This window comes from Choristoneura fumiferana, chromosome 8 (genome assembly GCF_025370935.1).
Source record: "Choristoneura fumiferana chromosome 8, NRCan_CFum_1, whole genome shotgun sequence".
Taxonomy (NCBI): domain Eukaryota; kingdom Metazoa; phylum Arthropoda; class Insecta; order Lepidoptera; family Tortricidae; genus Choristoneura; species Choristoneura fumiferana.
Window position 1 is genome coordinate 13,571,730 of NC_133479.1, and position 72,089 is coordinate 13,643,818.

The 72,089-nt window shown below is 36.1% G+C and overlaps 1 protein-coding gene across 1 annotated transcript; it reads right to left on the minus strand.

The window, feature by feature from the left end:
• Positions 1–1,717: 1,717 nt before the first annotated feature.
• On the minus strand, positions 1,718–19,436 carry LOC141430524 (protein CEPU-1-like). The gene is made up of 7 exons (XM_074091260.1): positions 19,286–19,436; positions 19,137–19,187; positions 17,359–17,465; positions 12,937–13,122; positions 12,659–12,851; positions 1,914–2,042; positions 1,718–1,824 (listed from the first exon to the last, which is right to left on the minus strand). The coding sequence occupies exons 1-7, from the start codon at positions 19,434–19,436 to the stop codon at positions 1,718–1,720; spliced, it is 924 nt and encodes a 307-aa protein (XP_073947361.1).
• Positions 19,437–72,089: the final 52,653 nt, after the last annotated feature.

A 72,089-nucleotide genomic window follows, 5' to 3' on the forward strand; every position in this document is an offset into this window, starting at 1 on the left:
CAAAAATCACGTCGATCCGTCGCTCCGTTACGGCGTGAAAGACGGACAAACTAACACACTTTCGCATTTATAATATTAGTATGGATTATCATATTAACGCAGTGTAGAACGTCCACCAACGAGATGGACAGAGACCTCGTTAAAGCCGTGGGTTCACGGTGGATGCAGGCAGCTTCTAACCGGAGCAACTGGAGATCTATGGGGGAGGCCGATGTCCAACAGTGGACGTCCTACGGCTGATATGATGATGATCATAATTATTTACTATTCTGTTACAACTACACAGTGTATTGGTAGTGCCACCAGAGTTGAGGTCACACACATAAGAACATGTCATGTAATGATTGCGGAATTTTTACATTCACTATCATACACTTCATTCATTCTCCTTTTAGGCAATCAGTTCTTCATATAGCTGTGTGAATCATTCACGTCAACTCTCGTGGAACTACCTATACCTACAATGTGTAATATAAAATTATACATAGCTTTGCTTTAAGCATCTTACAGTTCCACTTCACCTCAAGTAATAAATGCTAATAAATACATGGCGCAGTCTAGGGATGGGTTATACTTGCTAAATCGCGTAAAAGTATTTTCTGTCCAACGCAACGAGTCGAATACTTGCTTCCTTGCAACTTTAAATTAAACCTTGTTGTTATACAGATAAGATTCAAAATATTCCAATCAAGACGTAAAATACTTTGAAAGTATTTTATTTCACGTATAAGCACAATCTGAACCTTATGTGTATGAACATAAGATATAATTTTGCATTTTGGAATTTCGACGTAGTAGTACTTACTTTGAAGGGACAGCACCTATACTTTAATGGAAAAATACTTTCAAGTCTTGCAAGTATATCGGGTCGGTATCTGGTTGGTATATACTTGCAAGGAAATACCTGGTATCAATACTGGTATAAATACGCACCATCTCTAGCGCAGTCGATTCGCTTTAAATTCTACACGCATGTAAACGGGGGCCTACTAATTGATCCCCACTGAAGATAGGGAGCCTAATTTGCGTGAGTGCCCATCGCGAAATATCTGCGTTAGGATCGTCGGTATCACGGTGGAACCCATCCATCATGGGTGACTGTTAGTACGTGTGAGTTGGAATCATTCGATATGTATCAGTGACGGTTACCATGGAAATCTGCTCACTTTTTTTATGGATATCAAATAGGAGTTTTGCGCAAAAGTTTTAAGCTTAAAGTTAAATAAAATTAATTGAGTACCTAATCACACTTGACAGTAATTTACTGTCATTATTCGTTGGTAACTCTATTATTTACATTTATTTCCAGTTTTAATTCAGTTAATATATATTTTTTATTTTTCAAATAATTTCATTTGTAAAATAGTAAAAGATATTATTTATTGTTGTCACAGCTCATCAATATTTTTAAAACCGTGGTTTTTATGTTTGAAATCAATCCAAGACAAAATTCGGATAAAAAAGGACATAGTTTAAAAACTGTCATCATCTATTTAATAATCAAAAACTTTACATCTATTTAAACTAGTCAACGCTAAATTACTCTCTAAGCTCAGCATTAACTCGGAGCTAGCGGAATTACGAGCTTCCAAGCAACCCGAACAAATTCAGATGCAAGACACGCTCCGAAGATGATACGTGATAACACGAAAATCTCCCAATTGCTTACGTGTCCGGGCCAACGTTCAAGACTAACTGAGCATTGAATAACTCCCGGTTATAAATTAGTCTCTATGATCGTCTGATAAGTGTCAGTACGCAGTTTGTGCTCATATTTCACACCGTACTTATCTGCTGAATTAATTTCGCTGATAAAACCACAACCTCAAATATGAAAAGCATATTTAATTAGGATTACTTGATAAGGCTATAAGAACGCTGTTTAAAAGTTGTTATAGCATAGTGGTACTTACAATGTACATGCAGCATTATTCTTTTGCTCACTGAAGGTGGAACTCCGTTTGCTGCTATGCACAGGTATGCGCCCATCTCTGATCGAGTCACCTTTGTCAAGTTGACGATGTCTCCTTCTAATGACGTCACTGGTGGAAAAAAAAGTTGCAATTGTAATTAAATTCATGTACCTCTATGTGCTTACATTTTTTTATACAATATAGGCTTGCGTTTGGCCACAATCACGCCTGATGGAAAGCGAGGATGAGGCCTACGATGGAGCACGCTTGCCTAGTAAATGCTCATTCACCCTAGACTTGAAAGCGGACAAACTGTAGTGTTCAGGAAACACAGTCGCAGGCAGGGAATTCCACTCCTTTGCTGTGCGGTTGATGAAGGAAGGGCGAAAACGCTTTGTGCGGATTTTTGGGATACTGATAACGTAAGGGTGGAGACCCCGCCCACTTAAAAACACACATACATATTTTTATCTTAGCCTATCTTACTAAATAAATAGTAATAATACCTACAGAGATAAAGTGTGTGTATTTGATTGTACCTAGGTAATAATAAACTCTCGTTTTACTAAACTGATTTAAAACAATCTTTCACTAATGGAATGCTCACAATAGGGCTGGGCTAATGTCGCAGCAAATCGCTAGTAATACTAGTAGTAATAGGAGTACTAGTTTATGTACATACCGCCTTTTGAAATAATTTGACTCCAGTTTCTTGAAGATATAAAATAGATAAAAAACGATCTAATATTTAAAGTCACTTGCCAAGATGATTAACACTGCGACAGACAAGGGATATTAATGAAGAATTACTTTCCTTGAGTATCAAGATTAAAGTCTTCCCCAAAGTGAGTTTTATTTATGGAGCTTCCTAAAGTAACACCTAGTTGGTCAGATAGTAAACAAAATGTAGCCAAATGAATTAGTACGAGTTTTAATTATAAAACACTAGCTTTTACCCACGGCTTCGCCCGCGTGGAATTCGGTTATCGCGCGCTGTTCCCTCAGGAACTGTGCATTTTCCGGGATAAAACGTAGCCTATGTCACTCTCGGGCCCATAAAATATCTCTGTGCCAAAAATCACGTCGATCCGTCGCTCTGTTTCCACGTGAAAGACGGAAAAACATACAAAGATACAAATACACAAACACACACTTTCGCATTTATAATATTAGTAAGTATGGATTAATATGTTCACGGACACAGACACATTTTCGACATTTCTTGATATGGCACCAGATAATCGCATACAAAAATAAAGTCCTTGGACGGACTGCCATAATGTGCTTTGCGAGCCACTATGCCGCCGTGGAATCGCATGCAGATATAATAATATGTACAGTCGAACAAGTTGAATCATGACACAGGATTTCTTTGACAAAAGTATGAGATGCCAACATGACATTAGTAGCACAAAAGCTCCAACCTGGGTCATGATTCAATTTGTTCGACTGTACACAAATCCTCCTACTATGGCAGCCGACTACAGCCGTAACATCTATCTATAGATGTGCTGTGTCCTGTGTCACAACAGGCGTCATTCCCTAATGTGTGTAGTGCAATAGGGTACGAGTTACCTTGTAGCTTTTGCTGTGGCATTACGGCCCTTTGCGATTTCCCTAAAGCGGCACAAGATACCTGCTTCCATAGGTATAAACTCTATGAAAAGTTCACGGCTGTGGACGGAACAGCACTTATGCCACAGTAAAAATGGCCAGCCACAGACATAGTGCCGAATCACGACGGTTTTTATTTACGTCTCAGGAAAATGCTTTCAAATACGATTACATACAGTAGCGTCTAAAACGTCAACGAAACCGATGTAGAGGACTATATACTCGTATATATATAAATGTAACCTAAAAAATAGTAGGTAATTTGTATAAGTAGGTAGAGCACTATTTATATATTATATACGTCAGTATACTCGTTTGCCTATAGTTTCTTCAAGGTACGATTCGGTACGATTAACTGAAGCAAAAATATTTTTTCTGTGCTAGGTAATCTTTCCTAGCTGTACCTTCATACCTTTCAAAGTTCAAGAATCTTCAAGTAACATTCGCACACTATTGGTTATTCGGTAGTGCTTACTTTACATTTTGCGCAAAGTGTCGGAAAACATTTCAGGCAGAAGTTGACGGGTTTTGCAAACAAATGCCGTTAGTGGTTTGAACTCGAGCTGTTTTCCTAATACCTTAGAGAAGTACGCTTACAGTCATTATTCAAACAAGAGGATAAAAAACAGGGGCAATATTTTCCGAAGGAGGTGAAGGGAGCTGATGGTTAAAAGTGTAGAGCTCTAGAACGGTCGCTCGACGGTTCGTTAGCAAACAATGCGAGCACTGCGCAGACCATGGAGCGGTTGTTTGTAAAAAATATTTGTAAGTGCGTGTGATTAATTTAATAAAGGAACAGAAAAAAGTCACACACTTACATGAAATACCTACGAAGTAACTGTTCCTTTTACCAATACACTGAATTTGTGTTATTATAATGCATTATTTAGTTAGTGTAGAAAGCTAGCGATTTTTATTACGAACTTTACACTAGACAGTTAGGTAGGTACCTATATTTGTATGTCAAGTGTAAATAGTAAGCCATGAATAAAACACAGACACAAAGTCTAATTGTTATCTCAATATTAAAAATGACTCGAACGAATTGTATGAAAATTATCGCTAAATTGACTTTACACGATTATACGATACAGCTCTGCGACAGCCGCACAGACAGACAGACAGAGGAGGCTTATTAAAGGGTCCCGTTTGGCACCATTTGGGTACGGAACCCTTAAAAACAAAACACTGAATTGTTGTTTGTAAACAAATAGTTATTATTTTATTTAGTTAAAATCATTAAATTCGCAATGTTAAGTTATTTTACTTTTATTTTCTCAAATCTTTAAATCGGAGAAAAGCAGCTATAAATTTAAGTACAAAACTTTATTGGAAGAATATCGATATGGGTATCGATAAAAAATATTCAAACTCTACTCTCTCTTCTGTAAGTGCTCAAGTTCACGGATACAATATATTTTTATTTAACACATAATTATTAGAAATCAAGCCATATTTATGAAAAAGACTGTTTACCGCTTCATATTAGCATATTAATAAGTAAATTTGAGAATACATTCAATGGAAATAAGAGCTATGAAAATGGTACTTGTAGAATCATATTTACCTGTGAAATGTATGTTTACTTGGGTTATTGCAGTAGGTTGTATCACAACTCAACACTGAACAAGACACCATTCTGGAATCCTACCGTTTTATTCAAAAAATCGAAAGGATTGCAGAAAAAAACACAAAACAATTACGAAGAAAATTTTGACAGGAGGCGAAAGGACGCTCACTGATTCAAAACGGGTCACGCTGTCATTTTGATTTTATCTCTTTCTCAGACATAGCTTATACCGTAAGGATCGGTTTCTTCACTCGCACGCTAGTAATATTAAGTTTATGAAACAACTCTTAGCCTTACAGCTCAAGTAAAGGAAAAAATCGAAAATCATTGAACCAAAAAAAAATCCTCACTTTTCTTAGATTCAATAATTATTAAGTGCAAAAGGTTTCTGCCTACTTATAGATTTAAATGAAACCCTCAGTTCGCGAGTCCAATTCGTTAATTGACTTCACATAAATAAAGAAAATTTGGAACAAAAAAGAAAACCGACACCAAAAAAATAACAAAAATAACAAAAAATGGAACCAACTACAAAAACCTTGAAAATATTTTTCTAGATAGGTACCTACTAGCTCGAAGTCGGTGCCTCAGCACGAGCCAGCAGGAGTGTAACAATAGTCGTCTACCTCATCTACATACTATGGGGTTCAATTACTCCTGCTGGGTCGTCCTGAGTCACCGACTTCGAGCTAGTACTCGTAGGTACCTATCTAGAAAAATATTTTCAAGGGTTTTGTAGTCGGTTCCATTTTTTGTTATTTTTTTTTGGGGTCGATTTTACTTTTTAGTCCAAAATTTTCTTTATTTCTCAGTTTTTAGTGATTTGTAGCCAAAGTACATCTCACAACGATTCCATTAAGCCCAAACACGTCTTAGTTACGTTGTTTTATAACAGAGTTCCGTTGCCTACCTTCCGACTTCAGCATCAGATCAGTTCGAAAGAATCATTAACTAAAAGCTTCTTCTTACTCGCATATCTAGGTTTATTAATCATGATCGTTTATAGAAGCGCGAGCATTACTTAGCTTTGACGAGTTCCATTGGCCATCTACGGTCTTCATCAGGTCCAGTTTACCAAATGATACTTTCTGAATGTAAATGCTTATCTTAATGCTAAAAATTACAAAATCGCCATAGGTGTGCCTATAAATTTTGAGGTTTGCCCTCGATTTCCCTAGGATTCCATCATCAGATCTTGGTGACAATGGGACAACCTCAGAAGAGTTTTTTCGAATAAAAAAAGAATTTTGAAAATCGATCCACAATTGACTGAGTACTCGGTGTACATACATAAAATAAAAATACGAACATTGGAACATAGAACCTCCTCCTTTTTTGAAGACGGTTAAAAATGGCCACATTTTTAAACAGATTTATTATCACGTATACTCTACTCTATGGATTTCTCTAGCCGTCTTGAAGGCGGGCCGTTGAATAAACTTGCCTTGTCGATGTGTCATAAGTCAAGTGACGCTCGAGCCCCACGGGCCGTAGTGGTTACGACATAGACTTTAGAATTTTTTTAAGGACTGAGTGAAAAAGTTTCACTATGCACTTAAAGAAAGTTTCTTGTTATATTTCAAATGTAACAAGAAACTTTGTAAAATGTAATCTCTTGTAGTTCGGCAAGTAATGTTTTAAAATCTCTTTTAGATGGTACAGGAAAGATTGCGTGAGTTGCAATACATTGCTACCCATGATTATTTGCTTATTAATCCATAGCCGCGCCATTCTGAAACAAAAGTCGTACGGTATATTATCATACCGCTTTAATTAAGCTTTGTCTGAAGTTGTCTTAAAACTAATTCGAAATATTTCGCCAAGTGATTGGAATAGTTTCACTGTCAACGCCTGGTACAATAAAAAAATCAAAAAAAAAAATTTAAGGGTACCTTCCATAGACTTAAGGTGGGGGTGTTTTTTTTACTCATCCAACCCTATAGTGTGGGGTACAGTTGGATAGGTCTTTTAAAACCATTAGGGGTTTGCTGAGACGATTTTTCGATTCAGTGATTTGTTTACGAAATATTCAACTTTAAAGTGCAAATTTTCATTAAAATCGAGCGTCCCCCCTCTAAAATCTAAACCCGCGGGTGGAAAAATTTGAAAAAATTCAGGATGGTAGTAAGTATATCAAACTTACAAGGAAAACTATAACAGTTAAGTTTTCTTGAGAGTTATTAGTAGTTTAAGAGTAAATAGCAGCCTAAGGTATAAAAATAACCTAATACGAACAAAACCCCTTAAACAACAAGGCGGTACGACAAAAAAAAATTTCCCACCCACCGGTTTAGATTTAAGGGGTGGGGGGGGATTATTTGATTTTAAGGAAAATTTGCTAAAGTTGAATAATTTGCAAACAAGTCATGAATCGAAATATTGTTTTAGCAACCCCCTAATGGTTTTAAAAGACCTATCCAACGAAACCCCACACAACAAGGTTGGACGAGAAAAAATTTACGTATATGGGAGGTATTCTACAAAAAATGTTATTGAATTATCTTATAACACCATTTTGTCGGCATAGTTTACAAATATATTCGTGCAAAATTACAGCTTTCTAGCATTGATAATCCCTGAGCAAAGCCGCGGACGGACAGACAGACAAACATGGCGAAACTATAAGGGTTCCGTTTTGCCATTTTGGCTACGGAACCTTAAAAAAACACCCAACAACCGGATACAAGTCTTGTATTTAGGCTTACTTAGCTTAGATTCTGGCAAAGAAGGTAAAGGTAAACTATAATATGCATACTTAACTTTTTTCTGTTACCTTTTTATTTTTCCTTTTTGTACAATAAAGAGTACAAACAAACATATATTATGCAGATTAATGGCGTTATTATTGATACACAGAGAAACAGATAAGGATTATAACATTTATGAATTATTTCTATCCCAGGTCTCAGAGTTTCCGAAGTCTATGTTGTGCCAACCAAAGTCCATGGGACGATACTTTCGCCGAGTGTCCTCGAATTAAATGAAAAAGCAATATTTTCCCATGGCTCCTTGTTTTCAAGTTACAATTTTAATTAAAAACTTGAAATGTGTCACCCGTCTTCGTAATCATTATGATGTCGATCCATTCAAGTGAAGTAGGTAACTTGTTAAAATTATTATCTCCTCGGACAATAAATTGAGGCTGGTAAGGTTGATAATTTTGAAGTTGATGCTGTTATGGCATTGACATTAAGAAGCCTGCCTTTGTTAGAATAATCGGTAAATCAATACAGTAACTTCGCTTCAAGATTGTGTTTAGTAGTTGCCCTTTGAATTAATGCTAAATAGATACTAGTGATTGGTTTGACGCACGCAGACCAATGCAATGTGATAACAGCTTGAAATACGATGACACTGTTGATTTCGAAATGTGCACTTGGTGAACGAACGAATCCGATTCGCACTTGGCCGGTATTTTTAAGGACAGCTTTTATAAGAACAGGAAACTTTCATGTGCAGCAGTCCTTAAAGACTTTTTTTATTATCAATTGGCTTGATGCTTTTGCTTTGATTTTATATATGCAAGGTAATAATAAATCTAGAAGATATTGTCAATCCGCTCGGAACTCCGTAGACGAAATTGTCAAATAGAAGGATGCTGGAGTTAATTTGCATCCGTCTCGGAGTAAGTTTCCGCCATTCATTCGCTTATCTGAATAATTTGCCGTACAACATGAAACAAATAGGCACGCGACACGCCGTTCCCACCAGAACATGTTTTATGTGAAACAATAAAGGGCAGATTTTGAATAATACCCCTTTGTTGGTCTACCACTGTTTACTGTCCTCATTATTATTATGCTTTGCTTATTATTCGCTGCTAGAATTCGTTTTGAGGTATCTTTGTATTAATTTTGTAATCTTAGATGAATTTGCAAAAAAAAACACATAAAAATGCATTGTTGTTACTGAGTTTTACTCGTGTTTATGTTTTGTTGCGATAGTTACTATTTTAACATTGTAGGTTATCTATTACATTTATTTGGTCGAAAAAATAACAATAAATGTGCGAGTGTTGTACAACAAGTTTTCATTTTATATTCTTAAATAAAGTATTAATGATCAAAGATAAAAATTTTTACAAGTATAGCTAACGTGATTTATCGGTAGGCAGTTCCTTGTGACGTTTAGTGTAACAAATTTGAAAATGCCCGGCGCCATCATTGAAAAACTATATTTCTCGAGTCCGACGTCCCTCGAACTTTCCTCATTGGAATATTCTCTGAAGAAACATAGCCTACGTAATGGATAGCCTGTATTGTTTCACTCCAGATTTATGGAGGTAACTTGTAACGGCTTCTTTAATTAGACTTCTTCACTCAAATTGATGATTGTTATTGATGCCAGTTAATTTGGAATTGGTTAGGGCGAGGTTTCACCTTAATACCTTTTCAATTATTTAGAAAGTTTTTTGGTTTCTGATGAGGGATTGGTTCGGTAATTTGGTGTTAGAATGAAAAGCAGTAACTCATTCACTAAGTTAGGACCGGTATGGACGCAAAGATGAATTGACGTAGCGCACTTTGTCTTAACAGGTTTGTATGGAGCCGCTCGGCTCGCAGTGAAAGTCGTTATGGGTGGTACTGTGTTAGCTTAATGAATTGACTGATGGCAAGCGGAGGCCTGAACTAGAGGGTTAAGTGGGACCTGCTGATTAATCACCTTGACACTAGTTTACAATTGCTTTTACTGCCTTTTACTGTACTGGTATTTTTTGATATACATTATTAGTGTTTACTTAGGCACGATGTTTGCTTAAATTTAAGTGAAGGAGCCATTTGTTTTAATTAAACATTAACTTTCAATTTTGAACACATAAATGTAAAATAAATATGTAATGAAAACAAACTGTCGAAAATGCACGCAAATATTATTTATGAAAACGAGAGTAATTAAAATTGGAACAGTAGCAACATTGGCGGTCTACAATGTTGAATTTGTCAATTCAACAGCCCTTTTAGGTCTTTTGGCTGAGTATAGAGCGAAGTAAGTAATTATTCCCGGACCGTCTCGAGTTAATCCCGTAGGATTAGAAAGGGCGGTGTGAATGGTAATAGGAGTTCGCCGAGGTGCTGTGGCGCGATTTACTACTAAGATTCAATAGTGAATATTTTAAGCTGTGATTTATTCGCTACCCTTTACATTATTAAAAGTTTGGTACTTTAATACGCTATGAGAAAAGCTTTTTACATTTCAAAGCGTAAAACAAATTGACGAAATGAGAATTTTAGGCTCATAGTATTACGAAATTGATAGAACGCGGGGGTGGAAAACATATTCGCCAATTCTAAGCAAAATTTTTAGTCTCTTACTAACTTGTTGTCAAAAACTTTAGAGTAACTCTCCGGTTGGTGTGTTAGGGTTTATTATTATGAAGTTTTGGAAAGCTAGCATGACAAACTGTTTCTTGAGTGTCACAATTATGCAGCCCTCTTGTATGGTCTTGTTATACTTGGTTTGGATAGGTATTTAACTAAATGTAATCAATTGGTGTCTTAAATATTGAAATTCCACCATTAAACTATCTAAACATTTGCATTTTTGTATTGAATGAAATACACTAGTCTAATTTGTATTATAATGATACATAAGTAAAATGTTTCAAATCCTTGATTGTACCAAATCCAGCAACCGAAGTTAGTTTACATTTAGTTAATTACCTGAACGATTCAAGTTTAGAAGGAGAAGTTTTGTGCTAACAAATAACACAACATGAGTTACGTGATTTGCAATTTTGAAAAAAAAAATACTTAAACACAAAACTCAAACTTAAACTGAATTTTACTAAAATGCATGTTTATTTTAAAATCACCAAAACACGATTCAAAGTCAAAGCATTTGGCACGTTTTAGAGTCATTACACACTTAACTATTTATTTATAATCTTTATTTACATTTTATAGTTGGTTGAACTTGGGTATATTATATTATATGTTTTATCCATATCTATGTGGCGACTTTTTATTTCTACATTCCATTGGGATCAGGATACAACTACCGCTGCTAAATTGTGAAATCTCAATCTAAAGGAGGACATGATCATGATATTTTTATACGGAAAATCGTCGTTACAATGTGTGTAAATGAAATTCACGAAGTAATTTTTGAGAATTTCTGCTATTATTTAGTAAGATGTTTTTTTTTCTTTCACATTACTTTTCATTCCTCTATGACTACATACCATAGAATTGTATTATAGGTAGTTTGTTATTGACAGAAAAAGCTAGTCAATAGCATGCTTAATTGTACTCCATCTTTAATTACATTTAAAATTTTAATCTTGCTCGACTCATTTTGTGCAAATGAACACAAGTTCTGTGAATAAACAAAAAAAATTGAAGTAAGTTAGTATTGCAATTCATAAATTGACAAAGTAGGAGAAATCATATTAAAGTAAAATATTAAATACCTACTCAATATCTTAAATAAGCAATGCAAGTAAATAAAAACGTTTGATTATAGACGTTTCATTAAAGTAAATGAAAATGGTCATGCAAACACTTTCTCAAGTGCTCATGAGACATATCAAAGCAAGTTTTCGATGGGGAGGTAGGTAATAGTATATTACTGCAGAGGGCGGGAAAAGTTATATTTCGTGGATGAGTATGGTTTTGAAGGACGAGGCGTAAGTCCTTCAATAGATACGAATCCACGAAATGACATTCCTGCCGAGGCCTGTATACTGCTTTTCTCCAAATAAAACGAAACCAATATATTTATTCGACACAATATGTTTATAACAATCTACCTACAATCTAAACAAAATTAACACTTTAAGGGGCTGTTTCACCATCCATTGATTAGTGTTAACTGACGTTTAAATATGATGCCGTCGCCACGGCTATTCGAAAAAAAAAACAAATAGAGACGGCATCACATTTAACCGTCAGTTAACACTAATCAATGGAAGGTGGAACAGCCCCTAATTGTAATAAAAATAAACCTTACTGATAAAAGATGCTACGTTACGAGTTAGGAATTTTAATTTAATGTTATAGAAACATTGTTTAATTGCATAATTATTTTATTTACTACGAAAAAGTAGAAAATTATTAATTTACTCGGTCATGAATCTATGGTATTTCTAATCGTAATTATATCGCAGTAACATTCATACGTATCGCTTCCTTTGAGCACTTAATCACGAAGGTACTTTGAAAAATTTTTTTTTTCGTTGTCGTTTGCGGAGTAAAAGTGAAAAAGGGAAACTTTGTTAACAGGTTTTTCAGTACTGCTGAGAAAGCAGCAATTTGTTTGAATTGGTTTGTAAAGAAAAGTATGTGTAAGTAGATCTAGGTAAGATATTCCTTCACCAAACATTGTGCAAACTGAGTATTCAGTGTTTTGTTTAAGAGTCCTTACTTTACGCTTATTGACCTCTCGAACTAAGCAAAATTTATGTCTGGCTATGAGACAGCGGATTGAATTCGTAATAACTTCCACGACTCAGATATCTACAAATATTATACTCGTGATGCTACCTTTTGCTTTGATTGCTCCTCGTGGGAAATTAAATCCAATTATATTGCAATATATAAAAACTAAGTATTTAAAAAAATACCTTTCGTCTTTCCCTGTGGTCCTCCTCTAGAAATTAAATCTCCACCATCCTCCCTGCGCCATAGAATCTTTGGTGGCGGAAATCCTCTGGCCTTGCAGACTAGCTTTGCTGACCCACCCTCGGGAACCATCATATCACCCGACGTCTCTTCATAATTTATATCCGGCGGTATCACTACCTCCAGCCATGCTGTCTAATAAAATTACAATGAATGATAAGTAAATAATTGTATATAGTATGTAAATTTTGACAAACGTAATCAAATTCAAAGAAATTACCTGCATTTTCATTGGATCAGTATTAACTTGGCACATGTATTGTCCTCTATCTTCTCTCTTAACACCTCTAATGTTGAGTGTCCACGTGTTGTAATCATTGTGCGTGACACTTAATCTTGCATTATTCGTAATAACGTGTTCATGGATTGCTAGAATCGCCTTCGTATCCGCCTTAATCCATGCGACCTAATCCACCAAAGCCAGCCAGGAATCCAAACGTTTCCGAGGAGTGCATAAAATGTAAAGAAGATTGTAAGTACCAAGAGTTAAGGGAGCACGAAGTGAATTGAAAGCCACGTTTCCATTCTATTTTATTTCGATTACCCCACGGCTTTAGCCGCAATAAAAATACAAGCAATGAAGACTTTCAGAGGGAGCGACTCTAATTACAAGCGAATAGTTCCCAAGAGGTAGTCACGACAACGATCCTCCGGCACCAACACTATCTTGTTGCGAGCACCGCGCAAAATACTCTCGGAATTTTTAATTACATTTTCGTCTGGTGGCCGCTATGAGGCTGCGAGCTGCGGGCGCGCTGTGAAAACGCCCCTCGTTTCACCCACTTTACCAAAAGCGTCGACATCGCAATAGAAGCTAATTTCCTGCATAGCGCTTGGCAAAAAAACGAACGATTGTCCACAGAAATATGGCATTTAGGGTATTTCGCTAACGTTACGAACTTTAACTATAACACTTTCAAGTGTTATTAAACTGCGACAATACGCTGCTCCCTGAGAATAAAGTGATAATCGCTATTGTCATGGTTTTGATTTTATGCCACATTTGAAATCAGTAAATGCCAAAACTCCATGTACAATTATATTTTTAATTCTTATACTGTTACATACCGAAATCCAAAACTATACAATTAGTCGTACAATAAAATGATAAAATAATCATACTTATACAATACTTGTTCTAAAACATAAACAAAGATGATGAATTAAGTATTTCTACTGAATTCTTGTTGTTCACAAATATATTCAAAAAATAGTTCGAAAAAAAATCACGTTATATAACAGTTATCATTTTGTTCCCCGGGCCAGCGAATATTGCATTAAGGACATAGTTTAGTATTTAAACAACTTTCAAAAACACTTATTATGTTGGATAAACTCAGAATCAAAAATTTGTATATTTGAACCTTAAAACTACTTACTATTAAATTGAAGATACGTGATAGAATGTGCAAGAAGAAAAGGTGCTATTTAACAGACTAATCTTCGTGACCAACTTCATTGAAAGTGCTTGTGCATTAACACTAATTCGTGAAACAATTCTAAAAGGTGCCTACAATTAAAATTAACTCTATTCAACAAAATACGAACAAAGAAAACGGAAGCATTACAACAAACACTGCTGTAATGTTTACATTCAAAACCTAATTACAAAGTCTAACAATCCTTTAATTGTTTTATGAATTTCACTAAGTTTGTTCTTTGTTTGATTTGAATTATCCAGTTAATTAATTAAAAGATTGTTCTGTTGCACTTTGAAATTACGGTTTGAACATCATAATTTGTAAGACTCGATACGAGCCGACTGAATAGCTTTTTAATGAGTTGAAAATTTGCTAGAAAAGCAGTTATTGAATCGTTTCGTATCATTACAGAAAATAATAATTTTACCACTTCCAGACCTTGAAATCCATCCATACCAGCGGTGCATATCTAAATTTAGTGTAAATTTTCTTTTTATTGTGTACTAAAAAAATTAAAAAAATAACTGTGCCATTATTCATTGGTCATGCCCTGAGCTCATGCCAATCGATGAGTTTATGTATGTACCTAAAGGATGTCCAATCGTATGCACAAACGATCTGAATACAAGTAGAAACGTGTGTCTTGTGAGTAGTATTTACGAGTAAGTACTTACAGAGAGGCTTGACGGGTAATTTATTGATAAAGGGTATCGGGAGGATGACGTAAGGAAACTCATGGTTGGTTTATCCGATCCCTGGTAGGTAGTCTATTCTTGACTCAAACGCTCGTGATTATAAAACGTACGACGTATACATTTTTTTTATATATATACATTAAGTTTTGCTCGTTCAATTTCAATATTATAGGCGTAAATAGAAGCCGTGGTGGCCTAGTGGTTTGACCTATCGCCTCTCAAGCAGAGGGTCGTGGGTTCGAACCCCGGCTCGCACCTCTGAGTTTTCGAAATTCATGTGCGGAATTACATTTGAAATTTACCACGAGCTTTGCGGTGAAGGAAAACATCGTGAGGAAACCTGTACAAACCAGCGAAGCGATTCAATGGTGCGTGCGAAGTTCCCAATTCGCACTGGGCCGCGTGGGAACTATGGCCCAAGCCCTCTTGTTCTGAGAGGAGGCCTGTGCCAGCAGTGGGACGTATATAGGCTGGATGATGAGGCGTAAATAGTGAATTTTAGAGTTCTGATTTCAAAATGTCTCCAAATTAAGTCTCCGTTGTCTATTTGTCCGTCTGCCACAGAAATTCGTAACCGTAAAATGAAATGACAAGTGGTATCCATACAAGCAACTTGTTTTTTTTCGATACGTTATTTTTTTAGTAATGCGGAAATAAAGAACCCTCTTTGTACAGATCCGACTTGCTTTTGGCCAGTTTTTGTGAAATATACTAAATGGGCCATTAAGTTTTAACTAAATGAGATTGCGTTAGAATATCTACTGCATCGAGAATAGGTCAGGCACCCGTACAATTTGAGGGAGCTCTCGAAATGATTGAGCTGGGACCTTTGTGGTTGTACTCTTATCAATTTTAATTTCCTAAAGTGACTATTTTAGTAAATCCAATAGATTAATGAATTACGGGAAAATGCAGCGCATTATTTACATTTAGACTAGTCCTTGAATATAAATCCAGAGAGAAGTACTGTGTAGTGTAGGTACGTGAATTTAGTAGTTTTCCAAACGTTAACGAAACCTAATATTTGTGATAAAATAATTAAATGTGCAAAGGAACTCATAGCATGCTCCCATACGTGTTTTGGATAAACATCAGATTGTGCAAGTTCCTAAAAACCCAAGAATACAGTTTCATCAACGATATTTTAATGTTAACATACTCGTCGAACCAGCTTTATTATTTTCTAATCTTTGGCAAAATTAAGTAAAGAGAACTATGAAAACGGTCAATGAGAAGTTACGTTTCAGCTGGACGATAACTTAGTACACCAATAACGGTAAACTGTGATTACAATTTCTTTAGTGTTTCAACTGAAACATACGCTGCGACTTTCCAATCGAATGTTTCTAAATCACAAAAGTTAAAATTCCGAATACAAGTGCAGGAACTGCAATGTTGCTGTCACTCTCGAGTCGAAAGTTTAAAATTTGCTTTTGCCGTATTCTTGGGTTTTAGTTTTACTGCGATTGTTAAGTGTCTAGTGCAAGTGGTGCTTGTTGTGTTCTAACTCTAAGCTATTTCGGACAAACTTACAATTTATTGTGCAATTACAGTCCCAGTGTTACTCTATTCTAAGATAGAGATAGGTTCTATATAGTAGTGCGAGTAGATTGTAAGCTTTGACAGAGGCCGGGCTTGAAAAAACTAAGCTGAAAATATTCATGGTAGATTGTAAATAATATTACTTTCGTTAGATCAATTATACAAAACTTAAGTTAATGTATGTGTAACGAATGCAAAATTTTGTTTTCTGTATTAAATCCGGACTCTATCCAACTTTACTAAGTGCTGGCTGAAGAAGTGCATAGAAGGTAGTGTGCTTTAGAAGTGTGCAAGAAGTGTGGGAGTTGGTGCAAAAGTCTATTTGGTGAGATCCATAATCTAATCGATAAATGTTCTACTAGGTACTTAAAATAATTTATGAATGAGACAATGAATCTGATATAGACTTGTAGTTATTGTTGCTATGATTAAAACGAGGCACACGAAATTTAATCCAACGCTAGCTCTGCTCAGAAAAATCGCTCAACAAATTTTATAAGGCATAGGCCAAAAAGTGCAAATTGAATACAAATATGTAGGTAAACTATTCAAGCGACTAAATATTTTCCCGATTCGTTAAATAAGTAAATAGCTTTACTATCATTTTTGAAAATGTTGTATTTTGTAATCCTATGGTTTTGAAATCAGGTATTTTTGAAGTAAAACATTTTTGGACACTACTTTGGAGCTTGGAACTATCGAAAAAAAAATCACTTATCGTGTTTTTGATTATTATTCATCTAGAACGCGAATATTTGATGAAAAATAACATATTACAATTTGATTTATATACTTTACTTATCTCACTCACAATATTGAAAGAAAATTAGCAAAATCGAATGCCTCGTCTTAATTAGACGACTCGGTACATTATTATAGATCTCAAACCAAAAGGTGCTCAGTGATGGTGCTCCTCTATTCAAGTGGCTAGCTGGAATGAGTCAGTTTGATACACACCCTGGCAGTGGCGGAGTCGCCACTCACCCTATAACCACCGAGGTTATTCACGACGCAGGTGAACATCGCGTCCCGACCCTGGGCGATGGTCACGTTCTCCAGTGGATACAAGAAGTCCGGTTCCAGACCTAAAGCTGAAACAAAATAGCATACTTTAGGTAAGTACACATTCTGTCAATATACAAGGCAGCATTGTTTGCGTTAGCAAAATCTAAACACTACTCTTACTGTAAAAGTTTTGCATCGGAAATTAGATTTGAAATGTAATCACGCCTTTAATGCGGTAGTATTTGAATATCGATCAATGTACGAGTATGGAAACATAAGATTACCACAGTAAAAAATTACAGGGGTGTTCGTAACATCACCTTGTATAATAAAATAATTGAACAGCCCACAGAAACGAATATTTACCTACACAATGTTGCACTTCGAAAATACACTACGTCAAAATGTGGAGATATGTGCGTCGCCTACTCGTTTACTCAGACAAAACCACACTGACGAAGATGCTGAAAATATAAATGTTGATGACATACCTATATTGTCGGGAAAACAAGTTGCAGGAGCTTTTTAATATCATGTCATGCAGCTGTTGGCACAGCTCAATAAAGAAACATCTTTGAGACATCTTGAGAAAATCAAAGTTGATCTAAGCAAACTTAGTGTCAACTTCATTAATTATTATACCTATGTACTGTATAACTTGAATGATAATGAAATAGCGGTGAATAGAGCCTAAAATTGCTAAAATTGATACCGTTAAGCTCAACTGTTATTTCGTGGTATCATTTATGGGAGCACTAATCCTAGTTTAATTAGTCATGCATATTTTAGTAACTAATCTTTTAGTAGGGGACACGTAGAAGATTGACCTTCACCTAGAGCCATGTTAACAAGATTAAAACAAGTCCTATGTCGAAGATAATTCTGCTAACTAAACACAGTTATATTTTGAAATGTACGAAATAATCGTAAATAGAACAATTCAACCAGTCAGCTTGCAAATACATAAATTTATATAGCAAGTCTGTCTATAGTCCATAACTATATTAAATGCTTATGATACATAATGACCCACGTCGTACCGTTTCGTCATAATGGTCATCCATGCGAGTATGTAAGGTTATTTAACCAACAAATTTTGGAATAGGTTTGAACTCCCACGGGCTTATTATCCAAGTTCAATTGCGCAAATCACTTATCAGTATTTGCACCACTGCTCGTTGATTTAATCAATTAGTAAAATATAATCGCTATAGATTGGTTTCTGAAATAGAATCATTGTAGAATCGTTTCGGGTCGTTGATGCGCAACTGATTTAGTCAACGATATCATCATTTGCGTAAATACATAAATTGTATGACTGAACGCCACTTGCCTGTAATGCTGGCGAGGTGTGCCATGAATTATTAATGAGATGGTGAGGCATTCTCTGAAAAGTTTGTAGGCGATAGTAGAAAGATGTAGCCAAAAATCACTATAAGGCTGTAATTTAATAAGATCTTAATAACAAAAATGCATCGGTTCAGTGTTTTAGACGTGATGAAGTAACAAACAAACAAACAAATAAACAAACAGACTTGCAAACTTCCGCATTTATAAAGTGAGATTATACCTAAAATGCTTGCAAGATTTGATGCAAACAGACAAACACAAATGATGTGTGGTAGAGTTAAATATGAGCTGTAAAAATAGAAGAAAAATAATATGTACAATTTTCCCGCATTTCGCATTTTCGAATATAGAAGCCATGACCATGACTGATGATATGAATGATAGTTGAGAAAGATGGCACCACGCACCAGTAAGTATTGGTGTATCAAGATGAAGAAGGTGGTCCAATGGGTAGGACACTTGACGCGTGTAGCCAGATGTGGTTTCGATTTCCGTTCAGCGTTTCTTTAAAAAAAATCTTAGATTTCGTTAGGCTGTAATTAATTGTATCGGTTACATATCGTCGCTTTCGCAAGGTTCCTTGCACTTCTTTCTTCGAGATTCAGTCTATACGTGCGGCATGCGTATCGTGAATGGGCCGAAGACGGTGTCGCCCGGCTTATTGAACCGGTAAGTGATTTTTGCTCCCGACGTCTCCGATATAGCATCCTGCCGTTAGCGATTTGCATAAATGGCGAGAACCAGACCAGCAACTTTGGCGACGAACCGACTATATTTTCCGGTAAGCAGTCGATTTTATTTTGTTTTCACTGCCTCAATAGGTAAATGATATTTTTAGAATATGAGTTTTTAACTACGCTTTTACATTGCCTGATGGTGTTTTTATTAAAATGACAATATCCTACCAAGAAAAATGTTTTGTGTTTCAACTAAAAGCTGCAAAATAAAGTATACTCAAAAGAAAAACAAAGATTAAAAATAGTGCTCAATTCGTGACAGTCGAGTAACAAGACAAAAGTTTGTATTCATTTTTGCTCAATCTTTATTTTAATCTTTTAACCTTCACGAAAACCAAACTTAAAAAATGAGTTATTCACGTAAAAATATCTTGCAAAGTGCCACCTACATAATGTCCTGTAAATTGGGTGAGTGTAGGTTGCCAGCGAATGGATAGCTCGAGGCGTCAATATTCTACGTGACCAGTTCCCTGTGTCGCGTACGGAAACATGTGTCGGAAGTGAGGACTATCTATTTGCCCATAGAATGGCGATCACGCTACTGAATTGTTTGTGTGGAGCTCTACGCGTCAGGCAGGTAACTCGATCGCATCTACATTCATAGCTTGATATATTGGTTTTGGTAATAGCGACGATTGTTCGGAAAAATATAATTAAATAGGTATAAAAAATATAATCCAGCGAAAACAAAAAAAAAGTCTTTTTCGTTTCTCAGTTAAATTATTAGAAAATATTGGACACGTATTCTTTTTTTTGTCAGTGAAACAAAAAATTACAAAAATGAAGCGCTTCAGTTTGAAAGAGGGAGTTCGTGACGTCACGCCTTGCGACATTTTTTGAGCACGGCCGCTCCCAAACGCGGAACTTTACCAGGCTCATTTTTGGTTTGATTGATGAAATAAAAATAAGCTTCCAATATTTTCGGCTAATTTAACTGTCCTGTTTTCCAATGAAAATCGTTCAAAACTTCATTCATCTTCATCATCATCAGCCGGAAGACGTCCACTGCTGAAAAAAGGCCTCCTGCTTAGAAAGCCACAATGAACGACAACTCGCCACTTGCATTCACCGCATGACAAATCAAATCAAATTAAATCATTTATTTTTGCTAAAATATACACAAACCATAATAAGCGATATGTGATGGCTATAACAAACCGTAAAGGAAATTTGCGATGATGAAGTATTTAAAAAAACTTACTTAATTATCATTGCACAAAATACACAATCAAACTCTTTTCGGCTTGAAGACTTAAAACAACAAATAACGTTTCAGGAAACGAACAAAAAGAGAGAATGGAACTTTCGCTCGTCGATTGGCTGCACAAGCATCCACACCGAAATGGTTCGTAGAATAAAAATAAATTGTAAATACAATTCGCTCCAGCTGTAGATGCATCGCTACAGTTGTGTGGCTAGCCGAACCGGTCAATTGAAACAGAAGTGCAAATGTCGCCAGGAACTTAATATACTTAGAAATACAGTAGGCAATTTGAAAAATTGCTGCCACCGCATTGTGCTTACAATTACCTACACACATATATTTTTACAACACATTCATTTTTAATTCATTTACTTATTTATGTGCAGTGAGATTTCCGGAACTCATAAAAGGTTATGAAGGTTATGCTTGTGTGAGGCACGCAGGGTACCTCAAGCAGAAAAAAAAGTCAAGTGCGAGTCACAAGCTTGATAGCAGAAATAAAAAAATGTTTTTAATTTTTTGATGAACTAACTTTTTTTTTTTTTTTTTTTTTACTAACATGTTGTATTGGATCATTATCTGATATAATAAACATTCTATTATATTCAATTTTTTTTTAGATTTTGTCTTTTATTATTGGTTGCTATAAGGGCGTCCGTTGCGTTAGCGGGTGCATGGCGCTAGCGCCCGCGTGGCGTGCTGTGCAAGTTGCGGAAAGTTTTCAGAATGTTGGAAAAGTTCTTAGAAATTTCTGAAAATTTTCACAAGAAATCTGGGAAATTTAAATTTAGGAAACGAACAGTTTCTTAGTATTTTTTATTTCAACTCCAAATTTGTTACTTTTACGGTCATCCCGTGAAATAATAATAAAATCATAATAAATTACACCTTTGGCCTCATCTGCACTTAACATTAGGCGAGATAGAAACGAATTTCTAGGGCAACTGTAAGTACCCTATAGGTTTTTCGGTAATGGCAATTTGTATGAAAACACCTATTTTAATGACTATGTTTATTCATTGCGTTGACTTAGAAGTTTAATGTTTTCTCTGCTAAAATTAAGGATTAACAGACTTGAGTATTTGATATTAACTTCAGCTTGATACCTACCTCAATTTGTTTCTAAGAAAAAAGGTTTGACAGACGGACAAACAGACAGACGGACAAGAAAGAAAAAAAAACTGATCCCAGAAGGGTTTTCCGTTTTGAGGTATGGAACCCTGAAAATATCAAAGCCTAACCCAAATAGACCACAAAAATTTAATCTGGATAAAGTAGGTCCTCGTGTGTATATTATTAATCACTAGCCGTTACCCGCGACTCCATCCGCGTAGTATTCATTATTCACTATTCCGCGGGAACTATGCAATTTTACGGGATAAAAACTATCCCAACTATCTGTATACCGAATTTCATCTAAATCGGTCAGCGGTTTAGACGTGATTGAGTAACAAGCATCCAAACATCTTCACAAACTTTCACATTTATAATATTAGTAAGATAAGATAAGATATATGCTCGATTTCTCAGTGTTCTAGATTTTAATAGTTACATAAATATTCTGATCGGAACTCGAAGTTCTACTGTATGTTATCTCAGTTAAGCATTTTCCGAGCAGCATTGGCAATACACACGTCCTCCAACCTATATTGGGAGGGTTCACAGTGCATATCGAAGCTTGTTTTTGCTGAAGAAAATAGTGCTCCTTTTACCGATTTCTAACTCGACCAGACGGTTCTATTACGAGTATACCTATGTTTTTTTTACTAGATATTTTTGCGCGTAGAATTCAGCTTGGGGTACGAGTAGTTAGGGACTAATAAGTTTTTTCTATGCAATATGATACTATATACTACTATACCTACGTGTAATTATTTATTAGTCCATTTTTAATTTTTTATTAAACGCTTTCGGGCTTAAAGTGGTTCTGAAATGTACATTGCTTTATATTCTAAAATGCTAGCGGCGAATGAGTAACTATATGATATTTATTTCTTGTCGATCAAATCGTCATTACATTAGTGCAGAAAAATGGGATGTTGGTATTGAAATGGCACGAGTATGGTAGTTAATAAACTTGTACTAAACATTCAGTAAGCAAAGCTGTTTCATGGAGTGTGTAAGCAAAGGTTTTGAAAGAATATTTTAACAAAAAAGTAAAACCGACTCTAAAAAAATAACATTAAATGGAACCGACTACAAAACTTTGAAAATATTTTCTAGGCACCTACTAGCTCGAAGTCGGTGTCTCAGCATGAGCCAGCAGGAGTACAATAGTTGTCTACTTCACACATACTATGGGTTCAATCCCTCCTGCTGGGTCGTGCTGAGTCACCGACTTCAAGCCGTACGTACCTAGAAAAAATATTTAAGGGTTTTGTAATCGGCTCCATTTGTAACTAACCCCCCTATATAAAACTTTTTGCCTATTCAATTAATCTAACTCTACTCAGCTCAAAACTAAACCTACCTAAAGTTCAACCTCCTGAATCTAAAGCTAACTGTTAATTAAATCAAAAGCTCCTAAGCTCAAAGCTATGACCTACCTATGTGCAGCCTACCTATATAACTAGAGCTTATGAGTCCTACTGAGATGTCTGAAACCTACTATATGATAGCGTGATGATTTGATTTGGCCATGTGATCGTCTAGTGGTTGTCTAGTGCCTAAATAAAATGATTGACCCTTCGTTGTGTCCGTCCTAGGTAACCCATACGGTACTTTTAGTGAAAAGTGAAGATTGGTGGTTCAGTATTTAATTTAATAACACTACCTATCGCCTTATATGATCACCCTGAGAGAGAGGAGCCTACTGCTCAAGACTTGAGAGTTGATAATTTTGGTAATTGCGTGGTTATGAAGTGGTTAATTAGTTAATAGTATACAACAATTCTCATCCGCCTATCAATTCTAATTTTTAGCTATGTTAGTTCCACAGCGGTGGGATTCTAGACTCAGATGCAAGCTAAAATGTTGTACCTAGGTAAAGTATATAATCACCAGCAATAATGCTTGCCAGTTGTTTGTAGATGAAATATATTTTCCTTTCCTATAATGTATTAATGCACTAGGTGTTAGGTTTACTCTTACTTTAGCTTGTATTTGTATTGATTGAATACTCATGAAGAATTATAGGATTTATTTGGAAATAATCTACATCATCACTTTCAATGATTAATTATAAGCTTGAGGTTAATGTAGAAAGGTTTAATATATGTATATATTATATGTATAAACCCCCCTTACCTCCGACCGTTTATAGACCGGGTTGGTAGATAATAAATCGGGTATTCTTATCTTACCAAGTAAAGGCAGATTGTTAGATTTGCAGGTAAGTAGTATTCATTCACTACCTATAGAATACCAGCCAACTTAATATCTATTGGATGGAGGTAATGGTCTTCCCGTCTGTACAGTTAAACACAATATGAGTTACTCACTTTAAGAATACTGCAATTAATTATATTATTGTTTTGTAAGAATCTGTCGATAGCAGATAGTTTATACATTTACGATTAATTCAGTCTGGCTCTCAGTACATGAATAGCGTTCCCCTGTCAAGAATAGAACTTTGCTACATGCCTAGCTTTGACCAAATATAACACATAAATGTCGAGAATTTTCTTTGAATGGAATTATCAGTAGGTATCCCATAATTGTGTCAACATCAGACATAGAAACTTTAATAGATTATTTTTTCATTAATTTTCTATTTTCGTATTAGATGTCCCTAAGCGCTCCTTAAATCTAGACTTAATTCTAATCTTAAGATTAGGCAATATCGCGCACCGTGCGGTACTCTCCCTAGGAATCACTATCCGACCGAATGGCCAGTTCAGTCAGACAACGATCCCCAAGCGAGTCCCCAGCAGCAGCATCATACATTCACCGGCGAATTTCTAATGATAACCGTTAGTTCCCTACAACGCCCTATAAACCGAACGCGTGTTAACCTAGACGATGTACGATCAAAACCTAACGGACCTTGCCTAGTTCTGGTCTCCTAGTACAATAAAAGTGGTAAAACCTACCAAACTCATGAAGTTTGGTTTTACGCCCTATAAACCTATGAAATACCGCCTAGTAAATACCTTCCCTACCACAAACCTATTCAACGTACCTAGATGCCCTAACAAACCTAACCTTGTATCGATCTACCTAGGCCCTAGGCTAAAATGTAATACTTACGTCCCAAAACTAGAGATGGCGAGCACCTCACATTTATTTTTAATTGCGTGGTGTGTAATGTTCAAAGTTTTCCGGAATGACAGGGAAAACTGCTAGCTAACTAACTAAGGGATCGAGGTGGCATCCTCTAGTGTACCTATTCCTAATCCTACGCCATGTGTAATAACCCCACCCGCGACCGAAGTCAGGGATGCGAGTGGAGTAGGGCGGAGAGATAATTGTGCGAATATATACATATATAAAGGGGGGTCCAGCACCACCGAACTCACGTGCACCGACACTGCGGATACACGGTGCCCGGGTACGCGCCGGGGAGAAGATAGCCTGACCGCCAGAGTTGGCGACTATAGTCAGACGCGGAATCGTTCTCCTCAATTCCGTCCCGTCCCGAAGGACGTTATACCTCTAAACTTTCGTATATCACCGTTAGGTATCAGGTTTAGAGGCCGGGAACCTCGTCCCGTACAGTCCCTACTTTCAAGCGAATATAAAGCGGTCCGATCCCACAGAATAAGGAAAACTGGAGGGCTAATAGCAAAGGAACCGAAACAAAACGCATGGGTACTCCCCTAGCGACATCGGCTCCGCTACCATCCCGCCAGCTATTCACAACACAAAAATGAAGCCTGGAGAACTAACAGCGAAAAGACCGAAACAAAACGCGTGGGTAACCCCAGCGACATCGGCCTAACACTGCCAGCCCGCCAGCTTATATACAAATAAAATCGCGTAGTTACTATGTAGATCAATTACCCAGCAGCGTAACGACCTGCACTTGAAAGAACCCAAAGTTGACTATCCGTTCCTACGAGCCGCAGCCCTTTTTATAGTTTTTTTGTGCGACAGCGTGTATTCCTGCTATAACTACATCTACCCCACCTGCTAATACTGCTAACACTCCTACATTTCCTGCTCTATAAGCACTTCCTGTTTCCCCAGCTACTAAGGCGCCAGCGCCGTTAAGAGGTTTTCTTAATATTGCTGCGCCTCCGGCCGCCTGCGTTCCCTCGTTTCCGTGCATTTCGGGCCCTTCCGCATATCGCTTCAGCTAAGTCTCGCGCATCTCGCGCGCTTTATGCTCCTACGGTTACAACTGCGCTTCCTAACATCCAAGCGTCTACAACTACAGTAGCTATTCAAGGTTTTCCTACAATTCATACGACTGCGCCTACACCTGTGTTTTAGGTTACTAAGGAGACAGAGCCGCTTAAGAGGTTTTATGTAATACCGGTGTTTACGTACACAGCTAAGACTCCTACTATTGCGCGATTCCGTGCGGCAGCGCCTCCCGCGCGTATACCTACACTTCCTGTTACACATACTACTGCAGCGCCAACGGCGTTTCGTGCTATGCGTTTCCGGCGTCCGGAGAGCTTAAGTAAATTCCTTCATTTCCTAGCACTCGTCCTACTGCAGAGACAGCGGCGTTTCGAGTATCGCGTTTCGAGCTACTTAACCAACAGCTACACTTCCTATTCTTTCATAGACAACGGTGTCTCATGCGTTTCGTAAACTTCGAGCTTTTACTGGAACAACTGCATTTCCTATCATACAAGCGTTTACAACTACAGCTGCTGTTCAAGGTTTTCCTACAATCCATACTGCAGCGCCTATACCTGTGTTTTAGACTACTAGGGAGACAGAGCCGCTTAAGAGGTTTTATGTAATACCGGCGTTTACGTACACAGCTAAGACTCCTACTACAGCGCGATTCCGTGTGGCAGCGCCTCCCGCGCGTACACCTACACTTCCTGTTATACATACTACTGCTGCGTCAACGGCGTTTCGTGCTATGCGTTTCCGGCGTCCGGAGAGCTTAAGTAAATTCCTTCATTTCCTAGCGCTCGTCCTACTGCAGAGACAGCGGCGTTTAGAGTATCGCGTTTCGAGCTACTTAACCAATAGCTACACTTCCTATTCTTTCAAAGTCAACGGTGTCTCATGCGTTTCGTAAACTCCGAGCTTTTACTGGAGCAACTGGGTTTCCTATCATACAAGCTATTACTGGGACAGTAGCGACCCGAGAGTTTTCTACACTTCGCGCCCTTGCGCCTACAACCGCGCTTTCAACTACCAGGGAGACAGAAGCGTTTAAGGGGTTACAAGCAACTCCTACACTTTGGCAAACAGCTAGACTTAATACTATTGCGAATTGTTACGAGGCAGCGGTGTCTACGTGCACATATACGTTCCCTACTATATCGACGTCTCATACTATGTGTTCCGAGAGCCAGAAACGCTTAAGCCTCCTCCCCATCTCCTAGCGTACGGACTATTACACAGGCCGTGGCGTTCTAAGCATCGAGTTTCGAGCTACTTGAACTTCAGTTATATTTCCTATTACTCCAGAGACAACGATGCCTCCCGTGTTTCGTAAACCTAAGGATTCTACGGCCGTAATGGCTTTTCCTGTCACACGAGCTATTTACAAGCTAGCTGTGGCCCAAGGGTTTCCTACAATTCAAGCTTCTGTGTCTCTAACTGTGTCTTCGACTACCAGGGAGACAGAACCGCCTAAAGGGTTACAGTTAATTTCTACACTTCTTCATACAGCTAGTCTTTATACTATAGCGTAATACTATGCGACCGCGGCGCCTACATATACATATACGCCTCCTGCCTCAAGTCCAACTACTGTGTCTCCAGTGGCCCACGCGATGCGTTTCCATCTACTAGGCCGCCTAAACATTTACCTCCGTTTCCTATTGTATGTCCCACTACAGCGGTTACGACGTTCAAGGCACTCCATTTCGAGCTGCCCAAGCGTCAACTGCATCTCCTACCCCTACAGAGACAGCGGCGCTTTATATATTAAATGCAACTAACGCCTTTACCACCGCAACTGTATTTCCTACGATATTAACTATTTAATCGTTAGCTGCCGTTCCTGTGCCTCATACAATACGAGCCCTTGCTCATCTAACTGCGCTTTATCCTACTAGGGAGACAGAAACGCCTAAGGAGTCTTATCCGGGAGCGACACCTACACATACACCTCGACTTACTGCTTTATAGGACACTCTAGCTATAACGGTGCCTACGTACACATCCCCATCTCCTACTATACGTATTGCTACAAAGATAGTGACGGCTCGTGAAGCGCGATTCATGAGTCTACGAAGTTTAGTCAGACAGCCCCACTTTTAGCCATAAAGCGCGTTTACAAGACAGCGGTATCAGTACCAACTTCTCTATCTCCCTATGCTCATCCTATTACAGATACTGCGGCGATTCGCGTAATGGGTTACCCGCGGCCTGAGGGTTTCTGGGTTTATCCGCGCCTCCTATCACATGGGCTATTTAAACGGTAACCGCGGTTCATATGTTTCGTACACTACAAACCCTTGCGTATGTAACTATGTCTTGAACTACCAGGGACACAGAACCGTCTAAAGGGTTTCAGTTAATTCCTTCACTTCTACATACAGCTAGTCTTTATACAATAGCGTAATACTATGCGACAGCGACGCCCCCTGCCACAAGAATTATTACAAAGTCAACGGTTTCTCTCGCGATCCCGGCGTTTACATATATTCCTACATTTCACGACGTCACATATATAACTCAATCTCCTTATGCTTAACGCTCTCCTCGAGCTAAGCACCTAGCTGGATTTCCTACCTCACTAACTACCAGGATAACAGGAGTCATAAGGAGTATACAAGTACTTGAACTACAACTTTCCCGGGCCCTATATGCCTCCATGTTCGCGCTTCCAGCCGGATCTTTCACAGTATAAATCACCAGGAACGCATCACCTAACAGGAGTACTATGCGGTTTTACTAAGTCATTCGAGTGTGATAGAAATAGAGTTCGCGAAGGTCAGAACGAGACAGACATATGGCTGTCAGTTCCGAACGATAAAAGAAGAATATTGCAGCTTGAATGGAGTCGCCAGAGTGCGAAAGAAATAGAGTTTGTAAGAGTAAGAGCGAGACAGGTGAACGACTCTGAATAATGAATGAAGAATGAAACGTAAAAGTTGATTCTAAACAATATGTAAAAGAGTTAGACCATGAGACGCACGATACCTTCTTCTCTATCCGCTTTTAAATTGTTTGTGATTATGGCCAAATCCCATGCATTTAAGGTAAATTTTCCAATATGAATCACTAGGGAGGCAGCGCCTAATAGGAGAACTACCGATTTTTATTAATGAAAGTGTTAGAACGCGAAGGGAATAAAGTTCATAAAGGTTGTAATGAGATAGTCATATTAACACCGTAAGATGAATGGAAGCGAAGGTTAGTTCTAAGTTTGAATAATGTATGGGGCTGTGAAAATCGAAGAGCTTTATTGTTTTATCATCAAGTATATTATATTTCATTTTTTTATTATATTTTCATTTGATTAACCGAATAATAGAGACCAGACATGGTAAACAGCAGAGGCTTATTTAATACATTGTGAACTTTGCAGTAGTTATTTAATTTTATGTTTATTTATTTATTTATTCATATATTTGTGAACGAAGCGGTACAAGGTGTCTCTTGTTCCGTTTCAATCACCCCCAAATGTTTTTGTAAGTGGAAACTGTTAAACTGGAAAAAACATTTCAACAACCTTTCACAAATATATGAGTCTTAATTATCACTTTTAATTTATAAGCGCTCTTCCCATGAATGAAAGTTGTGGCGTGGTGAGTATTTATGCCAAAAGGTATTGACCAAAGTAACTAGAGGAATCTTCAGACCTTTCGACAGTTTGATTATGGATCATTCATCACACCACGAGGGAGCGTCGGACAGAGGAACTGGTTGTGAGACAGTCAGCTCTAATAGCACTATATCAGCTCCTCCACCCCAGTCTTGCATCTGCCTGTCGACCGGAAATGGAGCCGCCAATATACCCTCCTCCAAAGCTGGATGGTTGAGCGCGAAGCATCAGTGTACATAAAGTACGGTATCCGTCATCGTGGGTCATAAACATCCGTTAATCAACAGTCTAACCCTAAACATCCCTCCAGCACCATGGACACTAGTCCTTTGGTGAATGTGTAGTGTAGTGACGATTTAGCATTAGCACCTTAGCATCTGCTTGGGTGGAAATCGTATAGTAATGAATTTCTGGCGCCAGCTTCAACGCTGATGTCATTTTTGACTTAACCTATCACCATCTGCACAAGAAATCCATTTGACGAGTGCTGTATCAAAGGTTAAGCGCCGATAAACCATCATTGCCATCCACAGAACTATTGAATTGTTATAACCCCTCAACTTGGTAATGTCAAGTAAAATTTTTTCAGGTTGGTCACGTCATATGATCAGGAAATCAATACACATTCACATTCATGCTCCTCCAATCTCTTTTTCACACGTGTTACAACAATCCACCAATTCCTTTAGGTGGCTCCGATGTAAGCAATAATTTTAAATTCTAAATTAATTATTATCACATTTCCCACTTTTGCAACCCATCTAAGAATTTAGTTACGCATAACTGTCCCCTAGTTAACATTCTACGCGATATCTTGTCACTAAAACCATAACTTATACGATACTTCAGTATATATAATATCGAACGTAGATCCAAACTTTCAATTTACAATTTACATGTTTGATTTAATTAAGAACACGGATTATTTAAAAAAAGTAAATAATAAAGCCGTACCTAATTTTACCTAATGAAGCGTAAATAACCTGGAGAAAGTATCGAAATAATCATTTATAAGTATATTCGAGTATAATTATTACTCGCAATTTATTAGCACTTTTCTCGTGAGTGAAATCTGTGGTGTAATGAGTACATATGCCAAAAGGTAGTGACTAAAATAAATAGAAGAATATTCGAGCCCCTTGACTGATTAATTATGAATAACTATCACACCACGAGGGAGCGTTAGATAGAGGAACTGGTTGTGAGGCAGTCAGCTCTAATAGCATTATATCGGCTCCTCCACCCCAGTCTTGCATCTGCCTGTCGACCGAAAATGGAACCGCCAATATAACCTCTTCCAAGGCCGGATGGTTGAGCGCGAAGCATCAGTGTACATAAAGTACGGTATCCTGTCATCGTGGGTTATAGACATCCGTTAATCAACAGCCCAGCCCAAAATACTCCTCCAATACAATAGACACCAGTCTTTTGGGGAATGTGCAGTGTTGTGGCGATTTAGCATTAGCACCTTAGCATCAGCTTGGGTGGAAATCGTATAGTGATGAATTTTCTGGTGCCAGCGTCAACGCTGATGTCAATTTTGACTTAACCTATCACCTTTTGCACAAGAAAAATCATTGGTTGAGTGCTGTATCAGGAGTCAAGTGCCAATAAACCATCCTTATCATCCACAGAACTGCCGAGTTGTTATAGCCCCTCATACTAGAGTAGAGTCAAGTCGTAAGTTTTTTTTTTTGTCCAGTCAAATTGTCAGTAAACATTCACATCCTTCCTTCCCCAATCTTTTTTTCTCACGTGCCACAACATCTCAACAATCCCTAAGGATAACTCAGATGTAAGTAATAATTTTCATGTAGAAACATTAAAGTTAATTAGACCCTAAAATTAGTAATTTCTTACTTTCTCCAATCACCTAGTGTCTACCTAACATAATTTTGTATTTTTTTTTTATTCCATAATTATATGTAGTTAGCTGAAATTTTTCCAAGCCTTCAACTTATGTTAGAACTAAAAGAACCGTTTTTTTTATATATAGTAATAACCGCAACTTAATAAATAAATTTTAGAGACAAGATTTTAAAATACCGAGGAGTCACTACGTTTACTAACGTTTCCAGTACCTATTTACTCTAAGCATGAAGTAGTACAATAAGAATGGTAGGTATATTAAATGCGTTAAATGTCAACTACCTACGTTTCTTTATTTAAAACGCAGTTAAACATTAAACCTGGTTTCATTACTAATCAAGAATAGAACTGGATTAAAAGTGGAATAGTATTAGATATTTTTAAATGAAACTTATTTTGATCTAAAATTATTATAATTAATAATTGCGAAATGATAAGGCAGTAATTAATAACTATTTACCATACCGTGATCTTTTTACGTATGTCACAAAGACACACTTATGACATAAACCTACCTAAAACTAATCAACTATTTCTACTTGGGTTTTGTGCGGCCTACCCGAACTCTCCTAACATAACCATATCGCGAGACGCACAATCATTAAATACTAGGGTAGAAGAAACGCCTCATCATAGCGAAGCCCTGCCTATTTTCTGAAACAATCGCACTACTTACTACAACAGAAAAACTCCTCACACAAGTCGCGACTTTAAAATAATCAATGATTTAATTAAATACACCTGTAAATGGATAACTCAAATGCCAAACAAACGTAGAGTAGGTAAATAATGGGAAAACCCAGATCTTTAAATATCTACTATATTCATATCCATATCTACATCTGAATATGGGAGCTAACATAAGTTTATCAAAAGCATAAAATCACTATATTTGAAGCAAAATGAATTAATAAATCTACCCACATAGAAACAATTACGTAAGAACCATCGCGAGGAAATCTGCACAACTATGAAATAGTTTAGCTTATTCCGATAGCACACGTGTCGGGAGAACGCTTGTGCCCACAATGAGTTGCACAACCGATTCTCAAATCCTTTTTGATGATGAAATCCTATTTTAGAATAAATAGCAGTTGGGGATAAGGAAAACATACACTGATGTGAAAACAATAATTAACGACAATAAATAATTCTAGTAATAGTAACAGTAATAGTGCATTATTAATTGCAATGGCAGAAATAATAACGTTCAAAACCATATAGGCAGTTGACCCTAATTCTGCGTCGCATTTGAAATCCTTATGGTAAATTTAAGAAAAGCGGAAACATACTTGCACTTGCATTATACAACCAGACTCGACGTCACCTTAACCATTGGTTACTAATGCTTGAAACTCAACTTTCAACTAAGTAATGCAAAGTCGGCGTCCACCTAACTGTCAGTTAAATCCTTTGTCTAAAATGCTGAACAAATTTTGATGAGTTTTGAAGTAAGATAGAGGAAACGGTAGGAAGATATAAATGCACTGAATAGCTTTAGTGATCGATGGCTTAACTTAATACGGACAAAGGCCCCAGCTACAACAATAATTGAATTCCCTCAAAAATAAAATCATGTAGGTACCTCATCTCTGGCCTAAATTATTTATACAACTTGCTTATCACTCCAGTTTCTGCCTATAAATGTACATTAATTGTCCCTAAGTGTATCTACGAAGCTACCAACCTTCGCATATCACTTTTGACTTAACGGATATTTTTTTTCTCTGACTGTACCTTCCGCTTACCGTACTCGCATTGCGCTAAGTACCTACTCGTATTACATTTTTCTATACCAAACTTCAAGTTCATCCGATCACCGAGAGCGGAATAAACTCAACTTAGGAACCCCGAGCCGCACACACATACACACACCCACAGACATACATACATACATGCGTAACCTATTCTAACTACGCTTAACTATTTTCTTTTCGAAACTGCAAGTAGTGGTAATATACTGAAACTTCAATTACACGCCCCACAACTGATTGTCGAGCTATCTACGTAAAATCTTCATTCACATAGTTGCAATAATTAAATTGGTGTTATCAAAAATCTACTTAACCTCTGAAGTTTTGTGAAGCAATTCTGTTGAAGACAACTATACTTTATGCCTCTTATTTGCAGCCTAGCAACCGTACTTATACTATTATCTATTCTGTGGTAGCGGGAGATATCTGTTTTACACGATTTGATCTAAATAGGCATCCTAACAAACATACTTTCTTACTAAATAACCTATTTTCGTAATATTAGTTTGATACTTGATTAGAGTTACCAACTTTAATAATTGAGAACATACATACATATGTACTTATAAATTGTCATAAGATCAATTGGAACAACTAAGCGTAAAATAAAAGTAGCAAGAAGTAAGAAACGCAAGTATTGCTTAACTAATAAATACTAGCTATTGCAATGTCCGCGACTCCGCCCGCGCAGGATCAATTTTCCGCCATCCCGCGGGAACTTTTCGGAATAAAACCCATCCTATGCTATGCCCTTCTCCGAGCGTCAAACCATTCACATACTGAATTTCATCCAAAACAGTTCAGCAGTTCAGATATTAAAAAGGTAACAAACAACGACCCAATAGACACACATACTTTCAGACCTATAATATTAATGGGACGATTGAAATAAATTTAAGTGGTATCTACTTCAGAATCGAGCTATAATAGCAAGTTACCTTTCAACTATAAATTAAGTACAACTAACTTATTACACTGAGGTTTAAACCCAGGATTGAAAGAGCCTAACTATGACCATTGTCCATATCGTCGTCCAGCCATCGCCTAGCAGTTTTTGAAATAAATAAATATGTAATTAAAGTCAATTAATTTAAATAGTTACGCGGTACCTTTAACTTTGCAAAACTTAGTAACACAACAAAATTCGAAGCTTTTTGTACCTACTGGTGGTTTACACATCACCAAATAATGGATGAACTAACCCGGTGTCAACTAAGGTTGACTAACGCCAATCACCCATGAATACATAACCTTATATAACTATGGAATGATGGAAGAAATTATTTAAAAACAAAAGCTACTTATATGCCCTAAGTTCTAAACTAATAGTAGTAACTAAAAAGGTCGCAATTATCACAAACTTCACGCATACATACAACCTTATCGGAACCTCAACGTGATAAAGATGTGGAACCCTATCTCGAGGAACCTTGTCGCGCGGAGCCCTATCTCGAGGCACCCTACTTTGTCGAACGCTATTTGAGAATTCTAAGACGAAGAATCTTATCTCCTCCTAGTAAGTATCATAAGACAAGTAATCCTTATTTCAAGAACCTTACCACTAAGAACCTTATTCTTGGGACCTTAACTCAATGAAATCGGAGAAATCGGAGAATTCGAGGAACATCTGTAACATCGCAGGCATCCAACACATCCAAGACATCAGGACTCGAAAGAACTAAAAGGAACTAAAGGCTCGAAAGAACTAAAATAATCCTATTCACAAAACCCTAATATCATGAAGTGATAAAAACATCAACTCGTCGATAAAATACTTCGGCGATTCGTAATCCGAGAGGCTTGGAACCATAATCTAAAAATGTTCCAAACAAAACCCGCACTCAAATCGGTCCACCCGTTCAAGAGCCACGGCGCCACAGACAGACAAACAGAAAGACACACAGACATACAAACACACAGACACACACACAGCGGTCAAATCCACAACACCCCTCCTTCTGCGTCGGGGCTAAAAGTACAGCTGAAAAATCCCACTCGCGTACTCAGATAGAACCCTTTCGCCCCATACGCCATGGTGATATTTCATAAACCTGCCAAGGAAATCCCTGCGAAACTAATTGAGAAAAGGTTCCTCCTGTGCGCTAATACTATCCTAACAGCGAATTGCCCTGTTAAATTAATACTGAAATAAAATAGGTAAGTCAAGGTTTAGATTTAAAGTATACACCCCCCCGACTATATAACTTTATAATATAATAAACTATTACACCCCCCCTTTTCAACTTTATGAACCTTATAAACTATAATAGAACTGAACTACTAAAACGCACGACTGGGCTTACGTGGAAATCTCGCCAAAGCCCTCCCTGTCCGAGTGGAGGCCTGCGCCTTACACCGGAACGCATATATGGCTAGTATGATGATGATGACTAATTTTACCGTCTTGTCCTAAGTCAGAGTGAATTAACCTCATACATCACCCTCAGAGCCAATAAAACTGAGTAATAACTAATAACACAACAATACAACAACACAACCTAAATTTACCTACTACTGCCTATCAATTCGATTCAATTGTACCTCTAATCATTTAGAACGTAAAATTAACTGTATCTCGAGTACACCTACCTACCACTCGTACTCGACTGTACTTGATTCCCGGCCTACATTATGGAACCCTTTTATTGTAAATAATTATATTTTTCTCAAGCAATGTGTATCGAATGACGCTAAATTTTATTACGACACGGTTCCCACAGAGTACTTTATACATACATACAAACTGAACTGACGGTTTCGTGTCGGTCTATGAACCAAACCGGATGACTGTACCTACCTAACCTATACCTTTTGTTACGATTTTTTATACAGATAAACAGATTAATTTTATTTAGTAAAATAGACATAAACTAAACGTAGCAACCTATGAATAATAATTATTACCTTTTGTACTAAACGCGACACATTCATTATAAAAACTCGGGTTATCCAATATCTCCGAGCAACAAAAAATGTTGTTATCTAAACTAAGTTCGATTTGACTATGATGGACAATAAAAATGTACCTGTATTACATAAATAAAACAGAAATTAAATTTCAACTTTTACGCTAAAACCATACAAAATAATGACAGAAAACTTATCCTTTACTACAACTTGGCTGTATGGCCGTATGCCCTTTACTTTTCTGTTTCCTTTCTAGTCTATGGATTATTAAAAACAAACAACTGTGTCTATACGACGGCGAGCCTACTCCGAATCCGAAACTCGAACATCGAAGCCCGTATAGCACTGTCCTGCTCGCTCCCGCATTAAACACTATAAGCGTCAGAGGAACCGAACGATACGAACCCCGACCCACGAACCTCGCAGTAGCCCTGCAGGTTACCTACCTATATTTTCTTTGACTTGACTGACCTAGATTATTGACCTAATTGTTACTTTTGAAACGATTCCAAAGAAGACAAGCAATGCAATGTGCAATTCAAGTAATCTAAGTAATATTTAGTGCAAAATAACCTAGCGACTGTTATGTTTACGTCTCAGACGATGCCTACCTACTCCAAGTTAAACACATAAGGTGATAAACTATGTGATAAAAGACTGAATAACGGAGTGCGAAAATGTGTAAAATTAGTGTAATAAACTATGAACTATGAGTGACCACCGGACATGCAGTGATTTAAGTGGATAGAATTGGAAAACACAGTGACGGAACTTATTCATTAAGCATATAAAATTGGAAAACACTGTGACGGAACTTAGTTAGTGGACAAAAACCGTAGTGTGTGAAAGGGTTTAGTTCTAAGCAATTATGTAAAATTCAAGTAAAAATCTACTTTACGATTGTGTATTATGTTATTTCCCTTATCAATATTAATATACCTGCCCTATAAATTATAATTTCGAACGATAAAACTACAAATAAAACCAAATCTTTACTCTCACTTCCATTCCACGGCAACACTGTGCCCTAGCTGGGCATTCCCTGCCTGTCTAGAAAACCTGCCTGAATATCTGTCTACCTATAAGAGATTGAATAACTTAATAAATTCTAGAAATAAGTTCTTAAAAGTCAAGATAATGATAACCAGATTTTAACAATACACCTAATAGTAACCTACAATAAAACTAAAAGTAAACCTACTGCTAAGTAATTCAACTGATCATAAATCCTGGAAACGGCAGCTCCACTGTAACGAACCCCCCCCATATAAAAACTTTTTGCCCTCTCTCAAATAATCTAAACTCTCCAACTCAAAGCTAAACCAACTGCCTTAATCTAAAGCTAACTGCTAAAAGCTAAACTCCTAAGCTCAAAGCTATGACCTACCTATATACAGCCTACCTATATAACTAGAGCTTATGAGTCCTACTGAGATGTCTGATACCTACTATATGATAGCGTGATGATGTGAATTGGCCATGTGATCGTCTAGTGGTTGTCTAGTGCCTAAATAAAATGATTGACCCTTCGTTGTGTCCGTCCTAGGTAACCCATACGGTACTTTTAGTGAAGAAGTAAAGATTGGTTGGTCTGAATTTAAGCTACAACTAATTATCTACCTACCTATAACGCAGCTAAGAACACATTACTAGAAAATAACTAATTTGACTAGGAATATAGAATGCTGTAGTATGTTATGGAATGCTGTTAGGGGAACAGGGGCAAGTTGTATCCATGATTACTTGAGAGGAACAAGTATAGCTATAAGGTATGACATTCTGAAATAAAGCGCATTAATAAATGCTTATGGTAGAACATAGTAAAATATCTAAGATTTAAGGAGATTAACCTAGTGATTATATAGGTCTGTGAAGTTTATTAAAATCATGACTTTTAAAACACCTAGCTATAATAACAAACCAAGATTTCTAAAATGCTAAGAAGGGAAGAACACAGGATTAGTAAAAACACAGTGTAAAATAAAAACAGTAAAATAAGCCAAATGAAAACAGTTTAATAAAACACAAACAAAATGAGAATAAGATAATGTTTCCTTTTGCTATAGTATAATGGGGATATACAGAATACTACCCACACTATAAGGATATTGTGTGAGCGATAGGTAGAACAGGAATATGGTATTATAAGTTTTCCATTTTACTTCAGCAATTGGAAATAAGCACACAGAATTAAATGGATTAGTTAAGTAAATAAAGAGCATTCTAGGGCTCAAATGCAGGATAATAAAGTTGTATATAGGTAATATACTTATGTGTCCACCAGGTGATAAAATTCATAAAGTCGGTATATACAAGTCAATTAGAAATAGCATTTGGGTTTCCTTCCTATAATATAATGGTATGGCAAAAGTACTCTTGCTATAAATAGTTTATTTAATTGATAAATTAACCATAAGAATTTATATGATTTCTATTTAATAATAAAAGCTCACAACAACATTCCAGTGATTAGTTAGTCAATAGTATACAGCAAATTCTCATCCGCCTACCAGTTCTAATTTTTAGCTTTGTTAGTTCCACAATGGTGGAATTCTGGACTCAAGTGCAAGCTAAAATATTGTACCTAGGTAAAGTATATAATCACAAGCGATAATGCTTGAGAGTTGTTTGTAGATGAAATATATTTTTCTTTGCTATAATATATTAATGTACTAGGTGTTAGGTTTACTCTTACTATAGCTTGTATTTGTATTGATTGAATACTCATGAAGAATTATAGGATTTATTTGGAAATATTCTACATCACCAATTTCAACGATTAATTATAAGCTTGAGGTTAATGTAGAAAGGGTTAATATATATATTATATGTATAAATTATTGTCCCCCCTTTACCTCCGACCGTTTATAGACCGGGTTATAGATTTCAATTTGGGTATTCTTATCCTATCAAGTAAAGGCAGATTATTTGCTATGCAGGTAAGTAGTATTCATTCACTACCTATGGATTTATCTTAGAGAAATAGAATACCAACCAACTTAATATCTATTGGATGGAGGTAATGGTCTCCCCGTCTGTACAGTCAAACACAATATAAGTTACCCACTTTAAGAATACTGCAATTATTTATATTATTGTTTTGTAAGAATCTGTCGATAGCAGATAGTTTATACATTTACGATTTATTCAGTCTGGCTCTCAGTACATGAATAGCGTTCCCCTGTCAAGAATAGAACTTTGCTACATGCCTAGCTTTGACCAAATATAACACATAAATGTCGAGAATTTTCTGGAATGGAATTATTAGTAGGTATCCCATAATTGTGTCAACCTTAGACATAGAAATTTTAATAGTATTTTTTCTTTTATGTTTTCTATTAAGTCCCTAAGCACACATATATTATATATATAGCACACAACAGTAAATGAGTAAAGTTAACAAGGGCGTACTTACATGACTCGTTGCACAAGATAAAGAAATACATATCTGACCTCACAGTTCCTGGTTCCTGGGTAATGGTGACCGCGGAGATTCTAGCGGGGGTTTTCGTTAGCACCGCAAGGTATCCAACCCCGAGGCTCAAATCAGACCTCACAGAATAAAGAACTAAGCTGGAAGACTAGCAGCGAAAGAACCGAAACAAAAACGCGGGAGCATTGCCCAGCGACATCAGACTCTCCGCCGGCCTGCCAGCCTATTTACGATCAAAGATTAAAGAGACGGGAGGACTAATAGCGAAAGAACAAACAAACGCATGAGTACTCCCCAGCGACATCGGTCTCTTAATACCAATCCGCAAGCTCCATCATAAATTAAATTAAAATTAATAAGAACGCGGCAGCGTAACGACCTTCCCTTCCCAAAATCCCAGAACCGAATGCCCCCAAAACCTCCATTTTTCTTTTTTCCCCGATCGATAATTGAAGAACCTTCCAGTTTGAATCGAGCCGCGAAAGTCCGAAAGCAATAGAGTTTGTAAGAGTAAGAGCGAGACAGGTATACGACTCTGAATAATGAACGACGAACGAAACTGAAGGTTGATTTTAAACAACATGTAAAAGAGATAAACGATGAGATGAGATAGTCATATTAATTTAAAACACCGAACGATGAATGGAAGCGAAGGTTAGTTCTAAGTTTGAATAATGTATAGAGCTGTGAAAAACGAAGAGCTTTATTGTTTTATCATCAAGTATATTATATCTCATTTAAATCTAAATATTTGTTTGTGGTTATATAAAGTCAAATTTTCTGCTTATGTTTAATATGATTATTTATGTAAGTAAATAAGCGATTAACCGAATAATAAGGACCAGACGTGGTAAACAACAGAGGCTTATTTAATACATTGTGAACTTTGCAGTAGTTATTTAACTTTATGTTTATTTATTTATTTATTCATATATTTGTGAACGAAGCGGTACAAGGTGTCTCTTGTTCCGTTTCAAAGCTAAACTGGAATTTCGCAGACCATGTGTATTATAGCATTACACTAAAAAGGATTTTATAAAGCACCAGCCAATTTTTTCATTCGTCCGCAGACAAAAACGTAGACAAAAGCGCTCTTAGTAATACATTTTATAACCTGAAAAAATGGTTTATTTATTTGTCTGTTACGCTTTCCGTTTTAAATGAACCTGACTACGAAGCTTGAGGTCCCGGGGTCGATTCCCGGCCGGGGCAGATATTTGTATGAATAATACGAATGTTTGTTCTCGGGTCTTGGGTGTTTAATATGTATTGAAGTATGTATTTATCTATATAAGTATGTTTATCCGTTGCCTAGTATCCATAGTACAAGCTTTGCTTAGTTTGGGACTAGGTCAATTGGTGTCAAGTGTCCCATGATATTTATTTATTATTTATTTATTTAAATAGCTACTCAAATGATTGTGATGAAATTCCTAATGAATATAATAATAATAATAACTATTATGTATAATTCCTATTTACCAATTACTGGTACAATTAAGAGTTAACATGCATATAAAAACAAAAAGAATTAACCTAAGAAATCTTAACTAACTATTGCAATAAATTAATAAAACTATCTATCCTAAACTTAAAATAGTTATAGTTTGGGAAGGATATAGGATAATTTTTATCCCGGAAACTTATATAGTTTCCGAGGGCGCCCGATAAACGCTTTTACAAACAAGGTCTCCAAATACAGCTTTTTAATATTTTATTTATTTACTTATAGCCTTATATAAGAAATAAAAATTATACATTATATCTATAGTTTACGTAATCTACGGTAACCGATTCTGTGTGCCTTCAGGCAAAGGCCTGCCCCATTTTTCTCCACTCTTCCCTATTGTGTACTAATCTGGTCCAGCATTTAGTATTTTTAATAGCTTTTTAATAGGAATATTATTAATTTCACATCAAATAAATAATTGCCTATCAATTTATTCTCATCGTTTATATACTGTTGTACATCAATTAAATTATTTCAATACAAATAAACTAAAAGTTTAGCAAAACTAGTACTGCAGATAATTCGAAAATATACATCAGCACATTACTTTTTGCCTCTAATGCGAGATAAATAAATTATTTTAGATACAAAAATACTACAATTACATCAAAAATACTGACTGCACAGAAAATTAACTAGAGCGTGCGTAATTGATACTCATTCTCATATCAAAATAACGTTTATTGTCAATTTGGCACCGGAAAATTAGGTACTACGACGAGCGGAGCGAGGAGGAGCATCAGGTACAATTGCGACCACAACGCGCGAGCCGAGCGAGCGACGCGAGCGCGCCGCGGTAGCGGCCGGTGAAGCGCCAGAACCTAATTTATTTAGGAAATAATTTGGCCCCTACTAGTGCTGTTTATGTAATTTACTTGATGTATAAAGTATATAAATGCTGAAAATAAATTGATAGATAATACGTATGTTGTAATTAATAAATAATAAGATGATAAATATGTCAAATAAAATGCTGTTTCATTTATTATATAAAAAATATACTTTATTTTAGACCAAACAAAAGTCCATATTTTTTATTATTTATGTAAACGGCTGTACGTTATATGAAAATAGAAGCTAGATTTAAATAAAAAAGAGTTACAAGGTATGATGTGCGTTAGTCATTATTAACTGTGCAATAATAAAAATGCTTTAATTTTAGATAAATAGCGGTACGCCACGAAATAAGTTGCGGTTTATTACGTAATATTTTGAGTGGAGTATTTTGCTGCGCAATCAGTAATTTTGATGTGAATTCGGTTTTTTTTGGGTATAAGCAGGACTTTTTTTGATGTTCGTTTAAATACAACCGTTTTTAATATAGCTTTCTGTAATTCCCGCGGGCACGCTATAAGCAAATTCTTCGCAGACGAACTGGCACGTAACAACTAGTTGATTATATCGTTGGTAAAGAGCTTGATATTATTGAGGGTTTTATTAAGGTTACTTAATTATTACTAACAAAGAAAAAAATATGATTGACGATTTCCTGCTCTTTCTTAAGCAGTATTATGCCTCAGATGCTTTCGCCATCCATTTTATTAATTAAAAAAATAATGTAAGACTCCGCCACCGAATGCTTCCTTAACGAATTTATTCAATTAATTTGGAGACTTAATTACTTTCTCAACGTTAGATTCCTTAAAGTAATTTCCACTTAAAAATACTACTCGAGAGCGAAACAATTACTTGAACAATTCAGTTAATTAACACAACTGAACTAAATTATGCAAATTCTTGGGTTAAGTAATAATATTACCTCATTCGTGACTAAATGGTTTATTGAACCAAAGCGGAATACAATAGTACAGAGACGTTGAAGTTTAAGTTTAAGGTATTTCAATCATACCATTGACCTATAACTTTCTAACCCTGATTGAAAAAAACAACCAAAATTTATTGCACATATTTCAAATCTTATTTATAGTGAAATAAACCCGGATAACTCATGTCTTAAATCGAGTTTAGCTCGACATATTTTGGGCCAATTTGCAGCCCTTCTCGGAGCACACGCCATAGCGGGTGCTGCAAAACATGCACTGCGTGCCACCGCTTTGCTCGCGCGACTGCTCGACGAAACTAATACCGGCCCAAAACTACCCACGTTTTCATCATTTTTGTTATTATCGTCTCGGAATGGTTAGAAAGAGGAGGACTACGCTCAGCAGAGGCATTTCCTACATACTAACAATAAAACGATGATAATTTTATTACGGGTCACAAACATGAGCGTGCATTGGGTCGATTTCGGCATAGTGAAAGAGGAGAAGTAAGTTCATGACAAACAAAAGTACATTGCGCGGCTTATATGCGGTGGCGCCGGTAATTACCACACTGATAATTTAAGGAGGATTAAGTTTTCTGTAGTCAAGGCTGCGCTGCTGTCACGTTTTGATTTTAGCTCGCTCGTCTTGTGCTCGCTTCGCGAGATGATCACCTTTTACGTTCGCGTGCTCGTCGTACTTACGTATTTTCTTGTATTAGGTATAGTTGGAAATTAGTAGTATGTAAGTGTAGTGTAATAGTTTCGTGCAGGGACACATGAAAAAAGGAATATTATTAATTGCACATCAATACTTTGCCTATCAATTTATTCTTATCATTTATATACCATATTATATATTTTTTTTTAATTAAATTATTTCATTACAAATAAACTAAATGTTTAGCAACACTAGTACTGCAGATAATTCGAAAATATACATTAACACAAACTATACAAAAATACTACAATCACATCAAAAATACTGACTGCACAGCAAAAATACTGACCCCACAGCAAATTAACTAGAGCGTGTGCGTAGATAATACTCATTCTCATAGCAAAATAACTTTTATCGTCAATTTGCCACCGAAAAATTAGGTACGACGACGAGCGGAGCGAGAAGGAGCGTTAGGTACAAAATTGCGACCACAATGCGCGAGCCGAGCGAGCAAAGCGAGCGCGCCGCAGCAGCGGCCGGCGCAGCGCCAGAACCTAATTTAATTAAGAAATAATTTGGCCCCTACTGGCTGGTTATGTAAAAAGTACTATAAATGCTGAAAATAAATTAAAAGGTAATTAATATAATTAAATATTTGATGTGCAAAAATAGAAGCTATATTTAAAAAAAAAGAGTTACAAGGTATGATGTGCGTTAGTCATTATTAGCTGTGCAATAATAAAAATGCTTTACTTTAAGATAAATAGCGGTATGCCACGAATACAAGTTGCAGTTTACTACGTAATATTTTGAGTGGAGTATTTTGATGTGCAATCAGTAATTTTGATGTGAATTCGGATTTTTTTTTTAATAAAAAAATAACTTTTTTTGATGTGCGTTCTAAATACTACCCATGAAAAAATAATAGCGCACCACCAGTACTACTGCTGCCTTATACCCTCATGCCTACTCAATGCGCGCCGTAGATCACAATTAAAATGGTTTGATAGCGTAAATACGAGTACAAGCCATTTTTTGTTACGAATGCTACTTTAAAGGTAATTATTATTTTGTAAAATTTAATTTCGATTTCATAGTCCAAACTACAGTGTCCGCTAAGCAGGTAGTAGTAATCCTGTCGTGACTGGATAGGATCATCCTATGGTTAACATTCAGGTACTTATTTTAAAAGTCGCCTGTGTGTAGAGATGTTTAACTTTCTTGAACTTGGTATCACAATCAATTTGATCTCCAGAGGTGGGTAATATTTGATTTGCATAACTCGTTAACTGATACAACCAAGGTTGCAACTTAAATTGCAGGCAACACAGCTTGTAGCAATATTCATCGTCCAAAAATCATTCCCATCGCGACATGCGGCGTAGGTTCTGTCAATTCGCAAACGGTACGGAAAATGAAATCTCACGCGTCACTTTAACAAATTCCCATGTCAGATTGTATCTGGCTGCGCCGCTAAGACGCAAAAGCGAATTCTTGGAATATATTCCAGACTTGTGGTATGCGGAGAATCTTTAAGTTGCGGATCACACGACTTACAGCTTAGGAATTCAAGCTGTAAATCTAGCAAGGCTGAAGTAATGGATGATGTGAGCGCTTAGTGATAAGTTTGAAAAGTCCTTTTGCGTGCTAAATATTTCGAGAACAAGAAAAATTCGTTTTAATTTAGGCAAGTGTTTAGAGAAAAACAATGGATACGTGTATCTCCTTTTTCCTTAGTTCTAGTTTTGATTCTATTTTATTTTAATCGCAATGCTTTTGCTCAACGAAACGTAAGATTTTTGTTTCTCTTTCACTAATGATTTTACCAACAAAACAGCATTAGTTTTTACCCATTCAATATCATTTATTAGATACATGATAACCTTTTGTTGATTATTGTTTTTATAGTATTTTCTTGCTAGTATCTACCATGAAATTAATAAGGTTTTTAATTGAATGAAGAAATTTCGCTATAGCATAAAAAGAGGTAGGTACTTATTCGCAGTTTTCTGCTGTATAATAAACCATTTTCAACTGCCAAAAAAGGTATTAAAGTTGACGCGAAATTATGCCAATTTCTGAGTGGCTATCGGCTCAGGTCAAAACAAAAACCTACATGTTTATCTTTCTACGAACATTTTTATTTATTTATTTATTGTACACACACTTAAATCTATCATTACAGGCTTGACCTAATGCGACAGAGAAGTTTCAACAATATTTATTATATTATCTGAAATAATTCAAAAAACTTATTCGAATTATTTCAGGGGCTTCCAACAAGATATTACTCTCTTTAAATGCTCAGTAACGACTGAGCATTGCTTTTATTCGACAAAGTCTTCGGCGTAATCCGCTTAGGACAACATAGTATTTGAAGAGAGACTAACAAAATTCAATTATTAGTACTGAATCCCTGTTACCTTTTTCGTATTAAGAAGACATTATTTAATAAATATATTCTATCACTACAAGTAGGAACAATGTAAAAAGGTAGTAGTTCAATGCTATAAACCTCCGCAAAGCAACACGTCTGAATGAACTAATTACAATTAATAATGTAATTAATTACAGTATTTATCTAATATGGTCATTGTTTTGCAATCATGTCCCTTAAAGTAATTTTTATAATAATCCGTTTGATTACCTAACTATTCTATCTTAGATAATTATTGGTGTCATTCTGATTCAAAATAAATCAGGTACTTATTTAACTACAGATAACTATTAAATATTTTAGTATCAGAAAGAGACCCTGCACAAACCTGCAAAGCAATTCAATGTGAAGTTCCCAATCCGCACTGGGCCCGTGTGGGAACTACGGCCCAAGCCCTCTTGTTCTGAGAGGAGGCCTGTGCCCAGCAGTAGGACGTATATAGGCTGGGATGATGATCAGAAAGAGACAGATTATATAAAGCGTTTTACACTACAATAATCAGGCAGTGAAATTTCGGTCCTCCAGCAGGGATTTTCTTCGTGGGACGAACGAAACTTTACAACGGTTATGGCATTTAGATGGAGTTTGGATGAGTACAGTTAATAAAGAGTCCATTCAGTAAAAAAAACTTGCACTTTTTTATTTTTGTAATTATTATTTACCGCTTTTTACCGCGCACTTTGAAATTCAGCACAATATTCAATTAAAATTTTTAATTTCTGATTTAAAAAAAAAACAACAACCATCTCATATGGTCTGAATACGAAGATTTTACCTTTTTAGGTAAAGCTTTGAGTCGGAATGTGAACAAAATATGCCATCCCTGGGGTTCACAGGAGCGGAAGGGACAGCCTAGGTTATGTAAGGATTTCGGTAATCTTGCCAGAGTTACGTTAAGTTGGTTATCGAGCTGATATAGCGTGGCCTTCCAAACAGTGCCCTTTATAATAAAAAATGTAATCCTGTTGAGAACATCTGTGCTATGCTCATCACCATGACCTATATATAAATAAATAAATATCATAGGACACTTGATACCAATCGACCTAGTCCGAAAGTGAGTATGCTTGTGTTATGGGTACTAGGCAACGGACAAACATACTTTATTAAATAGATACATATATAAAAAAAAACATATTTAACACTCTCAAGAATCGACAACAAATAAGTATTTGCATTTTTCATGCAAGTTTTGCCCCGAACGGAGATTGAATCTCGGACTTCAACCTTCATAGTCATGTTCTCTAATCACTGGGCTGTTCAGTCGTTACTATACGTCTCACTCGGCCTCCTCTCAAATTAAGAAGGCTTGTGCTGTAGTGCCTCCGCGGGCTCAGTGCGGATTGGTCACTTCAAACACACCACTGAATTGCTTCGCAGGTGTGTGCGTGTTTTCTGTCACCGCAATGCTCAATTAATTTAATTTTGAGAATTCTGAGGAACTCGCAGATGCGAGTCTTGGTTTGAATCTACAATTTTCTGTTTTAGAAACCATTAGGCTATTACAGCTTTGCATTAAGTATATTACCTACTTTAAAGTTTTTGGCTTAGATATGTTTGGCTTTGTCCAATTATATCACTCAAACCATGAATACGGTATTGGACAACACCTGATTTTGCCATATCTTAATATTATTATGAAAATATAGATAAACAGATTATTGTTTAGCAAAGAGAAAATTTAAATCGGTTGAAAATTGGATTTATACTGTTTTTTTGAAAAATCTATATACCTGTCTCTTTCTCAAACGCTTTTCTCTATGCAGCAAGTATGGCGGTACTGGCGTGTGAGTCACATGCCAGTATGTCTTTTTCTGTCTAATCTTGAATTTAAAACCTTTATAACTTTGTTATTTGTAAAGGTAGCTTAAAAATTGTTTTTCTATACGATAACAGGCATTGTGTAGTTTTAATTTATAAAACATATAATACAAAATAGTCAAATACCTTATTAACGGATAAACCAAAGTGGTTCGTCATAGATTTTATATGGTAATAGTGAGCTGTGACGTCACTTATTTATTCCTCCTCACTAAATATCCTTCCTTCACATGTATTATAATTGTATTGTGTTTCGCTCAATGTTTATATTATTGTAATACTTACCCTAACCCAATAAAAACAACAACTTAGGCTCATGTTTGCCTAGTACCTAGTTTTATTTAATCTGAGGTACCTAGTGCATAACAGTTTTCTATGGTATTTTATCAGAAAAGTTTGTATATATTATACTCTGTTTCTACGGCAGGCGAAAAAACTAACATTGAAGAAGTATCCCCTGTTCGTAGCTCCTATTCGTATCGTTTTAACTCAAATTTTTATCAACATTGTATGTATGTAAACTCTTTATTGCACATAAAAATAAAAATATAAATACACATACACAGAGAGGAGAACAAAGGCGAGCTTATCCTTAGCTTAGGATCTCTTCCAGCTAACCTAGTTAGGAAAAAACATTTGGTTATATAGAGGATAAGCGAAAAATTACGTGCGGTAAAGAGACAAAACAGAAATAGTCAAAAACTGTTCTTGTTTTGGTTTTATTTCGCGTGTTGTCTGCTGATGTCATAATTGTAATTGTCATATGTCAATGTCAAATTATTCTTATCTTTTTCATTACATGTCCTGTTGCCATGATAATGTGGGCTATATATACAGCCTACTTATATTTTAGTCTCGTAGCTATTTTTGTATTTGATTCGTTTTATGTGACTTTCCGTAATTTCACTCTTCTGACGACCAGTGCTGGTTTTCAACCAGCGATATGCTGAGCCGGGACCTTTTTATAGCGGCAACACTTCTTATTGTTATTTTTCATTGCTGTTATAAATAAAGTATTTTCTTTCTTTCTTTTCTTTCTTTATATATTTTGTCCGATGCACTTTTTTATCATTAAAACTAGCTCTTAGTAAAAACTTTCAATATGGGCAATTACTTAGTGGGTACCCAAGATAATAAAACTTGTTGTATCATTTAGAATGACGTTGAGAGATACATGTGAAAGGCTGGCTATAGTAAGTTTTGTCGCCTGCAGTAGAAACAGATTACCTACACCCACTCCGTACAGCTGTTTTGACATTTGACCTAAATAATAAAATTCGGAATTAATAGACATGAAAATGTCCCTTCGGCCACGTACGTAACCGGAGTTTCGTAACCAGTTGCGGAAGAAAACTTTTCGGTCTTGTTTGAAACCGGTTGCGAACGAAAACTGTTTTGTTCTTATACCAAACCAGTTACGAACGAACGATTTTTGTTCTTGCTCGAAACTAGGATCAGTGATCGACTTCGAAACACAGTGTTGACGGAGCTCCGCTCACGCTTATGTATACCTAACATAACCTAAATCTACCTATGTTTTTATGTCGATTAACACACACGCACAAACATCACGCCTGTATTTCCAAATGGGGTAGGCAGAGCACACGAAACGTTACCGCTTCGAAGCCACTTTTAGCAAATGTGTCGATTAAAATAATAATTGGGAAAAACGCGATTGTGAAAATATGATTGTATGTATACTTACATTTTGTTGAAATTTGTGAATGAGTTTCAAAAGAAGATTCTGTATTCTTTATGGGAAATCAGTTTAAAAAACAGAAATATTTATCTTCATTCGAAACCAGGTTCTTTGTAAAAAAAAAAATAATTCTGTTTTCTAAACTGGTTTCGAATCTTTGGTTTCTAAAGTGGCCAAAGGAGAAAATGTCACTCATTTAATACAATAATTGATTGACAATTCGGGTGCCGCCGTATTGCGATTGAGATACGAACTTTTCCCATGGAAATCCATTATTTATTCACTAGCTCTATATCGTGTTCACGTTTCATTATTATGTCAAGTTTATAAGTTTGTGTCTAAGTTTCGCTTTTACTTTTCAATCCTCTTAGTAGTTCAGAACTAGCCTCTTGTAGTCGGTATCATAAATATTGGAGTTGTCTGGTACTCGTAAACATCTGAACGTGCACGTTTATTGGGGCAACAGGTAGAGAAATTATATTTTGATAAACTCACTTATCCTTTTTTTTACATAAAACTGTTTCCCTTTATCTTAGCAGTTCCCATCAATTTATTTCTGATAATATTTTCGTTGAGTACCTAGTAATCAAATTGCTGTGTCATCGAATATACCTCGAAATGGATTTTTAAGAATTTCACTGGATATCTACCCAGTATAAAATCTTCTCTATGATAATGTAAACAGAACACGGTGAAATAATCTATTTGTTAAAATTTAATTCAATAACTAAGCACAATGATTGCGTGAGATTTTTTTATTCCTATTATAATAAATAAAGACGCAGCGTGGTTTCGCTTAACGTCTCGGTGTGAACCATCATTTACTATAAAAAGTAAATGTATTATTGACAAACAAAACTAGATTATTGTCATGAGTTAATCTAGCTTCTATATTACTAGAATTTCACATTTATTTCTCGGCTCCATTTTCTCTAAAATTACACTCGCGCGAAGGGTCGCGTCGCTACTCACTATAGAATAGATACTTCGTTAACATTAGATAAAGGGTTAACAATCTTGAGAAGTCTTTTAATTAAAAACGTTAAAAAAAAACGGTCAAGAGCATGTCGGGAAATGCTCAGTGTAGGGTTCCGTAGTTCCCGACCGTCACAATGGGCGGACTTAAAGTACGACTTTTTAGTACGGACTGTTATAGTTTAATTTACAAAAACTTAAAAACTGCTCAACTGATTAAGTTGAAAATAATTTTCCTAGAAAGTTTTTATCAAGCTTAACTTCCGTGATTTTTTTCATATTTTTTACACGTGCGGTTCAAAAGTTAGAGGGGGACACATTTTTTTAAACTTTCGGAGTGAATATCTCAGAAAATATTCACTTTATCAATAAATGGTTTTTGCAAATATCTATCCAACGATACCCCATAACATAGTGGAAGTGAAAAAAAAACATCCCACTTTACGTGTATGGGAGGTACCCTATTTTTTTATTTTTTTTTTAATTTACCACATGTCGGCGTGAGTGATATGCATATTCGTGCCAAATTACAGCTTTCTAGTACTAACGGTCTCTGAGCTTAGCCGTGGACAGACTTTGCGAAACTATAAGGGTTCCTAGTTGACTATGGAACCCTATAAATAGTAATTAATTACTTAAGATACCACAAGCATGTAAATTATCATATGTCCTTGCTAATTGTTACATATTTGCGGTGACTTATTTTTCAAGTGTTTTTCAATAAAAAGACACCTCAAGATCGCTTACCTTCTTTCTAATGCTGAAAACCGGCCAAGATAGGGTTCCGTAGCCATTCCGAAAAAATCAAGTAATATTTTTTTAAGAATTTCGTATTGTGTACGAATCTTCCAAGTTTAAGTAAATTTTATGTACAGTAAGCGTCAGAGAAAAGGATCCCCCCTTCGGTAATGACATCAAAGCGTTCAATATTTTTGTCATGTTACGTAGAGAGCGAGTTGGTCTAGTGGATAGTTAATTGGCCTCGACAATCTCGACATGCCATGGTTCGCAGTTCAAACCCCCGCACCTTGAAATCTTTTTTTTTTAGATTTTATTTATCACCTGTTGTTGATTGTTATTATTATAAGAGATCTTTGTTAAAGTAGGCCTGAGGTATTAAAAAAATGATAGGCATGTTGCAAACACAATATTTGTTTATTTATATAGATTTCTGGTTCAGTAGGTATACAGTTTTCTATTTATGTTAAAATATGATTATTTACTTAGGTTTTGAGCCGAACTAAATTTACTAATAAAACACAATACCTGGGGGTGACGTTTCGCTTATACATCATATTTATAAAAACATTTACAACACTTATTTACATAGACTGTTATATTAATTGTGCCTGTGATTACTGAGAAAGAACCAACATGCTGAACTATTATAGTATAGCAATTTACATCTTTCTCTTTTATCACGGTTTCTGATAACCCTTTTGAAACAACATTAAAAACAATACCTATGTGAGGTCAGATGGTGCATCATTAACACATGAATACTCGTCAACAAGGTAACTTGACTGATCATAACAAAGGTTTGTTTATTATTGATTAACTACGAAATAATAGTAATAGGAAATATTAACACTTGCTCTTTCGTTCCAATGCTGTTTTATTGGTAAGTAATAATCTTACTGTTAGTAACGGAGAGGATAGCCCTCACTATCTATTACTTCTTGAAGCCGAGTTTTCATGCTCGAAACCATATTGAAACACGTATCACTATTACGCAACAGTTCCCATGTTTTGTTTACCTCATTATCCAAATTCTTTTTGGACCTTATCTCACTGGAGTCCCAATTCAATACCATCTGACCCCACAAGTTTTCTATTGGATTTAGGTCCGGACTTTTAGCCGGCCATTCAAATTCTGTTATGTCTTTTTGGCTATTTAGCCAGTCTTTGACGATTTTGGACTTATGCACTGAAGAATTATCGTGAACCAGGTAAATTTGTCCTTCAGGATATGCCACACGCACTGACGGTAGCATTACGTCCTTCAACACTTCGAGGTATCGCTCACTGTTCATGCGGCCGCCTATTTCCACTAGCTCGCCTGGGCCCATTGAAGACATCCATCCCCAGTAACCTAAAACAGTCAACCTTTTAAAATCTGTTGCAACATGTGATCTAAGAAAACTTCAAAAGAATATTAAATACACGCCTTGCACGTGATTTAAATAAATGTGATAGTTACACAAAAATAGTAAAAAGATTTTATTATTACTTCTGTGGTTATTTACCTAGTGTTAAACGCCGCTTGTTCTGAGATCTAATACGTTGTTGGGGTTATACCTCTCCCACTTCTTCTCCACAAAATTTTCGCCCATCCTTATCTGACTTAAAGCACTTTTCGTCAGTAAATATAACTATTTCGTTTTCCCAGTCGAAATTTAAGTAACGAGTGGCAAAGTTTACTCTGTTGGTTCGGTGATCGTCAGTAAGCTTAATTTTTCTGGCGGGTTTATAATTATGGATGTTCGCCGCGTGTAGATGTCGTCGAACTGTGCTAAGAGACACCCCAAAAGTTTCAGCACTTGAGCGTGTAGATTTGAAGGGTGCCACTGAGTGATCTTGCACTATATTACGGTGTCGTTCTGATTCATCGGTGTAAGCCACTGGGCGAGGACCTTGGCGATCACATTTCACATCACCCGTCGCTTGATACCTTTGTATCCATCTTCGAACTGTTTTTCTCTGTATAAAAGAAAACAATAACATTAGAAATACATGAAAAGTGCAATTTGTGAGATATATTTCAACAATAAATATAATATTAAAAACTTACCGTTACACCCATATCTCGTGCTATTTTCTTTATAGGTTGTTTTTGTTCCCAGAGAACAACAATTTTAGCCTTCAAAAAAGTTGTTAATCGAACCATAATAAAAGCTTTTCGTGAACTTAATAAATCGGATAATATTACGACGTGGAGATATTCACACAAGGAGATCGACACGAAACGTAACGATTTGTAAATTTCGTTATAAATATACCCTCAGTTAAGTAAATGAGGCTCATAAAGTATATTATCCTACATTCAACCTTAAGTCGCAGTTTAATACAGCAGTCTTTGATACTTCTCTGAAGTTACATTACGGTAGTGCAACAATCGGCATTAAACGCAATCTATCTATTCATATCTATACGCATTAGCTAGAACAGGATGCAAAGATTAAGTAAATATCTGCCACCCTCAAAGTCTCAATATGAAAAAAAAAGTTAGAACCCAGTATATCTACAGTCGCTGCTTCTTTGAAAGTCTCTTTTTACTGTGCAAGAAGGTTGTGTTTGCTTTGGCGCTTGGTGCATTGCATTATCTACTAAATACTAATGGCACGCAACTAGCATCTATTAATTTTGCAACTATCGTTAGGTATTCAAATGGCCTAGCGGCAAATCGAAGTATTCGACCTGTGCACTACCTGCAGTGAATCGAGTTCGATTCCGAGGATTTCGATAAGAGAAATTTGTGAAAAACGATATTTTTGAAAGTTGTTATTCACCGCTTGGAGAAGATTGACTGTGAGCGTGAATGTAACTTGCAATGCGAGTATTGAATATTTTAAGAATTATAAGTGTTTGTCCGCTCGTGGAATAATAATAAAACAATTATTACCTACACAATTCGGATCGTATTCGGATATTATTACTAAGGTTCTCTTGTCTCACTCACACCTGCGAAGATCGTATCAATTCGAATGTGGTTAAAAAAAATATTATCAATGATCAATGCCTTTTTAATTTTTTTTTTACTTATTTAAATGATCAGGAAAATACTACAAAAAATAAATAAACCAAAAACATAAATAAAACAAAAAGTGGATTTGAACCCGAGATCTCCCTATGATGCACTTGTCTCAGAGATCGTGATAGTGAACCGCAGGGCCAGACAGTTCTGTCACGTGTCACACAGGGGGGTTCCTTTTCTCTGACGCTTACTGTACCTTAGGCTGCTATTTCCTATCCAGCGATACGCCACACTATTTGATTAGTAAAAAAAAGTCACCCCCACTTTACGTCTATGGGACCAACTATGGTAACCTAGCCTAATTTTTTTTTATTATTATCACTGTCGGCGTGACTGATGTCCTACTGTTGGGCAAAGGCCTCCCCTTTCCTCCGCCAATTTTGTGTACACGTCACTAGTGTGTACGTATCATATAAGGGTATTTTTTTTATTTTGTAGTCGTTTTTTTCCATTTAGAGTTCCTCATTTTATACAAAATTTTCAGTTTAGTTACGAAATTTCCATACATTTTGTAGAACTCAATGGAAAAATTTGTAGTCAGGACATAGTGTGAAATTGGGCTTACCATAATCAGAATAAGCAACTTAACCAATTCACCAAATTGCATTGAAATCTAAGAAAAGAAAAATATTGTCAAGAAAATAAAAATTGGCCCATAAACCTTCCGTGAAATAATAATAATCGTTAGTAGATAATTATCTAACTAATGGTGAACACTGTGTTTAAATCCGTCCCTTAGTTTAAAAGATCTAAACCTACAGATGGCGGGCAGTGACTGTATTTTATACTATGTAACGATAAATGTTTTATAAATAAATATCTCCATCTGAAATCCAAGATGTTACGCTACAAACCTAAACATCGGATGTTTGGAGGGAGCGTCCCGTAAGATAAGTTCGCATAAGTTCTGCATACCAAATGGTCGGGATCGAAAAGTTTGAGTACTGCGGTAGCATGACTAATGAGACAACCGGCATGTTTTGTTGATTTCCATAACATAAGATGCTTATAGGGTACTGTTTAAAGTCGTATACTCGTTTGAAAATAACGTCGTATACTTGTTTGAATTACGGGATGACCGTAAAAGCAACAAAAAATTTGGAATTGAATTAAAAAATACAAAAAGATTTAAAAAAACAATCTTAATTTGATTGCTTAATAACGACATCTCTTGTCCGGGTGAGCGGTTAGTTCCAATGGGGTGCTAAAAGTTTCTCGATGAGGGCTATAGCATAGATGTCGCTAGTGTCGCTGCTTAAGTGACTAAATAAGAAAAACAAACAAGCTGAGATATGTGGTGCATAGGAGAAATTCGTGTCTGTATCACTGTCCAATGGTGGTGTAGTGGTATGGCACGTGGCACGGAATGCCGAGGACCTGAGTTCGATTCCCAGCGCTGGTCTTATTTTTCTGGTTTTTCTATGCACCTTTATTTCAGTTTGTATTTTCGAAATAAGTATATGTATCTGATGATAACGACTCGAAGCAAAATTGGAATATGGATTGATAGGGTTATTGTGTTTTGTAGTTGGCGCTAGGTTCGTGAGGTCCGTTTGCCAACTTTGACTTAGGAATGGAATTCGCTCCTATCGTCTGTATTAACCTAGGGCTCTCCGAGGCTGGAGTGAAGGCGGTTACTGAACCAGTGAGATACATCTTTGGCTTCATATGCACTTTTCAACAGGTAAGATAGGGGAATCACGGGTCATTTTTATGTAAAAAAAAACATGACAGACTATACTTACGCGATATTTTGCCAGTCAAAGTACGAAGTTGGAGGTACCTATCTATGGATATCCAGTGTTAGCAAAGCTCCTCTCCTAAGTAGATACTTAACATGTACACAGTGTGCATTTTTGATGGTTACTGACAATAGACAGACCGATTTAAAATTTGTGTCAAGTTTCTGGGACGAGTGGAAGTACTCTATAGGATTTGATTCCCCGACTATTTTTATGAAAACACCAATTCTAATGAAGTGTCCTTTGATTGCGTTGAATTAAAGTTCGATTTTGCTCTAAGGGTGCGGAACTGAGTTTTTGATACTCGTATTATTTCAGCCTGATACCTCTAAGTGGTCCTGCGAAAAAGGTTCTTAACAAACGGAACAGACAGACTGACAAGAATGCATATAAGTAAGTTATAAGTGTTCCGTTTTTGCCAGGTCCCTGCGATGCGGCGTAGTATCGCATCGCATCGCTGTTTTGTATTAGAGCCCTAAAGCTTGTAACGCTTAACGGCAAATAAATGGATTAATATTATTATTATTTACAATACAGACGTATTACAATGTACAATACGAGCATCTTGCAGCTCCCTTAAAGCGAGCATCTTGCAGCTCCCTTAAAGCTGTCGCTGACTGTACTCCATCTTATGAGTTTCTTGCTGCTGGTTATAGCTTCTCGTGTTGTGCAATAAAGCTTAAATACATGTAAGTTGTTAAACGACATTGTAAGTTCAACAAAGTCTTCCTGGTTTGTAATAACACAAATGAAAGTTAGTATCTTCAATATGATTTTCTCGTAGAAATTGTACATAATGTATGTGTGAACAACTTGAGTATTCGCAATCTCTGAATAGCAAATGATGTGTATTCGGAATTCGATGTTGGTTGGAGTAACGCCTTCATGTTCCACAAATGGTTTATAAAGAGGGTTTATTATGAATAAGGCAGTGCTAATTTTGAATTGTGTGTTTTAGGTATTAGACTTAGCTTAGTATACAAAAAACTAAAGTCGTAGATATAATAGCTCGTATAGATCATTTGAAATGGGGTTTAACGGGACATATGCTGCGCAGCGGAAGGGACAAATAGAGCAAACAAGTAACCTTATGGTACCCAAGAGAGGACTGTAGAAGAAAGGGGCGCCCAAACACAAGATGGAGAAACAATATCCAGCTAACATTGGGACCTTACTGGACCAGAGTAGCAGAAGATAGTGCTCAGTGAAGAGAGCTGGAGGAGGCCTATGCTAAGCGGCACGCTGAATTCAGAGACATAATATACCTATAGAATAGAACATTTGAACATGTACTGCTAAAGTTGTAGAGAATTCGGAATAAATGGCTTTATTATTATATACAAAAATTTAGTTTTTATTTATTCGTATGGCTTATTATTAAATACAAACGATCAAATTCACAATATAATATCTAGATTCTGTATCCATAGGATTGCGTCGTGTTGATACTGGTTCACTTGACGAGATTTTATAAACTTGCCTTTTTTGTTGTTGGGTCAAATCTCGTAAAATTTAACCCACTTAAAGCGGTCGGATGCACTTAAAATTTGGTATACATAATGTAAGTTAGATGATAAACAATTAACAAAAAGTGCAGTCAGCAAAAAAATTTGGTACATTAAAACATATTTTGTTAACAGAAACTTTTAGTAAGTTAACTCTATCCAATTGAGTAGGAAGTAACTACTTTTATTTTCCGCTTACAATAAAATTATCGACTTGCTATCGTAAATATAGCTACAGATCACTATTTTTATACAATGGCTGAGAGCTTCATCTCTATACAAACACGTTAGAGTCTAACTAGTTTTTGAGCAATAGTCTAACGGTTAGAATATAAGTAATGATTATTTAATCTGTAGGTATTCTATTAACAATGTTTTTATTCTTTATTGTACAAAAAGGAAATAGAAAAATGTTACACAAAAAAGAAAGTGCTACGTACAAAGGTGGACTTATCCCAAAAGTTTCATGTTTTATAGTGACCATCAAATTGTTATTATAACTAGATTTATAGTTAGAATATTGCTCAAAAACTTGTCCAAAAACTAGTAAATAAAAAAAACTTTCAACACAAAAAATAAGTAATATTGTGTTTAAATATATACAAAACTTTGTGGTAAAGGTGATAAAAAGTCAGATAATCTTTATTGTTGGATCCAATAGAAAGTTTCGATGTAGTTACAAAATTACGATTTTTTCCTCATAAGATTTCGTGACGTTTTCCTGACGTCAAGAAATATTGGATGTTTTATGCAGTTTATGTTTTATGTTCTCGTTCTTAGTGTTAATAATTTCTTGACAAACAGATTTCTTGTCATGATTGGTTTTTTGGAGTCTTTTTGTATTTTTTATTTCAACTCCAAATTTGTTACTTTTACGGGTATCCCGTGAAACCATATTGAAAATACAAACTGAGACATGGATGCACAGAAAAACCAGAAAAAGAGACCAGCACTGGGAATCGAATCCAGGTCCTCAGCAATCCGTGCTGCGTGCTATAACCCCTACACCACTGCTGGACAGGAATCTAGACACGATTTTTTCCTATGCATACATATATCAGGTTGCTTATTTCTACTATGCTACTTAAGCAGCAGCACTAGCGACATCTATGTTTCGTCGACAGACGTCACATTCTTCCGGAACTAACCGCTCACTCAGACAAGAGATGTCGCTACTAAGCAATCAAATTATGATGTCTTTTTCTATGTGTCCAGCAGTGGTGTAGGGGTATAGCACGCAGCACGGATTGCTGAGGACCTGGGTTCGATTCCCAGTGCTGGTCTCTTTTTCTGGTTTTTCTGTGCATCCATGTCTCAGTTTGTATTTTCGAGATTTCTTGTCAATTTCCTGACGGGACAACTTTTTGAAAAATACTCATTGTCGTTATTCATTATTTTGACATTAGCTTGGTACCTTCCAATTTTTAGAAGCTTTTATTTAATTTCACCAGTCCTGTTGTTTGCCTTTCTGTCTTTCTCTCTGTAATCAAATCTTGCAAGTTAAATTTGACCAACTATCTGTAGTCAGATTGACTTGAAATTTGAAAATACAATAATCTAGTAGTGGCATCCTGGTAGTCTAGCCAGGATCGTCTCCGCAGGACGGAACTCTTCAACAGTTAATAGCATCGACTTGAAATTTGGTATGCAAATGTAGTTTGGGTGACAACTTAAGTACGGTCAACAAAAAGTACAGTCAGCAAAAAAAGAAAGAAAGAAAGAAGACATTTATTCACAATCACAAAGACACACAAACGCAACAAAAGGTTGTATTAAAAATGTATTTTTTTATGGTTAGGTTATTTTTGAGGAATTTTAAGGTCACAAAAATTACATTTTATAAAGTCTAGCTAGCTTTTGGAAAACTAGCTAGACTTTAGTTCATAATTTTATTATTTACTGCATTACCTACAACCAACTGCCAGAAAATCACTGTTTCTTTATTTTCAAGCTCTTTGCTAAATCATCCACTACTACGTAGGTATATAATTGTTAGAAGGACAACATAAAGGATGAAATATAAACCGCTTTAATCGAAAAAATATCTAACTTAAGCACCGAACTGCCCTTTCTGAACCTGTTCAAACAATGATAAACGAATACGTCGTTATTTACATCGGTTGGGCACACTATAATAAAATATAAGGTATTTATATAGAACAATATTTTTCCTTATTTTCTTTTTTTTTCTTTTGCTAGTGTGACTCTCATATTGTTACTCGTATTTCCAAATGAGGATAACACACGTCACCGGTCTTATAATAAAATCGTCGGAAATAAATTCGCAGAACGTGTTTGTTATTAAATAAGAAACCTTCAGAATGCGCCTTTGAAGTTTCAGCTTTATCAGTGAAGCCATTGTTTTTTAACCCCCGACGCAAAAAGAGGTTGTTATCATGAATAACCTTTTAATCAGGTACAAGACTTATCGGTTTACAAAAAGGATTCTTTAATGTAAAACATTGTTGATAATATTTTCAAAGAAAGCGGGCAATGTGTTTCACAGTCTCATTAATTTTATAATGATATTGATCAAGCCTGTCCACAGCTGTCCATTTGGCTATATTCAGCGGGTATTTTTTAAACAAATATAAATACTTACTAACCAGACGTTGGTTTTAGTGCAGGCTACGCTATGAAGCGATATTGCAATAAATTTTAAGTTTCGCAATATCTACCAGATCTTGAGTTTTTTTCGTGAAGCAATTGGTATTACGTGCAATAATTTTGATAAAAGAGAGAAGCGGAACTGTGACAGTCGTCACGTCAATAAGTACCCTTCGAATTAAAAAAAAGTAAGTATTGGTATTGTAGTGATTTTATTACATTGCATGCAAATTTATTTTACATAGAAGGAAGATAAACTTCTACATCTTTTAGTATAATTTAAAATACTCTGTGTTAATAACTTTACTAATCTTAAACTTTGCGGCTATAATTGAATAGCTTTACACAAGAAATGAAAATGTATGTCAGAAAATAACTTCACAAAATGTAATGTTTTGTTTTAAAACAAATCATAAATGGAAATAACATGGACATAAGTGCAAGAAGTATTAAGCTCATTTTAATTTGAGCATTGCTATAGACGCTCAAAAAAAGAAAGTTAATTTTTCAATTTAGCTAATAAAGATCTTAATACTCAATACTCAATTTTTTTTTCTTGTTATTAAACAACAAATTGCGGGTTCCTTAAGTAATAAAATGTCAGTTCTTTAGATAGCTTTACAAGAAAACGAAGAATGGCTAAGCCCACTAAGTACTAAGGAAAACGGGATTAAAAAGGGTTGAGTGTGAAGATAACAAGACGAAGAAGAAGACCGGAAACAATAAAAAAAACTTGTATTCTAAAATTGGAACTGAGAGATATAATCAAATAAAATAACACTGCCCTCCTAAGCGAAAAGGCGCTATCGCAAAAAAAAATACTTGAGTTATACGAGTAGGTATATATTATACCATGTTATGCAGAATGTCTTAAGCTACACATTAGTATTTAGTAGTATTTTAGATAGCGCGTTTTGGCTTAGGAGGGCAGAATAAGAGTTTTGAGGCGTCCAGTAAAAAAAACACTCAACTTTCCATTTTTAAAAGCGAATAATTTTAAATTAATGTTTAGGTGCTATCTTCATTACAAAAGTCGTGGTATCTTATGTTTTTTAAAGTTCATGTACTAAATTACATTCGAAATATATCAAAAGCTTTTCGGTGAAAGAAAATAACGTGAATAAAACCGCATAAAAGGTGAGCGTGAAGTTGCCGATCCGCACTGGGCCAGCGTGGGAACTCCGGTTCAAACCCTCTCATTCTAAGAAGAGGCTTATGCCCAGCAATGGGACGTGGCCGGGATCGTCATGATGGATAATGATGTACTATTTTTTGATTTTTTGCCTAAATAGGAATATTAGCATCAACCTCTAGGTGGCTAAAAGCCAATGATTATTTATATAATTCTGTGAAACATTTCGTATTCATTTTTGCATCACACAACGCCGTAGGAACTCGTATTCTAGCTCTTCTAATAATTTTACCTTTCTATTAGAAATCACAATGAAAAGTATGTGAAGGTTGAGTTCTAGGTAAAGGTTTTTCATAATTCAGTTTCACTAGAACTGCGCTACTTCATTCATGACTCACACAGTTGCTTTTCCCAATGTTTGTGTGTGGATATGTTTTATTCAACCCGCACAGTTTTTTTATTTACATAAGCGAATTGATCGCGGGGTTGGGCGTTCCAGGCATTCTTTATTGTAGCGTTAGCTCAGTACTATAGGGGATTACTCCTGATACCTATAGATGGTCTGGAGTGGTGATTATGTTACGTATTTAGTGAAACTGAGTGATTATTTATGCAACACAACGTAGTAGTCTTCGAAAGCTTGAGGAGAAGGTTTTAATCTTACGTCTTTTTTTATCTGATGTCCAAACACCTTAACCATACAATTAATTGACTTAGTGATAGATGTTTTTGTTACATCCTATGAGTAACATTAAATTCGTGTCTAGTTTTTGAATAGGGCGGACCCATCTCTTCCCGTGGGTGTCGCAAAATGTGCATAATAAGGGACCTGCAGGGCTACTACGAAACTCGATGTTCGTGTCGTGCGGTGCCTCTGACACTTACACTATTTAATACGAGAGCGAGAGGGACGGTACGATACGAACTTCGAGTTTCGAGTTTCGTAGTAGCCCTGCTGATGTGAGAGTGAGCAGTAGCGCTCTATTATTGCCACCATGATTTCCGGACTCCAGCATTACAGTGTGGAAGACAAGGGAAAATCACCACGCTATTTTTCCGGGAATTTCGTCATGAAGATTCACTATCCACAATCGACGATCATATCAATTCTGTCAAGAGTGTAGCAACTTAGAAGAGAGAGTATAATCAAAACTAATAGTATCTGCAAAGTTTTATGTCTGCGCTATCTACCTTCGAGGAGTTACCTCGTGAGAAGACGATCCTGGCTGCAGCATCACGTTATGTGTACCATATAAACGTATTATCGACAAAAATTAACGTAGATGTAAAGTTACGTGACTGTGCTATCACTATTGAGGAGTTCCCTGATGAGGATGGGTATACCATTACGATGTCATGCAAACGTATTGTCATCGACGGCGACCCTAGCTGCAGCATCACGTCGAAACTGAACTTAAAATCAAAGCTTCAAATAAAACAAGTTTTTGGTAAAAAATACATTTTTAATACAAGCTTTTTTTGCTGACTACTTTTTGTCGACTTTACTTGCATTGTCATACAAACTACATTTGCATACCAAATTTCAAGTCGATAATATTAACCGTTGAAGAGTTCCGTCCTGCGGAGACGATCTTGGCCGGACTACCAGGATGTCACTACTAGATAATATTCTTGTGTCATCTATCAGAGGTTAGGTTAGGTGCGATTTTCTTTCCTGTCAGCATTTCTTTACCAATTTTTTTTAAAATACACGCCACGAAAAGATCATAATTTACATACACCGTAGCAAATTCATTTAAAGTTAAAATCCTCATTTAGTTCGAGAAGCGCATTTTATTTAGCAGCACAATTTAGTAACGAGGCTTATTGGGCCCGTCTGGGGATATTATTGAGGCGATGGGTAGGATTTTATTTTCCTCTAGCTCCCAGAAGCTGGCATTGCAATTTCCCCTAAGGGCTTTCTCTACGTGAGGCCAATATTCAAAACGAACGATGTTGTGAATCTGTTTTGGCGGCAATTTAGACGCCCGCTCCTCTGAAGTTGGCAACGAACATTCGTTTTAAATTTAGTTTCGTTCATTTCAATTGGAAGCTATTTACTGGCCATTTAGTCTAACGGTTTTCCTTAAGCGATATTAGTTACGTTTGTTAACGAGACTGCCGGCGCTAATTGAAGGAACAAATCTATTTAAAATTACTTTACATCCATATATTTTATGTCGCGTTTTAAAACCCAATTTACTGTCCACGAAGTATTTTATTTCTTTCTTCAATTCATTCTACCAATAACAAACAAAATCCTTTTGATAAAAGTTAGTCGACCAAGAATTACTAACTAACTGCTGACGTTTAATAAAAAACTTTGCGTCGTTAAAAAACTCCATAATTTCTTCTTTGCGTCCAATGGATGATCGCTCTAAATTGTCCGATGATCAAGGTACTCGTAATAACGGACACTTACACAGTCTTAGAAGCTTAAAAATATCCAGATTGTGCTGTTTCCAAATTGATTCAATCTATAGTGACTTGGTAAACAAAATATCACAACAGCCTCTGTCACAGGGAAACGAGTTGTGAATAGCAAATAGGCAAAGCATTCAACAATAGAGAGGATATTCTGAGGTAGCCACGAACTGAACTACGTAAGAATAGAATACATTTACTTTTTCTAGTTTTGTATGCTGATAGTGGATGGAAATCTCTCCGATTCTATTATGTCGTTTTTCGTACCTTGACGTTTTTGTACGCAGTGGATATTTGATGGTAACAAAGCCAACGTATGAATTGCGAATGAAAATAAACTATGCCCGTGAAATAATATTTCATTTTCTGTGTGTGATTTCAACATATTTCTCAAACGCTTTCCAGTTATTTTCAAAACAGGAAGGCATTACGAGTGTGCCGAAATATACGGTTTTAGTATTCTGTCTACCAAATGAAAGAAAGAACACTTTTGGATCACTTTGTTGTCGTTTAACTGTCTATTTCAAACAAAAATTCCTTCAAGTAAAAGTTTCTGAAAGCGTATTTTCATTCAAAAACTGCGGTTATTAAAAACCTAAATTCTTAAACACGTACTTTCGTTTGACAAAGAATTACGAAATTTGGCAAGGAATTTGGAAATATTGTTTTGGACTAATTTGGATTTAGGATTCATAGTTGAATTAATTTCTCGATATTAAATTTGAATTAGAAGCCGTGGTGGCCTAGTGGTTCGACCTATCGCCTCTCAAGCAGAGGTCGTGGGTTCGAACCCCGGCTCGCACCTCTGAGTTTTTCGAAATTCATATGCGGAATTACATTTGAAATTTACCACGAGCTTTGCGGTGAAGGAAAACATCGTGAGGAAACCTGCACAAACCTGCGAAGCGATTCAATGGTGCGTGCGAAGTTCCCAATCCGCACTGGGCCCGCGTGGGAACTATGGCCCAAGCCCTCTTGTTCTGAGAAGAGGCCTGTGCCCAGCAGTGGGACGTATATAGGCTGGGATGATGATGAAATTTGAATTCCTGGAGATAATAAGTTAATTTAAATATATTTTATATTATTGATTTAAATAAGCAAATATTTGTACGCCTAACGGCAAAACATAGAGAATCCCTTCAATCTTAAAAATCTTTGTAACTTACCTATGTTATACAAATAAATCGTTCATTCATTCATTCATGTCAAGAATTAAATTCTTAGAACACACACTGGTCAACAATTACTTTGCTTTTCTTAAATGTACTGTAAAATTATAATTTATTGTTTACTTCCTTAGGTATACCTACATCTATACAATCCTCACTGCGAAGTTCCAATCACATTTGGCCTTTTTTTATTTGAGTCGTATCGTAAAATAAACTTGTAAGTTTTCAACAATTTCCCCTGCTAACCAGACTTTGACGATCACATAAAACAAAAACAACAGAAAAACGCCAGACGACACGAGGTTCCGACACGACCGCATCGAATCGAAAAGTTTTGTAATTTCGACGACTTTGTATTTGCTTAGTCGTCTTTCCGTTTTCTGTTGATTTTCAAAACTGGGGGTGAGTCAAACGTTCACGTTGAGCAATGAATTATTCAGGTCAGAACGGAAGCTGCGTATTTACATAAGCAAATTGGGTGCGACGACTGAGTGCGACGACACGGTTGGCGACAGGGACAAGAAAACATTGGGCGCCGAGCATAATGGTGTCATGTTTTAACGAAACAGTTGTTGTCCTACTCTTCCCTACGACGCCGCCCTTCCCCAGACTGAGAGAAAAGCGTACGAAAGGGTAATTGAATGAATTGAAGGAAATGAGCATTCTCTTGCAGGTTTTTTGAGGAGTTTCTGTACTAGGAATTTAATATCGCCTGTCTGCAAAGTTAGGAGTCTGCAATATTGCTGAAAATTTTACTCATGTGAGAAGGCTTTTGTCATAATAATGATTTATATTGTAACGGTTTCTCTTTTTTGACAATATTTCTTTACATAGAATATATATGGATGCATTAAAAAAAAGGGTAAACAATCTTGACGAGTCTTTTTATTGAATAATGTTTTAAAACAAACAGTAACTTATGATACCATAAGCATGTAAATGATCATATGTCCCTTGTCCCTGCTAATTGTTACTTGCTCTGACATAATTTTCAAATGTGTTTTTCAATAAAAAGGCACGTCAAGATCGTACCTTCTTTCTAATGCTAAAAACCGGCCAAGAACGTGTCGGACACGCCCGAAATAGGGTTCCGTAGCCATTACGAAAAAATTAAGTAATATTTTTCTAAGGATTTTGTATTTTATACGGAATCTTCCAAGTTTAGGTATATTTTATACCGCTGCTATTTACTCTTTAACTACTAATAATTCGCAAGCAAACTTAGCCGTTATAATTTTACTTGAAAGTTTGATATACTTACTACCATTCTGATTTTTTTTTAATTTTTCCACCTACCAGTTCAGATTTAAAAGGGGCCACGCTCGATTTTAATGAAAATTTGCAATTTAAAGTTGAATATTTTGCAAACAAATCATTGAATCGAAAAATTGTTAAAGCAACCCCCTAATTATTTTCCACCTTATTTACCTATCCAACGATACCCCACACTACAAAGTTGGATAAGAAAAAAAAACACCCCTACTTTACGTCTATGGGAGGTACACTAAAAAAAAATTTTCTGAAATTTTTATTGTACCATTTTGTCGGCATAGTTTACATACATATTCGTGCAAAGTTGCAGCTTTCTAGCATGGATAGTCCCTGAGCAAAGCCGCGGACGGACGGACAGACAGACAGACAGACATGGCGAAACTACAATGTATAAGGATTCCGTTTTTGCCATTTTGGCTCTGGAACCCTAAAAAGTACAGTCAACAAAGAAACGTTTAAATTAAAATTACCTATTATTCAGCCTTTTAACCGCCTCTTTTATGGTCACATTTTTTACAAACCGGCTGTAGTTTTGTAGATTTTCATGGCGTTTTCAATTATTTATTAGACGTTTCTTCGAGATAATTGGAAACTATATTAGAATACTCTGCCATTTTCAACAAAAACGTGCCCACAAAAGTAATTCAGAACAAACACTTGAACGAAATGTTTTTTTACAAAAACTTATTTATATTAATTCCCAACGTATGACGGAGCCCTAAGGCTGCGGCCGACCTTGATATTTTGCCTGTAACTCCAGTAAAAACTTTTCCGCAATCGATCTTTCTGGATAGTTTGCGTGTTGTGGTAAGTGGCTAACATTTGCATTCAAATAATACGTTTTCCTTTAGGAGAGTTTAAGGTAAGCGATTTAAAATAAAACCAATACGATAACGACCCTTTCTGTTCGATAGTGGAGGCTTACGTCCGGCTCGTAAAAACAAGCTTTATGGAGTCGAAAAATTGCTCGAGGCAAAAGCGGTTATTTTTGATACGATTAAATTAGAAGATTGTGAAATAAAACTGAAAACAAGCCTTTTTCAATACAAAGTTCATACAAAAGGCGATCAAGATTTTTAACCCCTAAGGGATATTATATAACTGGTTTTGACCTATTTCTGATATTTATCAATATTTTTCTATGTTGTCAATGAAAACCGAATAGATCTATGTTTGTACGTTTTGCTTTTAGAAATATTGATTTAAAACACAATGATCAAAATAACTTTTGTAAGAAAACAAAAACATAAACAAAATGAAGTTAAGCGAAGTTAACTCTAATTAAGGTTCCGTAGCCAAAATGGCAAAAATGGAACTCTTATAGTTTCGCCATGTTTGTCCGCGTCTGTAATTTTTTACGATTTTTCTATTCAATGACTTGTTTGCAAAATATTCAACTTTAAAGTGCAAATTTTCATTAAAATCGGACGTCCCCCCTCTAAAATCTAAACCGGTGGGTGGAAAATTAAAAAAAAAATCACAATGGTAGTAAGTATATCAAACTTTCAAGGAAAACTATAACGGCTAAGTTTGCTTGAGAATTATATAGTCGTTTAAGAGTAAATAGCAGCCTAAGGTATAAAATATACCTAAACTTGGAATATTCCGTACAAAATACGAAATGCTTACAAAAATATTACTTCATTTTTTCGTAATGGCAACGGAACCCTATTCCGGGCGTGTCCGACACGCTCTTGACCGGTTTTTTTTATTAAAACTATTTCATTTCATTCCATCTATTTTAAATGTGTTATTGTCAATGGCCAGCGCATCACATAATCTTTGAACATAATGTGTACCTACTTATGCACCATTTGGGTACCTAAAGAGCCCTAAAAATACACTATACCCGATGAGCTGCTTATCGTGATCATACTAGCTCAGGTAGGTTGATGGGAAATATGGCCCAGATATGCTACCTACATACATTTATTTCAGACGTACTAGGTACAGTCACTAGCACCAATATCTGACACAACAAGCGTGCATAAATATCTGATACGACTCTATTTCTAGGGCCAGAAGGACGTGTCAGATATTTTTGCACGCTCCGTTGTGGCAGATATTAATGCTGGTGACTGTACTACATATTCCATCCATTTATTGCCTTCTATAGTTGCGGTGTCTGTTATTAGTAAAACAATGATAATTGAGTTATTTAGGGTTGTAATGAAACCCCGCCTCCGCCTCCACAAAAGTTGTGCAGGTACTATTACCGCGTTTAAACCGTCTCATTTTCGTGGTTGCATTTTTTCCGCGTGGGCTGAAGTATTTCATGACATTTTCGATTATTTTTTAGACATCCTGCACTTCTAATAGATAACCATGGAAACTGTACCAGAATCTTCTACCATGTCAACAAAATTGTGAACACGAAAATCATATGGAATAAACGCTCGAGTACTTGTAATGACCTGCGTCCTGGTTTGTTATAGTGTTGTCACTGCCTATTACAACGCTATTTAATTACCCATTTTGAAGGTGAAAATTCTACTAAAATAAGTAATTAGGTACCCACCGACGAAAAAGTTACTGCGGTGTAAATTGGTGCCTGAAAGTGGTCGTGCAATACCGTCTGCAGTATTCGCTAGTTTTTTTAAATATAAATTGCCCTAATACACTACCGTTTGTCTTGAGGTCTCATGTTATTATTTACCTTATAATATAATAACTAATTTAGATTACCAACAAGTAGATATTTTCTATTTCTTTTTTAGAGTTCTTTTTTTCTCTATCTTAATATTCGGCACCATTAACTTCCCCTTTTGCGGAGGCTAAGCTTTGCTTTTCTGCCTCCGCCTCCGCTTAAATAGCTGGGAATATAACTAAGCCAGTCAACTAAACGTATTCGCTACTAGGAACTTCTGATATGTCACTCCCGTTGTCCTCGCAAAGGGCCACAGGTATAAATCACGGTAGCTCGAAATCACAAACATAACAACCGTGATTTAGCATATTTAATCAATACCTAAACTATTCCCATCTCAACGAACTTTACTTAAGAGTCCTTGGTAACTAAGGGCTTATAATCCCGCCCTGCAACCCAACTTAATATGTAGGGACAGGCCATTGTATGAGGTGTTACGTACATTCACTCTCTAGATTACATACCTACCAAGATCAACGATAATTTTGGAAATTTCATCTCAACTTTGGGGCCCGGTAAATCAATTTACAAAGTAACTAGCCCTATTTTGTAGTGTTGTTACGCCTGGGAATGTAATAAAGTTTTAATTAAGCAGCTAATTAATTATTGAAGGAATTTGAGCTTTAATTGTTGCTCAAATTTTTATTACGAGGCCGTTGTTTTCGATACTGAATTCATTATTATTGGGTTTCATATTATCATTGTTTTAAAATTAAACAATAGCTTTTACTCGCTGATTGCCTCGTATGTAATATTAGATTTATTTCACTTAATTCCTATGAGAATTCCTAAAAAATACACCATGGTTTCCGTTTATGTTATCGAAATTTATAAATTTGACACGCGTACATCCCGGTCCCCTTAAGAATATTGGAGTTAAAGTAGCCTTGTATGTTATTCCCGAGGTTTAGCTATGTAGGTACCTACGTCATAATTATAGTCACTTCAAGTCCAAGATGAGGTTATGTTTCACTGCTGGCAAAACTTCTTGACTGGCCTCTTGCATTAATTGTTCATACATTAATCGAAGTGCCATCCACCTTCGTTTGTAATTCTCCGCTTCATCAAAGAGCTTTTAAATTCCTTCTCACCGTATTCCTCTTTGGGCTCTAGCGTAAGATTTTGTATGGCACTATCGTTTCAGAACATCCTTTCGGCCACATCAATAAGTTACTCAAAATCCGTCTTCACCTGGATTGATAACACTCTTCCTTGAATCTCTGCTAGCTTTAGTTCGAGTGTGTTTGCAGCTTGCGTGAATTTCCGCCGCAACTGTTTCCTTGTCCGAAGATGTATTTCCATATTTTCACGGTCGCCACAAATGTTGATGAAGGAAACAGCGCAACTTCTCGGATTATATTTTTATTTCGCACCTATTCTTTTTGTTAACAATTTGGCTTTTCAATATTGACATTCTATATCAAAATCATATTTTTTTCACAGACAATACATTAAATCTAATTTTCTATCTTATTGGCTGCCAGTCAGCCAACATCTATAACTTAACCATTAAATTAATTAATAAACTAAAATTCAGACTTTGTTAACTTTCTAACAAAATTATAATTGCCAGCAATGTACAGCAAAGTAAATTGACAAGTAAGTGTAAATGACAGCCGACAGATAATTTGGTTATTAAGAGGTTTAAAAAAGCTTGGCTGCCGGTAACACACTGTATACGATCTTGTTTTAGCGCTAAAGAGTAACTCGCATACTTTTACGCTTAAATTTTTTTTCCAGTAGTAGGCATCTGTCTGAATATTTGGTTGTAAGGAATTTTTGGTCTAAATAGAAATCGAATCTCTACTTTTTTCTCTGGCTACATAGATACCGAAACTGTACAGAACTAAACAGTAAAATCATATTATTAAATATAAGCTTTATTAACTGATGGATGAACGCACAATAATGAGCTACAATAGTACATTGTGCATTAAGGGGCGTAAGAAGGGGATTACTAACGAGAGTCTATTAGAAGACCGACGCCGGATGGCCCGTGATACACACACAATTATTTCCATCACATTGTGAGAAAAAAAACGCAAAAAAATAAATTATTTTGTGTCCAAACACTTCACAGCACGGCAAAAGAAAGGCGCTAAGAAAACAACTGAATAAAATAATGGCTACCCGCCAATACAGTACCGCCCCTCTCACTCTTCGATTTTCGAATTTCGTAGTAGCCCCCCTGATTGTCACTTTTTTCGAGTCGTCTACCATAGATAATGCTAAGAACTGTAGTTAGATTTTGAATAGTCTTACGGCCAGATTGTTCCAACATGCTAAAAAAATATTTGCTAAAATTATTGCAAAACAATTTGATATAAATTTAAAATATAAAAATAACGAAGTTTCATGAAGCGTGGCAAATTTTTATGGGGTAAAATTGGGTTATAGCTTATTTATTTATTTAATCGTATGGCATACATTTAAAATAGGCTTATAAACATATCTATTGCCATCTTTGCCTATTTGTATATCGCCTTAATGTTTGTCACTCGTTTAGCACCACCCAGGGGACACGTGCAGGGTTGTGGTGGGTTTCTCCTGCGGACGCGAGTAACAATCCTCCCCCAATTATACCTAAGTTTTAAAGATGTAAATAAAACGTTGGCTGACTTGAAACCTCTTTAGTTTGAAATGACATACCTACTAACTTTTTAAAACTAGTCATAACTCCCTTGGGGAGAATAACTAAACGTAAATCCGTAAATCTATAGTTCTTGCGGGAACAAAAGAGGCCATTGTATTTTAGTATATAGGCATGGAATAACATCATTGATGAGCATGTGTGATGAAAACTTATTTAAATGCTGCGCAATTATGCAAGTTATGGCGCAACCAAAGTTTATGGCTGAAACTAAAAACCTACAAAATTGTACGGAATTCTCGATACACGAGTCTAACTTGCACTTTCCCGGCTGTTTTATAAAACATCGATTGAACCCTTTTTATTTTCGTATATGTCAATGGTTTTCAGATGTGTTTAAAACAGTATTCCAGATGCCTTCTGTCAAATCCCTCCATTCGCCACATCAATTTGAATCAGATAAGCCACCATCCCTCTTTGCATCAGCTTACTTTCATGGGTTACAAATGCCTGCGACTATCGGCATCGCACGTTTATCCCATTCAAGGAGATATATCAGCACTAAGCATGCAAAAGGCAAGGGGTGCGCGATTTGAACCCAACGCGTAAATAGGACCCTATTAAGCGACGGGTCCAAATTCAACAGTCAGGGTTTTGAGAATAAAATGCCAGATATGCTAGAACAGAAGTACCTAATTGCCACCCTCATGAGATTGTTGAATATTTAATTTGGATTCGCACTTATTATTTTTTCTGATGTAGAAGTTGCCACCAAATTGGTAAAGTACTTAATTGACCCACTATAAATAAAAATAAAATAAAAAACAGTTTATTCCAGACAGAGTCCATATAAGCGTTAGTACATTATTCACTTAAAAACTATGTTAGTAATTATATATATTTT

Bases quoted from the DNA above. Each gene is read 5' to 3' on its own strand.
- LOC141430524 (XM_074091260.1), bottom strand. From the start codon at position 19,436: ATGCTATATCGGAGACGTCGGGAGCAAAAATCACTTACCGGTTCAATA. The intron at 12,852-12,936 runs GTAATTTCTTTG...TAATTTTATTAG, and splicing joins CTGATCCAATGAAAATGCAG to ACAGCATGGCTGGAGGTAGT. The intron at 2,043-12,658 runs GTATTTTTTTAA...TTTTTCCACCAG, and splicing joins ACCACAGGGAAAGACGAAAG to TGACGTCATTAGAAGGAGAC.